Raw genomic sequence first — 72,089 nt, 5'->3', positions numbered from 1 at the left:
TTTTCATTATATGCTATTTTCAATACAGACAACATCAAACAAACAGCAACTAATAACAGTTGTATACAACACATAAAAAGAAAATAATCTCTGGGACCAATCCGTTATCAATTCTGGAGATTGGACATCTATTCACTTTGATGAAGATACTAGAATATCTCCATAATTTGCCTCCATGGATAGAGTTAAGGCCACATAATGCGGGAGATTTGTTCCTGTATTGGAGAGAAATATGAGAGAAATGGGTATTTTTCAACACCARTATCTTGATATTATGACAATATTGTCCCATATGGATCCTTAGATCCACATTAACATTCCAAAGAACAGTGTAACCATTGAAGCTCTTTCTGAATCTCCCCATCCCATTACCACTTGCTTAACCAAGACATTTCTGAAAACCCTCCTCCTTCATCTCGCTGGACTTTGTGTTCTCCTGAAGATCTCCAGGCTGGCTGAGCAAATGCACAAGGCCACTGGCCAAACTGGGTTCTGGAAAAGCTACAGCACTAGCAATTCTTCTAGTTATGCAAAAATACGTGGGATAGCTTCAATGGAGAAGAATATTTTCTTGTATTCAATATACAGATTCTAAATGCAGTTTGTATCTCAAAGTATTTCTATCCTTTTCTTTTTTAAGATGGATGGTGGCTGTTGTTAAGCTTAAGGAGAAACATATAACCAAAAAAAAAAAAAAAAAAAAAGATGAATTTATTTGGATATTTCTTTTGCAAACATTTCTAAAAATTCCTGTTAAAATTGTGTTGCTCTACAGAGAATTATTGTTCCATATTTAGAAAGTCAGCCTTTAAAACTATAAAAAAGGGATTTCTGCTTCAGAAGTAAATCTTAATGTTTTGTCTACAAAGCAATGCCTATGAATATCTCTGTAGCATAAGAGATGATGTTGTTAGAATGCTATTTATTCTCTTTGTATATGCCCTACCAAAATTCTGCTAAAAAAAGAGCATAATCATATAATAGGATGTATATATGTGTATATATACACATGCACACATAAAGCATGCATACATTATTTTACAAATTGCCTATTTTGTGATACTTCTTATGCCTATAGTAAACTTGCACTAAATGAAGTATTCTTCAATTTGCAATGACCATTTCTTTGGTGTGATTTCATTAAATGTTCCTACATAATTTAAATCATAAGCACCATTTTTCTAGCTGTTYACTGAGTAGTCTTATGAAGCATTGGATGCAGGTTGCACGCTTTGCAAAGCTCAGGTAAAAGATGTTGGCAGCATGATGTCAAGAATAAACTTTAAAAGGGCTCTCTAAAAGTAATGCTTGGAAGGTATTCATTTGACCTTCAGTGACAGAGCTTATGCCTTGCAAATTGATTAATATAGATACAATATCAAATCATTTTTCATACAATTTTTTAATGTTTGTTAAATGCTGGAGCAGTATGTAAACAGAGTATTTGGCATTTTTATTAGGCTGCGGAACTCAGTCATTTCCTTTGCAACAACATCTCATAAACTATTTTGACAGTCTAATAAACTATAAAAAGCTGTGGTAAAAACTGGCTCTGAATGTTATAACCGTACAAAATGGAAAGAGCAAGAGAAAACATCTATCACTGAGATTATTATCACTGTTACCATAGCAACCTGGTTGCAATGGCAATATCTCCATGGTTCTGCTGTTTGTTATCATCTTTCTTGATTTTACATCATTGAAATTGTAGTAATTACACTCTGCCTGATGAAAAATGCATGCTGTCATGGCAACTAAGTCAAATATTCTTAATCATTTCACCTCTTCAATCTAAAATGTAATTGTTTGTCAGTAAAATAGGTTATACAGAAGGCTTCTATGGACTTATGATTGCCTTAAGTGTTTTGCAAAAATTGTGCTTTTAGGCTCAAGACCCTAAGCTAAACTAATAGTCCACGATGGTAAACAATGACTCATTAGAGAAAGTAATCAGTTCTTATTAATTGCAGAGTAACTGTTCTAGTGTGATAGAATAATGAAATATAAAACATTACTTGAAATCAAATGTACCAGAGAACATTGACAATGTTGCTCGAGTCTTGAGGTAAATTGTAAGTGATTCAGATTCTGTATTCATTTCATTCTAGCCCATTTGCCACTTACATCTCAAGAGTATCCAACTAAAATTTAAAATACTTTTTTTGTTATGTTCGTTGACAGCTTGCTCACCTCGGCATAAACATTTTTTAAAATAAATCCAAGGCTGAAGATTTAAAACATTGAGGACAATCTAAGGAAAAATAATAAGAAACATATCACAGTTTTGAGTATTATATTTAAATTCAAATCTCCTGGTTTTTCCCCTCTGGTAATATTTTACAAATAATGTGCATCTCTAAAAATTGAACTATAAAACAAATTTTCAAAAGGGACTCAGTCCATCCTAATAGTCGGGACAGCAATATGGGTTCTGCAGTATGAGGGGAATGTACTCTTACAAGGTACGGATTGCAAGTACCAATGATTCAAATTCATATGTCTAGTTTTCCAGGTTATGAGTTTTGTCTCCCAAGAAGTCTTTTGCTTTTTGGAGTATCATTTAAGTTGYATAAATAAGCTATCATGATTAATTGCAGGGTCTGACTAGCTGAGGATTTTTTTATTTTATTTGATCTTGTATGTCTATTCTTGAGTATCTCTGATAAACTTTTTCTCTTCCTCTGGCAGTGAAATGAACTCTACTGATACTTAATTATATCACCTGCATTTGTGTAAGCATTCTGCCTTGTGTAAGTATTCTGCTTCGTGGTTTTTTTTCAACACGTTTTCTACTGTTCATGTAAAAGCAGATGGTTCTAGTTGAGGTACAATGTGAAAGTTTCTGCTTCAAGCACTATTGCTTGTCCTATTGATATCTGGTATACACTGAGRTTTTCTGCCACCTGGGGAGCAAGGAAGAACATTTCCTCAACACTGCGGTTCAACTAAGGATTTGGGTTTTTTGTTTTGCACTGGGAATAATAGTGTGCATCCGGATGTCCACCCCCAAATTGTTTCTACTTCAGTAAGTGGTACATTTAAATACTTCAAAAATATTAATACTTCACAATTAACTTCACAACACTTCCATGAGAGAAGAAAGTATTGCTGATTAAGCAACTGAGACCAAAGGAAACAAAAAGTCTTATTCACAGTCATGTTAGGGGTTTATGAGGTATCCTGGAAATAAACCCAGATTTTAGGCCAGGTTTCACCTATCAGATTACTAGAAGGCCAAACCATGAATTATTCACTCAAACAAAATTCGCACTGTAATCATTGTGACCTTCCCTCTTATGTGAATCTTCTTGCTATTCAATGGTGGAGAGTCACCTCCTATGCATGGAATTAAGGTTTGGGGAAACTATACTAAAATGACATGCCTACTGGGAATCTGCTGAACCACTGGCAATTATTGCCCAGTAGGGAGCTTGATTTCTCCCACAAAATTACTCAAGTTGAGCCATAACTCAAGCTGGGTACAGAATTTGTCCCTTTGTGAGAAACATCCTGCTACTTTTAATTTAGCTGCTCCTTTCTCTAGAAGAAATTAAAAGCTACATATGTCCAATTTCCCCGAAAGGGAATCATGCTGTCAAGCCTGATTACCTTAGGGAAGAGAAACCAAATAAAAAAACAATGGGTAGCTAACCACAAAACAAAAAAAAAAAAAAAAAGAAATTTATCCATTGTACAAATATCTGTAGCAACTTGAAATTGTCCACAAAACAAATATTGGGCTTTAAAAAACAAAATCACAGGCTACTCAGTCTGTGAAATCAGCAGTGTAAATGGGTCTTATCCTAAAGAGCCAAAATATGGCACAGTACTARATTTCTGTTCTTGCTCCTATTGAAAGCTTACTTTCTTATGAGTCACTGGGATGAAGTCAGAGAGGAAAATGCATAATGCCCTTTAAGTGAAATATCCTTTTTCTATTGACTTTCCTCAAATTGCTGTCCCAGACTTGGATAAGATTCTGTCACTTTTCCCATACTATTTTCTATATCAAATTTCTCAGTATTCTCATTCATGTTTATTGCTAAAACTAAGTTCCATTATGAATGTTGCTCTTGTATTTTCAGCAAGGCTAGAGCCTTCACATTTTACAATCTCATCTGTGATTTTCACGTGCTTCTGAACAACTTTCCATTGATTTTAATGGGCTTTGTGTCAGACCATAAAACTCTTCTGTTCTAAATTTTCTTTAACTAGACACAAGTTCAAAATGCTACTGTGTGCACCTTACACTTAACAATCCTGTCTTCTGTCCTTTGGTCCCTTCAGATTACTCATCCCTATTGCTGCACCTTCAGCTGAAGCCTCCGCTGAGATTGCCACTGCCTAAACTCTGCCACTTCTTCCATTACTGACATCCAGACTGTAACTGAGTTGTGCTGCATTTACCCGTTTGCATTTCAGCCTGAATGAGGTCTCGTGGAAACGAGTACCGGAAACAGCTCTTGATATAGCACAATTCCAGCGACTCCGATACCGCTCTGCCGCTTATTTGTTAGTGCACACCAGAAGACATGTTTTGGCCTTGCAGAAATGAAACCTTACCCTAGATATTACAAACCCTAAAGCTTCAATTTAAGAATTAGCAAGGGCCTGAGAACAAAATACRGAAGTAGGAGACATTTTTTAAACTTTTGCTCCTCTTTGTGCAAGTCTCCCTGATAGTGAGAAGTATAACTTCCACTACTGAAAAATATAACAAGGTCCAGGTAAGCAGGAAATCACTGCTAGCAGTAATATTGCCAAAGGRAATGAAATTAATTAATTGATTAATTAATGCTTCATATCTGCACTCTCTCCCCTCCTCTGTTATTATGTGTAATTTGCCCTAGCCAGTGTGTCCTGACTATTTATAAAAAGATGTGGTCTTCCCACAGAGGAACTTGCAGTAGCATTTCAAGCTTGACCTGTGTTGGGTGCAGGCACAACACAGAAGGGTTAAGGAGCAGTCATGACTCTGTGCCATAGACCCTATATTACTAACAGATAATGGATTTTTGTTAGCTGACAAGGGAGAGGCTTGTACAGTGGCAACAAAAAAAGGTCAAATTTTCCCGTCAAGTGCAGAAAAAGCAATAGCTATGAAATCCTGGTCGGTTAGGAATTTCAATATGATTTTTTGAGAAGGGAAAATGTCTGTGAAGTCTAATGTGCATAATGAAAACAAACAAAAAATAGTATAGACAAACTATACCATTACACATTAAGGTTTTCTCATAGGTAAGTTATCTGTTAGAATTATTACTGTAAGCACAAAGGCAGACTTCCTGTGCTCTAAATAACATCTTCAATGTAAAACTGCTAAATAATAAATGTCGTCACCTGCTTCCAAAAGACATGGGTTAAGTTTTTGTTTTACAATGAACATTACTGTTATGAAGCAGAAGCAACTTGGCTTCTCATTTTCTGTAATAYCTTAGAGTAGTACGGAAACATGTCATTTGAAAAGAATCTAACACCTGGCAGATACTTTCACAGAATGAAAAGGCTTTATCAGAATATGCTTTGTGATTTCTTGAGATATTTTTGATCAACAGAATAACGTAAGTGCTCAAGCTAAGATTAGTACATATCTGCTGAAGGAGGGCATATAGCATGAAACAAGAGGAGAAAAGAAGCCAAATATGGCTTGGAAATGTCTCTGTATTTCTAGTATTCATGGAATCAGACTCTGTAAGATAATCTTCTGCAATGTATTGATAGATGAATTTTTGCTCTTCTACTTTTTTCTAGCAATTTCAGTAAATATTATTTCTACTGCTACTTTCATTCTTACTGATTCTTTGCTCTTTTATTTTTATCTATACTCAAAAACTATAAAATATTGCAGAAGTAGTGAGATTCTTTGCCACAGAATTTCTTTGGAGTTACTAAGGAATAGCTCAGGCATCTGATAAGAACTGTCCTTTAAGAATAAATATTACTAAAAGATTCAGTCAGTTTAAGAAGAGCTCTCAAAAATCAGATAAAAGATATCTTCTTTGTGATTCTAAAGAGCAATACTAACTATTTCCCCAAATCCTTAAGGCAGAAATACTATTAATATGTAGAAGTATGAGAAAGACCTTACATGCCACCTTTGTCTTGATAGGTCTTTCATTTCATAATGAGACATGAGACGTGAATTTCTATTCTTTGTTTTAAAACTTTCCCATAGCAGCCTTAAGGCTGGGACTAATAATTCTTTTAATAAAGGCTCACGCTGTAGTATGGATCCAGAACATAAAGTTAGTGAAAGGTGCCTGGAGACATCCATCAACTCTTATTTCATTAGACAATATAATAAGATTCTCTTTTGAGAACCTCCAAACCAGCCCAGTGATCTGGGATCACAACTAAAGTTTCATTGAGGGGGTGAGGACAATTTGCTCTGGTGGGAGAAAAGAGGGTTCTGGCTGATGCTGTGCATTTTGCACTGCAATACCAGTGAATCAAGTCAGTAATACCTGCCTTCGCAGAGGCTACATTTGGTAACCAGCACTGTGATAAAAAACAACATATACATTCCAATTGCAGGCTAAAGTGCAGTTCACATTGGATAATAACAAGTCTGATCAAGTGAAGGGACTCTGGGGCAACTTACACTAGATCCACCTTATAACAGACAAGAAGACAGCAGAAAACCTCAGGCAGCAAGGCTGAAGCTACTGTGATTTTGTGTGTGTGTGAAAGGGAACCTTCCTTGAAAAACTGGAGGCCAAATATTCAGTTTATTCCAGCATTTGCCTCCTGAGTGCTTGAACCGATCACATGGRCTGCCTGTGGAGCCTTGCTCGCCTTTTAGAAAACAGCTGGAGCAACCTGCACAATTAAAAGTCACCGTGGCTCTTCAAGTATAGGAAAGATTAGGTAGGCACAGGCAGTGGCTTTTGCTTAGCATTATATGAACTTGTTCTTTGGTTCAAAGTTAAGTTCCAGTCTTATGTTTTTTATAGGACTGTTTTTCGTTAAAGAACATTTTAAGTAGGCTTCTAAGTCTGTCTTTTTGCATTGTTTCTCCTCTCATGTCCTCCCATTTCCAAAACGATGAACTTCAGAAAACTAGGCTGAAGTAACAGATATTAAAGAAAAAAGAAAGAATGAAATCCTCCAGTATTTGCAGTTTTATGTAAGTTGTTTGCATCCTCCTTTGGTTCTTCTGAGGTTTTGATTGTGCAAGGTACAATGGTCCACAGCTTCCTTTAATGAACTAGAATTTAGCAATGTATTTAGCGTACTAGCCTTGATATATGGAAAGGTAACATACTTTAGCACTCTCTTCAACATTTAGTCTTCTCAAAGGTAATAAGACGACCCTGACAGTGGGTAGTTTCAAATTACTTCTTCTTTCTAATTGGCAATTAGGTCTAATTAACTTTTAGTTAATATTCAATGATTTCCTTTAACAAATGGAACCCTGATGAGATCACATCTGTTAAGCCCACTCGGTTTGTGCCTCCATTTTCTGCATATTTCTATAGTTTATAATGATTTCAGCTTCAGATTAAAAGAYGATCATGTATCAACTGGAACGAAAGTATGCATTTATCTAAAGTTAACATAAGTCCAGACAACCGAAACAGTTCTTTGGAAAATCTCCAAGGTTCAGGACACAAAACTTGTAGGTATCAAGCTGGAAATTTCAGTACACAGGAGGTATCTTTGGTATCTTTCAAAGCTGGATTCTTACTTTGAAATAATTTATAATATTGCTCTGATTCTCCAGCCCAACTGATATAAAGGGTCGTATCTTCGAGTGCTAGGTGAACAAAATTGGGATATACGCTCGTTCCAGACAAGTTGAGATGCTGCCTCAATGTATGCACTGCAAATATACTTTGCTGATGGATCTTTGTAGTTAGTGCTAAAACTTTCTTCAGTCTCCCAGGATGAGGAAATGGTAGTAGCAGATTACATTGTAGCAATCAGACATGAGCAAGCATACAAGTATGCTTCAATCTTTTAAGAACTCAGCTGCAAAATTTTATCTTTATATGGACAGTCCAGCTAATAAAAATAGAACTGTTTGTAGGAGTGGAGAACACGTGTCTAAGCACAGGTTTGCAGGACAGTCATTAGGCACATTTTGTTCTTTTAGTTTTCCAGGCACTAATTCCATTGAATATTTTTTTTGTTGCTTTTTTTTTGCTTCTCATATTGTACTAATATGTGTTATGGATGGATTTTTTGCTACTCATCCTGTTTTTCTTCTATTCTTATCCCACTTTGAGTGTTTTTGTGCAATCTCTTAGTAAAATAATATACATGTAAATCTTCTGAGACTCTCTATTTTAATTCTACTGATTAGGAAAACTTCTCAAACTTGTTTTTCCAGCAGTTCATTATTTAATAAATATGCAGATATTGTTCATTTTATGTAGATTAAAGGATGTTCTTGCCAGCAGAGTAATTCCTCTCTGCTTGAAGAGAATTCTTAGAGTAGAAGCCACAAAATTTAATTTTGGTTTTGACTTTTTTTTTGTATTTGTGTATCAAGTTCTATTTACTTCACAGAAGAAAAAATTTTAAAACTCTGGTTGAAGAAAACAAATCAAAGCAAACAAAAAAAACCTCACAGTACAATATTTTTATTGGCAAATGTGGTATTGAAGTTCATGTAAAAAGCAATATTTGCAGTGGAACAAAAATACATAGAGTAGCTAGATGGAAACAGCAGAAGTCATTATTCTTTATTTTAAACACTGTATATCATAAAAGTTTCTTTTGGCTTAAAAAATAGAGCCTCTATGTRCCTTTACTACTTCATTTCTGCAAACTATTTTTTTTTTCCTGTCTTCTGGACTGATCTTTTAATCTTATAACGTTTAAATGAAAAAAAAAAACCCACACAAAAGAAAAGGCTTTTCTTAAAATTAGCAGAGATTGTTACTCTTTCCCCCGTATTTCACTCCCAAACCCAGATGTCAAACCAGATCCCGTTTTACTTGGACAGGATAGGCCTGGATCCAGTCTCAGGTGTAATGGTTGCTGCTGATGTGACCAGTGACATCGCAGACCTGCATCTATCTGCCACAGTGTGCAGGGAATGGGGGACACTCAGCCTACTGCCAAACTGCTCTGTAACATAATCTCATTAACTTCCAGGAGTCAAGGAAGACTTAGTTTGATGGAAACCTTCCAAAAAAAAAAAAAAAAAAGCCTACAAGTGCTAAGGAAAAGAGTAACTGTAAGAGGTGGGTTATATTTTCTTCAGAAAAATACTTGAATGCCTATTTTAATATTTAAGGACATTGTGTAGGTTCTGTATTTCATCCTTAAAAATGGCTGTATTTTAGGAAAATTTAGAGTAGTAGTACTCACGAAAGTAGGGTTGTTAATTAGCTCTAATGCTCTGCCTAGAATCAGCTTTTGTTAATTATATATGCCTAGGTTAAATATTAATGGTTAACATTTATAAAGAGCTTTGCATTTTTTTAAGTACTGAGCAAACATAAACTAATTATATGTCACAATATCCTGYCTAATTAGGTAACTGTAATTTCCCCACAAGATACATTATTTTTCACTTCCTGTCACTGAACTATTGTGCACTACTGCTTTACATTACTAAATGGTTTCTTTCCACTCCAGGAGTGATTGAAGTAGAGGGAAAAAATTACATGAAAGCTGCCTGGGAAATTTCATTTTCTCATTGGAAAGTTCTGACTTACTAAGCTTGCAATTGTTTGAAGGAAAGAGTCATTTTTGCTGAAGCTCCTGAATAGAGAACAAGAGAAAAAGAGCTTTCTTTATACAACACAGAAATGTTGCATGTGGTGCTTTCAATAAGAAAGACTTTGGAAAGACTTTTTGCTTCAAAATTTTAGTTGCTGTATACTAAATAAAAGAAAAACACCTTGTATGCCCTCTTTTGCAGGAGCCCTTTGAAACCTTTCATAGTCCTGGCTTGTGGTCTAATCTTAAAGATCTTCTCCAATGCTGGGATGCATTTGTAACTTGTGATACATGTGCTTTGCATATCCTCCTCAACTAAATATCTGTTGCCTGTGATCTTAATATTATCAAAACAGAATTTTCTCATATCTACTGATCTCTCTCTATTTTTTAGTATCAACCATTCTTAATATTTCTAAAGACATCAGTTTTAGGATTAATTTGGAACAGAAAAATTAAATCTGCACCTTGAAAATTCAGATGAAAGCATGAAATGGAGAATACCTTCAGAAGAGAATCCTTTAAACACTATCCATTCAGCTTAGCTTTATTGGGAATTATTCTTGATTTTTTTTCTTTTTTGTTACATTTGCTCTTTTCTCGCTTGTGTCACATGAATGCTAAGTCTGGAGGAAATCTGAAGTCAATGCAATTGCCAAATGGCAAATTACTGTAGAAACATGTTACACCAATGCACCAACAGTGTGTGGGCTTTTTGTGATTTAAACATGGATTTCAGTAAAAGCATTTCTAAGTTTTATGTAGGATGAGCCATAACTCTTAAGTGGTACCTGTGATGTATCTTGCCACTGACTGTGATGAGGSAGAATACTCAAACATTGCAAGCTCAGTAACTGCCACATAACCTCAAAGGAACTTTTCTACTTCTGTTTTCAAGGTTCTCACATCTGACAGATCCAGGATTTCCTAAGATATTGCTAATGCTACAAGATTTGCTATAACTGTTTGAACAGGAAACACCTTGAGTCAGGAACTTTCCTTTCACCACACAAGCAACATCCTGGATGTCAAGACATGGGAAGTCCTTTATCCAGCATCAACAGAATGGACAACCATTTGTATATATGTATGTATATATTATGTGTGTGTGTGTGTGTGTGTGTGTGTGTGTGTGTGTGTGTGTGTGTGTAAAACAGAGAATGAGTAATAGTTAAATAAGTCATCTGTGATTTTTAAACGTGCTGTTCAAATTAGAGACCATGTGAGTGTAAGCATTGCTGAAAATTAAGTCACTTATTTAGATACTTAAGATGGACTGAACTACAGTGGCAACTCTGGCCATAAATCACCTAGGCATTTTGACCATACTACCAAAGAGGCTCATTTTCTATTTCCATTTCTGGTAATTTTGGCAGTGCAGTTAAATTCTCTTTTCTACTCTTTCGGAAAAAGGACTATTTCTTTCTTTCCGCAGATTGGTGTGAAAMATCAGGTATGAGATAAAAAGTAAAAGGACAAGATCCATTTGCCAGTTCTGTGCTCTGCACAGGAACGGTGTCAGGAAATGCAGAAGCATGAACATCTGAAGGAATTTTAAGAGAAAAAATAAACAAAGTAAGAATATTCCAAACTCAATGTTTTAGAGAAGCTATCGGCGTAACTATGCTAATTTATCTGTTGTCTGTCTGTCTGTATCATTTAGGTATATCTTAGAGACATTAAGAATCCTGTATTTCTTTTCTAGGAACACTGCCTGGTGCAGTTTGATTGCCCAGTTCCCCATCCTTTCTCACTTAATCCCTGATTGGATCATCGACATGTTCACRACGCCTCTGTCTAATTCATGAGCAGATAGTTTCCCAAGGTTGTGGCCATACACAGCTGCAGTGTAAATATAGATATTAATGTTCCCACAACTTTAGAAATACAGTGTTGCAGKTCAGGAAATTTAACTGCTGTGTGTACAGTTCCTGTGTCACTGGTATTATTATATATATGTTGTAAATCCCACCTGAAAGGTACAGACTGCTTCAGTGCCTTTTGCTCCATGCTGACTCCTTGAAAGCCATGTAGAGTGGGCCTGACTGCTCAAATTCAAATCACAGAGAATTTTATCATTAATTTCAGTGGAACTTGAAGTAGGTCAGCACCAACTGCTGTAGAAGATCCAGTCCTTTATGCTTGTTAAAGGAATGATTACAAAGGGACTGATCCTAGATTCGAAGTAACAGAAGCTTTTGTTGTACAAGAAACTATTGAATGGCTATTGTGAAAGAAACAGTAACTTGGCAATAGACCTGCACAGGAGGACCTTGGCTGCAGCCAGACATCTGCAAATGCTGACATGGGTTCCTCAATTGACATGCAGCTTCCAGGAGTATACCTATATTAGTATTTTCACTACTCCATTGCAGGATCAAGATCTAACTTTGTAAGAATGAGCTTAGCCTCATTCTTTTCCTTTTTTGTCTTCCAGCTCCCATGTTTCCACTACACACTRTGTCAGTAGCAGAAGCAATCCAAAGTAAGGAAGAAAGCACTTTTAAATCTCCACTAAGTATGCAATATTTATAATAACATGAAACATCAGTGGGTTTTGTATCTTAGAAATGCCTTTGGGGGTGGTAGGCTTTTTGGAAGTAATTCAGAAACACATATAGGCATGATTCYACAGCACCTAGAGCATGCAGGGAGGGCAGAATAGACTTAAATCACTACTGCTGTCTTTGTTAGTTCTTCTAAAGTCCCTTTCCAAAGCAAGGTAATATAGAATTTCTTAAAACAGATTAAAGAGTTACTTCCCATGTCCAGTTGCCTGGAGAAGTATATAAAAATACTCTTAATATGGGTAAGAAACAGCATTTCACATCACATGTAGAGTTAAATGATTACACAAAGTCAAGGTCAACACTGAACTGATAAWCTTCAGGTGAAAATAAATGTGAAACAATTAGCTATATATAGATAGCGATATATAAGAAAAAAGAAAATTCTGACATAAAGATATGCCTACTCTACAGATCTTAAAACTAAGCCCATGGTATCCAAGTTATATAAAGTACATAAGTAATTTTGCCTGAGAATTCTTTATTATTTCAATTCTCTTTCCCAAGTTCTTGGGATACGTTTTTTATGGTATTTCTTTCTTATTCTAATACTGCAGTATGGTTTATTAGTTTCTCTCCTTTCTTCTCTCCTTTTGTGGGCTAGGTTTTTTGTGCTTTTTTAGCCTTYCCTGAGATAGTAAAGCAAGAAAGCCTGGAGAACATCCTCTGCAGTCTCTGCATGAAAACTGCAAGTCTCAAAACAGAGAAAATCCTCTAAAATTAAGCAGTATACCATCTCCTTTCCCCCCAATAACCATTTGCTACTCTAGACTTCAGGTTGCTTAAGGCTCCAATAGGCACGTTCTCCACTATAGGGTGTTTTGGGGCAAATCTTGTTTTAGTCTAGAGCCATAACCCAGCTCACAGAAATAAGAGGTTTGGTTAGTCTGTTCCAGAGCTGGAATCCTGGAATATTTCTTCTTAATAGAAATAACATGCACTTTGTGGGGTAATATGCTAGACTGTCTCATATGCTGGCTTTGGGGATGGGACAGGGAGGTGACCTAGMAGCCGTGCATTTAGCCCTGAGCTCAGCCTTGGGCAGTACCAACCTAAATGGACTAACACAGGAAAACCTGCACRTCATTAGAGCTCCACATCGCCTTTCCTTTCGGTGAAATAGATGGTGGTTGAAGGTTTGTATGTGACCCTAAAATATAAATCAATGTTATGCTCTTAGATTTACCTTGACAACAGAAAGCAAGCAGGCTATCATTATTACAGCACTGAATATTTTGATTTTCGTAAATTATAAATATTACTTTTTCCTCTCCACCTTCAGTCTTAAGAATGTGGTTTCACATTTCATTTAATGCTAAATGGTTCATTACATAGAGTAGCAACTTAGTTCTCTTATTATGGTGTTATCTTTCACTTTGTCAAAATATGTCTACTTGATAAGAAATCTGACAGAAGTTGCTTATGATGGGATCACTAACAGCCATCAGTTTCTCTCTAGCAAATGAAACTGTAACCATGGAAACGGCCTTTTTTTGCCAGAATGAAAATGAGACAGCACTCTGCTGCAGCCATTAGTAGAATACACAAATGTCCCTCAAGGCAAACATCTAAAGCAAATGGACTGCAAAGTAAGGAGCACTAATTTCTATTTATTTAGGATTTGTAAACCTAGCAGAGCAAGATATTAACAAAGGAACAAACAAAAGGAGGTTAAAAAAAGATGTTTGTATTTTTCTTTCCATTTGCAAAACTCCTTATTTTAAATAAAAATACGTATTCCGAACAATGCACTTAAATAATAGAATGGATTGATGGTGCCTGTCCTATACTGAAAAAAAAAAAAATTGAGCAGAAAGGATTTTTTAATTTCTGAAAACAGGCATTTTAATGCAAAGCTACTAAAAATACAGAATGTAAGATTTTTTATTTTCACACACTTTAATTTTCAAAAAGAGCTGTTCATTTTGATAACATACACCGGGGCGGATAATAAGTCTATTCTAACCACTATCAGCAATCGGCCACAGGCTGTCAAAGACCTTTCAAGTGTCAGACTCTTCTTACTGTCCCCTTTATTCACTCCTACATCCTTCTCGCCACAAACTACTTATTGAATGCATAGATTCCTTTGACAGACTTGGATTAGGTGAGAGGGTCTTAAACTGCCTGTGATGTAGATCAGTTAGATACATCTTAACTTCTTTGCCTTTCACTTCCAAATCAAAAACCTCAGTTACTTTGGGAGCAGCAGTCTAGCCTCCATTCTATTTCTAGCTCATTGAATAAGCTAGGAATACAATCTGCCACTGGGGTAATTAGTTTGTTAACCAAAACTGTTTAGATATTTAATTCATAGTGAGCAATGGATTGGAATCATAATGCCAATTACTTACGGATACCTTGGGGTGCTTCAAATACCTGTGTGCCTGTAAATATGACAAAGTGACATGCTGTGACAGCCACTTGCAGAAAGCTGTTTCCTATAGTGTGATTAGAAATACCCACCGTTATTCTGATATGCTTCACATAGGTCAGGGTTAAAACATACTTACAGAAGTTGACTATTGCCAGCTATTCACTGTATTCATAAAAAAAAAAAATAAAGAATGGATAATAATAAAGTAGAAATACTTGTTTGAGAAGGATCTAAAGGCGAAGTGTTTGAGCTTTTATAAATTTCTACTCCTTGACCTATTTGGCTGTTTAAGTGTTAACCATGTCACAGATGAACCATAAAAGAAGTGAGTAATTAAAATGGCATGACAAAGACCGCTGCCTGTCTGGAAAGTTACTTGGTTTTCCTTTCTGCAAAATGCCTCTAAAATATTCCCACTCAAATCAAAGTACATCTTAAAAGGAACTTTAAAAAGGGAGAGTTGACTTGAATTTGTTTTTCCTTGATATTGTCTTTTAATTGTCCTAAGCATATGTTCAGCCATATGTGTGTGTGTATATGTAAACTCATACACACACAAATGTAAAATAACAATTGTAGATTAACATTGCAGGTAAGATTGCAGAAAGCTTTTTCAGACTCAATTAGATACCTTCCTGAGTAGATGTATATTTTCAAAAAAACAAGCAAGTAAGTAAACAAACCTTGATGTACTAGAAAACTGTAAAGGGAAAAAAAGAAGGAAAAAAAAAAAGGTATTTTCTGCTTTCTGTTACTTCTTTCAACCTTTTAAGATAAAGAGCATACACCTGGACATATCACAATTTAAGTGCAGTGCTCACACATGCTGTTATACATACTATTTAATTAAAATTGGCAAATTTTCCAAGCAAACTGGTATGTTATCAGCTGCTGGAAGCTGACAGCTGGAGTTACAATTCTTTTTAGTCCAGACATCAAAAATGGCTTCAGCTGAATACATACTAATCTAGTCTAAAACTCCATCTCCAGAAGATCAAAAAAGGTCAGTTAGCTGTAGAAATATCTACTGCCAGAATATATTTGGTGTGAGAGGAGAAAAAATAGATGATATTTAATGGCCACATTATCACTATTGGCACTACATTTTAAATCTAGTCACCTTTACTATCACCTATAATCGTGTTTGTGTAGTTTTAGGGTACAGCTCTTTATAGGATTTGTTATTTTCACGCAACTCATGATTCATAATTTCCCTACAGGGGATAGTAAATGGTACCACTGATTATATCCAAAAGCCACAAATGTATGCAACTACTATTGCATTTAAAGTAAACATTTAAAAGACTAAATGCATTTCTGCAAATGCTTTTTTTTCCAGTGATCTTATGGGGTACTGACAGCCAGCTTCAAGTAGTGCCTAAAACCAGGCAGAGGCAGGCTAAGTCACCTCATATCCAAACAAGAACAGAKCAGACATTTGAATTCAATCTCAAAACGTACTTGCAGCTTATTTTGTCAATCAGCAGTATCACTATTGATATTGTTACTATGTTGCTCCATCAATACCAACAAAGGGGGAAAAAGAAAGAAGAAAATAAGATAAAATCTGATTAGCTAGCTGTGCTTGAGGTTTTATTTCACCTTCAAATTTAGCTCTAAGCRTACCTGTAGAGACTGCAGTTTTTTGGAAGGCTGGAGTTGGTGCATTCTCAATCCAGACCTGGCTCTGTGACACAGAGCTGCCGAGGGCACGGGCCATCCCTTCCTCCTATGGCCACCGCTCAGCATAGGGTAGGTCAAAACTGGAGTCGCTGCCACAGCAAATTCAGTTTTACCTGTCATCATTAATACACCAGTAGGTTCTGTTCTTCATAAAGTGAATGGTATGAGTTGAAATATAATTTAGGAAAGCTTCTGGTTTATTTTATTTTTTTTCAACTGCTTATTCTGCTCTTGATTTCATTGAGCAATTTTGCTTATATTAACACTGCTGAATATCATGATACAACTAAGGGCCATGGGTATACTGCACTGCTAGACACAGTTATATCGGAAAAAAAGAAAAAAAAAGCTTTATATGTATTCAGTGKCCTCTGGTAACTTCAGTGATTTCTATCCTGAAAAGCTTGGCATTTCTGTATGAGGAAACAGAAATGTGTTGTTACTGCTACAGAGACAAGTTAATTTAAAAAAAGGGAATCCTGTCTCACAGAGAAGTGATGAGAAGTTTTGGGTACTCTGTGCTCTTTTGTTTTCAGAAATGATTTCAGAAATCAATATGACTCTTTCCATGACTCCTGGTGATGATATCTGTTAATCTGTTAGAGATGTCTGTTAATATTTATTTATAATTTATGTATATACATATATAATATACATTATATATATTTAAATTGTATATATATATTGTGTGTGTGTGTATATATGTACACAATTACTTTTATATATATAATTTTGTCTTATGATTTATTAAGAAATAATCTTATTTCATAAGATACGAAAACTGTTTAAAATAAACGATTTGAATGTGTGTGTGTTTGAAAGTAGAGCTGAAATTAGAGTATCTGCTACTTGGTTTAAGAAAATATTATTTTAGAATTCTACTTGCAGTTCCTATCAGTGCAGTTCCCTGGAAGCATGTTCACACTGACTAACTTGACCTAACTTACGTCTCTTGAATTTCTTACATAACCTCATTGACAGCCTCCAACATTTGTCCCTTTAAGAGAACTCGCTTCAGCAGCAGAGGGGCAGATTCTCTCAATGTTCCTCCTTTGGATTCAAACTTGATTTCAACTTTTATATTTTCAGACCTGGCCTGGCTGACCACATGTGCAAATATCAGCTTCATTTGAACCATTAAGCTTTGGACTACCTATTGAAATTGCTCATGTTTATTCATTAGGATGGCAGAAGTACTTCATTGAATGTATGAGACATCCTGACTCATTTTGTGCTTTGCCATGTGCTCAGGCATCTGCTGGTGTTTTAGGAGTTCTGCTCTGTGTGGCAGCACTCACCTATCATCACCTGCATGTCCACAGCCTCTGAGTCTTGCAGAGCTCTCACAGTTTAGTATTGTTGCCCAAGGCAATGCTTTTCCTGAAACTGGCTTAGAGTACTGTGGGCATCATGAAAGTGATAAATGTCTTATATCTTTCCCTTAACAACTGCTAGCACCCCCAGTTATCAAATAAAGTATAATTCAAAAGCAAGAGGGATCTGTCTAAGGAACATGAAAGGCCAGATTGATCACTAAAATCTGGTAGCACCTAGCTAACTGCTTGAGCACACGCATTGCACCAGTATGCTTTCTGGCATAAAATGAATCCAGTTTCAAAACACCAGGATAATTACAGACAAACCTGATGCTACAATTGCTACAATGAATTAATCTCATGTCAATTTAAAACCTTTTACATAACAAATACATACACACAAAAAAAAGAGAATGTGAAGAACGTAATCACAGAGAAAATGGCATTCTGAAGATCTCCCAGTCCAAGAGATCTCAGTCTCTCCTAATTGATATGTAATACATTTTTTAGGCTCACAGTCAATACATCTGTGATCATGATAATCCTTGGTTTGTTTCAAATAAACCTCTGTTCTCCTGGGCAGAGCTTCCTAGGGCTGTGCAATAGCTTTTTCCTAGAAACCCTGTCAAGAAGGAGCACAGTAACAGGGGTCACCTCCAACCATGAACTTTATGAATTGTTTAGTGGCACATTAAAGGGCAGCATCAAGTTCACTTATAAGCTTTGAAATGATCTTATTTCAAGCCTGTGCAGCTGGATGATTCCCTGTGCATTTGATCCTCTTGGTGAAGATTTAACCCATTGTCTCTTGCTGCTCCTCACTCTGCAAGGGTTTCTGGACATAGTATTTTATACTTTCTAATAATTTCAAAAGTTCTACTGSAAAAGCAAGCTGGGAAATCTGGGAAATACTTAGGATGCAGTGATATTGCTAATTTGCAAGGCATGCAATCTCCATCACCAGACCCAAACGACCACTTCCCCTCAGAAGTAATTCAGAATGTAAAACCTGCCCATTCATTTGTTTTCAGTGAACACAGTGAAACATGTGGTGCTTCAGGCTGAACCGCAGCAATAGTAAGGTTGTTGGTTTCTCTTGTGCTCACATAAGTTGGACAATGACAAAAGATTTGCCTAGTGATTTCCGTGATTTGCAGATACAGCTGAATTTTGTGGGGTTTGTTGCTTTGCCGCTATCTTTCAGCCTGGAATCTAAAAAAGCAAGATCAAGAAATTAAATCTTGCTGTCCCAACATTCATACTTTCAATGCCACTACCTTGCCACCTAGCATATATTCGATGCACCCCTGAGCAAGCTCAAAATCCAAGCTCCAAAATCCATGGTCCATCTGATGAAGCCCCATGCAACGTCAGCCTGGTTGCTCACAGAGTAAAGTCAGCCCAGGTTCTATGTGAGTCCTAAAATACAAGACTAATCTATTTAGGAGGATGTGGAATAGGACAAAGAAAATGGAACAAAACTGCAGCCAGGATAAGCTTTGCTACCTGGAAATGGTTCAGGAAAGTCCTTTTTTTTTTTTTTTTTTTTTTTTTTTTTTTTTTTNAATTATATGCTCTGGTTGTTTCTTTATTTTCCCATTTTGGAAATTTCTAAAGGAAATTTGCATATTAGCAGGGAGAGAATGACCCATTGATTACAAACTTGAGTTGTGCTATTTGTGCTATCCTGAGCCCCTGAGTCAATGAATCATATTCAGAATGTCCACATAAAAATGCAAGTGCTTCTTTTCATTCCTGCTATGTGTCTAGATTTTTTTTTTTTTGCTCATTTGATTTTTGCCAACAGCAGGGGTGTTGAAAACATGAGTTCTATTTCTTCTATTTACTGCTATTTTTTAAAGCAATAACTAATGTACGAGTTCTCTTCAGAGAGAAGTTCTTTCTGTGGTCAAACAATATTAACAGAAGAGGAACACAGATGATGGAAGCTCGGATACTCAGATGCATTTAATGGGGCTGAAAAGGCTATTAAGCCTATTGTGGTGATCTTTTAACAATGCTACAGCAGAGTTACATGAAGAGTTACATCTGAGTTTTTGCATCAGAGGCCAAATGGAGAAAGAACAGTTCATTTGAAAAAATAATTCAAACATTTTTAATGTTCACAAAGTAATAATGTTCAGAAACAATTTCATTTCCGTTTGACCAAAATATTTAGTTTTCAGGGGATCATCCTTAAAAAATGGTAAATTTCTAAATGAAAACTTGTTTTGAAATAAAAAAAATCAAAACATTTCACTTTGAAAATGTCAGTGTGAAGTGTTTTGACTTTAAAAAATGTTTTTTACTGAAAAATGATAAATTATGCATGAATTTGTGAATTGTTTCATCATCTGAAATATGCGCTCTTATTTAAAAAAAAATAGTTACAGTTCTTCCATACTTTTTCTCAACTCATGTTTCAACTCAGTTTCTCAACTAAGAAAGCAAGTTTTTCTTCTCTAGTTTTTGTCTTTTAATTTGTTTGACATTTAACATATATAGCTACCATAAATCTTAGAGACTCAAACCATATGGTTGCATAAAGAGTAGATCTGGCTTCACTGGAAAGTATTACCTATGCTCATAGACCCTTAAACACATATAGGCACAAACACACCCAAAGAAAGAGACAATTTCTACTCTCAGTTATTACAGATTAGAGCTGAATAACAAGGCTAAATCCAGTTTAGTTACTTCAGAGTCAAAATGATAAAAGGCTTAGACTGCCCTGTTAATGGTTATTGAGAGAGTTGAGATAAATAATGTTGTGACCTGTTGGGTACTCAACAGCTACATGATTTTTGTAATGGTTATTGTGATATTTTTCATACTATTTTTTTGAAACAAAACTTCCAAGACAGAAATGCAATAGAGTCATAACATTATGGCTGATTTCAAACAGAGGTTTTGATAACCAAGAATACTCATAATGATTCAATTTTAGGTTTTAAGCTAAAATATTATTGAGATTGGTAAATAGAAAAAATATTATTAAACTTTAATCTGCTATTTCATCCATTTTTTCATAATATATCTGATTTATATTTAGGTAAGATCAAATTCTGGAAGAAATAATTTCTGATTAGATCATATCTGATATACAGTATCTGTTGGGGATTCAATGCAACTGCCGCTAATTCTTGAAATTTGGCCAAAAAGTAGTCATCATCCCACGGATGAGTGGTAACCTAATACTCTCCTTTGTGCCTGTACAAAATGTAAATATACAGAGTATAAAATGATCCTCTTTCAGTTATAAGAAACACCTATCTTTTCTTTTTAACCCTTTTCAGTCCTGCATATTTCCCATTCTTTCCTATCAATTCTATTTTCAAACTTACATTAGATTTACATCAAATATTGGAAGCAATTACCCTCTAAAGTGGTTCTGAATTACAGGGAAAACATTCTATCCTTTAAAATCATTAGAGAGAGGAAAACAGAACTAATCATACACTATTTATTTATATTCAAAGTGAATTACATCTCTACAGCTAATATTATGTCTCAGTGGGGCCTAGTGGAAAGATTTTATTTTATTTCAATCATTATTGCTAAGAAATAGCTACTAAATAGCAGAATATAAATATTTTATCTYATAAAGGCTTTGGGCCACAGTCTCTGCTACAGTACATGGCTATAAGTCAATGAGGTACATCAGTATTCTTTCAGTTGTTTACATGAACAGAAAATTTTGGTTTCATAAATACTTTTGCAGGATCCAGGGGATAGGGTCACATATGACACTGAAAAATCCAGTTTTACATGGAAGAATGCTTCTAGTGAAGCCGTTTTCCTGGCTATTTTAAATAACTCTGGAACAACCGCAAAGGGCCTTCTGGTAACTTGCTTTTATGAGCTCTGMCTCGAAGACAAAAAACTTCTGAGTATGTTCTGGACCATACCAAACCCCCAATATTTTTTCCTTCAGTATGAGCATTTTCTCCTGAATATGAGCACAGGGCTAACTGGTAACCTTCAGAGCAAGATTTCATTTGTCAGGAAATAGGGTGGAAGCAGTGTTCGGTTCAGCAACAGCCCGACTGGTTTTCTTTGTTTAAAGTCCTTACAGGAGCTGCAGATGGTCCAGATTTCTAGGCACTGACTTAGAAGGTCTGAAAGACATTGGTGGAGTCAGACATATGCCAACAGAGCTTATAAGAAAGGGGATATGAAAGGAGGCTTATAAGAGAGGGGATATGAACGGAGGTTTAATTTGGCTTCTTTTTGCCCTTCATCAGTATACAAGCCTGTTTCCGTATACAAATCTGTTTCAGACCTCAGCAGTACTTTCAGATCAGTCAAACTGTGAAGAACAGCTATGTTAGATAAAACTTAAGAAAATAAGGAGTGGTTTTTTATCAGATGCTGTTACCATTTAGGTAATCAAAAATGTGTAAGCTTGCTGCTCCTCAAGATAGCTCAATTTGCTTATGTACTGTATTGAAAGTATTTCTGTTTGCCTTGCTTACATTTTGATTTACCTTTCTCTCAGTATGTTTGGTTTTATTTTCCAGTAAATAWTTCACAAACATGAAGATATTTCTGACTTATTCCCTGTTTCTATCAACAGAAATGCTAAATATAGTCTGCAGTACTGGCTGCCTTCATTAATATGATTTCAAAACAGCAAACACGATGCTCAGTGCATACTTTATTTCTGTTAGAAGACATTACATTTCTAATTAAACTCAAATCATAGCTGAATGAAAATACATGGAATTCAGCATGATTATTTATATTGTATATTTAATTGTTATTACTTTTCTTTTACTAGGTAGAAGAAAAAATATTCATAGGGCAGAGCATGATATTTAGAAAAATGTGCTCTTTTATGAGATGGCTTTGTTGTCACAAGTACTGTACTGAGAAAAACATCTTTGGGAGAGCTCTGTTTGTATCACAACACGTAGTATTCCTCAGAGTTAGTAAATTCACCCAGGAAATAACCCAAAGAATTCTTTGCTGTCTGTCTTTGTAGTACCTCTCAAGAAAATTTCTGTTCTCTTCGTCTATGGAAAAACTTTGTACTTGATATAATGAAAGTAAAGAAAGAAAAAAAAAGAGAAAGAGAAGGTTTTTTTTTTTTTTTTTTTTTTGAAGAGTAGTAAGGAAGATGATGGATTAAAGCAGATGCAGACTGTTTGCAGTTATATAAGACTATTAGGGACCCTGCTTGTTCTGGCTTTTGTAATTTGTTCATGTCCTACTTTATATAACTCAATCCATTGTGAGCAAAAACATGAAATACCAGAGTAGTTCATATTTCATTTTGTCAGCAAATTAGGAAAAAAAAATAAAAACAAACACAATAGACATCATATTTGCTGAGTATGGAACCGAGTATTTTTTCGTATCAAAGGAGTCTGAAAAGAACAGAAGGTTAAGAAGTTTTTTTTTTTTTTTTTTTGTACAATGAGCAGATGTGCTTGTTACTGTTGATGGACAAGCTTATCCATTTACATCAATTAATATCAACAGCAAGCACATCAATATGGAAGCTTGTCCTGACGCCTTGATTTTTTCCCATCTGACAGGTAATAGTAGGGCTGGGAAAATGTCACAACAATTTAGTCATGCTCCACTGCCTTTAACTAGTTCAGTGACAATGGGAATGCATCATGCTAAGATTCCTTATGATTCATAATGGTGCTGCATTAGTCGCCTATTGCAGTGGATTTAAACTAGTCTTTGTCAATTAAGGGTTTAGGGTCTAATCCTCTTTATGGTTTTTTCATTCGTGCATCAAGTAAAAGCAAGTTAAAATATTTATGAATGGCACTAAAATGTAGAAACTTTCTTTAGGAACCTGTCTTTTCATATTGAGTCATAACTGAAAGCAACTCTGTTTGACAAAGAAAGGCTATTGCCTCACATGGGACAGCTTAGCCCTCCCTCCTCCAAAGGCCCCAGCTCCTCAGCTTTGGCAGGGAAACTTCTGTGGCTAGAAACCTACCTCCACAACCATTTTCCACTGTGAAGTGAAGTGTGGCCTCAAGCAGCATTGATAACAAATATCCCAATATGACCATAATATCTGTCAATTGCTGGAGCGCTCRGCGACCCCAGAAATGTTTAGAAAGTGGCAGGGAGCAATGTGCATGGGTCAGCGGAAGCGGCGCCAGCGCAGGCTGTCTGCGAGCACAGCAGGCGAAACAAAACCAAGCAAAACACGGCCCAGCGCAGGTCCATCCATCCGTGCAGGGGGTGGCCAGGCCCATCTTCATCCCCAGACATTTCGGCTCCGACTGAAGGAGCATGGGAGCAAGGAGACTTCGCCCCTGGAGCCTCCCCTGCTGGTGAGCCCATTCAGTACGGGAGACTTCTGCGTGGTTTTTGCTTGTTTTACAAGTTGGAAAACACTGAATTTCCATATGTATTCGCCTCTGCTAGAGTGAAGGGCAAGCAGCAGTGGGCTGTGCTTTGCTCATTTCTTTAGGTGCTGCCTTGCTGTTTTCCATGGGTTGCACCAGGCTATTTGAGAGCACATTATGTCCAATGTGAAGATATTTTATTCTTCTCTTATGTTTTATTGCTTTGGGCTAGAAATGCMATGGGGAATCCTTGTATGTAGGGACACACACATGCACATGCTCGCACACGTTCTTCATTCAAATATTTCGAATTGCAATTACCGGCAAAGGTCTCAGCTGAGTCCTTGTGAAGGAAACTCTACCCCAAGTGAGACAGGATTCAACAGTCAGSTTTAAGTCATTGATTTAACCTTTCAGTCATGAGAAGAGTAAAATCAACTTGCTTCCAATGCAGTTAAATGCTTAGTTACATATGCAACTAGATCTTTGGAAAGGATGGGAAATTACATTTTCTATAATCAATCAATCATCTGTGAAGAGAAGTTTATTTAAAATGACTCCTTTCTGATTACCTCTAGAAGAGATAAATAGAAAATTATTCATAAAGAATTCAATGTATTGATAATGTGACAGCCGAGAGGTTGTGCACTTCAATGTAGATCATTTTCCAATTTTATGAATGCCTGCAAAGCCAAGCTGTGCTGTTTAAATAAGCTTATACTAATGGCATACATATTTTGGATCAACAGCTTTGTTAGAAATTAAATAGCAATAATTAAAATTGTCTAGTCAATCTTTACCAGGCAGATGACTCTATGTAAAAACAGCAACATGAAAAATGTGTAATTGCAGAGGGCATTTTAACTAATTCAGAAAACCACACAAAATATTATAAAAACATAGAATAAAACTATATATCCTCATTAGTGTATTTTATAGGCTTATTGGATAGCATTCTGATGCCTCTTTCACAAACTTTGGCTTTGAGGAGTTGCATATGCACACAACATATTGAATATCTTGCCTGAACTTCATGGATCTCAGTCTCATCTCAAATATGGGTACAACTGTGAGGTTTCCACCATGGTTCCTCATCATGCTGCATCTTTGAACTCTGAAGCTTGGCTTTCTGCCCAAGTGATGGGCCAATAGCAGAATATTTGGTGCAAAGAAAATCAGAGGTGTTCGGTCACCAGAGCCTATAATTGTTTTTTTGAGATGCTACAGTGTCTTGGGGAAACCTGCAAGTGGGATGACACAGAAATTGTTCTCTAAAATTGTGAATATGTGGTGGCTTTTTTGTTGCTGTTGTTTTGTTTTTCCTGTCCAAATCCTGTGACATACCTAATTCTAAGTGGTATTAAGAAGGCTTTGAAATGCTTTAAAACATCAAGGTCAGAAGTTTCTCCTGTTTATTCCTCCTGTTGAGAAGCACCATTTTCTTTAACTCCATACTTCATGTGACAGGGTAACAACTGATATGTCATTTAAAATCTTAGACCTCAGTCTTTCAGCTATATTACTTGCTGCTTTTTAACCTCGTTAATACAGTTCTCCAGGTTCTCCAGATAAGTTTACTGGTACTTGAAAAAGCTTTTTTGTTTGTTTGTTTGTTTTTTAATATTTGTAGAAGTGAAAGTGCTAATTTTCAGAGATATTAATAATTCTTGCTTAGATTTATTAAATTTCAGGTTTGCTGAAAGTGCACTTTTCACTAAAAAAAAAAGCAGAACAACAAAAAAGCACAAAAAGCTATTATGGAGAACTCCCCAAATATATTAAACTCAGTGAAAATATTTTACCAAAATTAGGATTGATTCTTATAACATTAGCAGAAGTGTCTCTTAAATTTGAAAATGAAGATATGTATTTCAATGAATGACTGTTTAAATACTTAAATCTTTGCACTTCTGTTACAACATAATGCTGCGTGTTACATGTATTTATACTGTATGTATTATATGTAMATATATATACTATATATTCTTATATTTATGTTGTAACATATATATATGTCTACGTTGCAATATAAAACCGTATAATAATAAATAAATAATAAAGGAAAAAGCAAGAATAGATGTATTATAAGAAAGAGATGAGAGTTTTTGAAGTGGTTTAAAAGTGGTTTTAAAGTATTTTTATGAAATTTTGTTCAATATTTTTGAGAACTAGACAGGAACACAATACCTAGGATGAGCAAAAGGATGATAAGTACAGCTCTTTTACAAGTCCCAGACTTATGAGGTGATCACTCCCCAGGAACTTCTTTAAGCATGTTTTTTGGCACAAGCTGAAGGAGAGATCTGATTGAGAGATGTTGGGTCTCTGAAGAAAGAAAAGGCTTGACAAACTGAAAAAAAAAAAAAAAGGAGTCTCAGAGGGAGAGTACTGAAGCTGAAAGACTCTGGATAAACATTGTCTGAGAAGCCACTAAAAGCAAGACATCCTAAAAGGCGCTCCACAAAGAATGAAAGAACCATTTTTGTGTATTTGATCCATTGTAAAAATGTATTCCTAAGCAAAATTTCCATTGTGATACTCACTGATGTCCTACTTTTCTTTACTCTTTGGTATATTGAAGACATGTCAAAGCATACTCATCTAGGCAAGAAAGTGCAGAGAGAGAATTTGGAGCCAGCAGATGTATCCTTACAGGAACAGGGCCCTATTTTCCCCTCATATGTAGTGATCTCACCAAAATCATCTGCAAATTATCAGCACAACCCCAGATTACACATAGTTATTGTTAGGCAGCATTCGCATTTGTTGGCACAGGTCTTTGCTTCAGTGAAATAGAATTCCAAGAAGCAACTTACTTCAATTTTACTAAAAAGAAATTCAAGGGTTTTGCTATTCTGGAGATGCTGTAGAAACATCTTGAAATGCTCATGTGCTCTGTTCTTCTATGAGCCAAAAGAGGTGTTTCTTCAAGGCCTTTTTTTAATTGTGATGTGTTTCTGCTTGCTCAAACCCTCCCACGTACAAATGAGGACATAATATAGGGCTATGTCTCATTATGCAACCTACCTCCCACATGCACAGTCTAAAAGAAAGCACTGAACAGCTGCATAACACTYTTGTAGGGCATAAATACCTTCTTTAATACCTCTACTGAAATGGAATTGATTAGTACCCTTGCTGGTACCCACAGCATCTGAGCATTCATAGTGACACAGCTCACACAATGAATGGAACACCATGATCTTTTGCAGGAAAAAAAGATGCCAGATTTCACAAGGTTACAGCTCATGTGACATTCCCTAGTGACTTATGGCCTGGGTACTACTAAACCTTAACCATTTTTCCCCTCTATATTTTCCTTTTTTTTTAAAAAAAAAAGGTAGCACTTATATCCCAGATATATGCTGTGCCATCCTTGTTRGTTTCCAGAGTTTCCTGATCCTCTCAGAGATAAGGACAGAGAACCAGGAGCAGGCTCTGCAGAGAAGAGACAGCCCCTTGCTGTGCTGTGGGTCAGCGTGGRATGCAAAGGGATGCTCCACAATTTATTGAGCTAGGAGCACTTCAGCCAGTGCCCTGGCAGTTTGTATTTTTAATATTTTTAATGCAAAATAGCAGAGGGGGTGCTACAAGGAAGCTTCACTAGGATGGTCCTGAGGTGCTTCTGCCAAAGCCAGTTTCAGGGAGAATGGGGAAAGCAGAGCCTGACCTGCTCAACAGGTACCATGCAAATAGCAGTGCTGAGACGTCTGCAGCACATGCTCTTTCTCCAAGATGGATATACTATTTGACAGCAGAGAAACAAAACAAAACAAAAAAAAAAGAAAAAAAAAAGAAAAAAAAAAGAAAATGAGAAAAGAGATTAGTTGTAAGCAAAGGTAGTATACTAGTAAATTAATCCTATTTATATTTCCCGACAAACAGAGCATTTTACCTGACAGAATCCCAGAAATCTCAACTGTAAGAGGGAGCATTGTAGAGGCTAGTAACAAGAAATGTAGAAAACAAAAACAAAAGCAAAATAAAAAAAAAAACACTGTGTAGCTCATGCAACAGGGTTATTTATTTATTTAGGTTTTCACAGATGTGAAAAAGCAACTTCTCCATATGGTCTAAATGCCATTGATGTAATCTGAAAATACCTCTTGAGTACAGCAATTTGAGAAGCATCTCTTCACACACTGATCCTCCTCCCTGCTCTATCAATGCCCTGTTTTTACAATAGCTATTGTATACCTCCATTTTCAAATAGAGTGAAAAAAGATGAGCTTTGCAATATGCCCTGCAGGTCAAACTCAGGTTATATTAAGTCAGAGAAGGGGAGGAATTCATTTTAATGTTAGTGAGGAGAGGTCTTTTTAAACCTTTGCTTCATTTCACAGCATATATGACAGCTGATTTTCTCCAGCCCATATGACTATGGGCTGGAGAAACTAGTCAGTCAGTTTCTAGTTCTGAAAAACAAAATTAAAAAAAAACAATGAAAGAACAAGTTATTGAACAAGGTAAAGAAGTAAACATCAGGATAAACCTTTTCTTGCAATCAGTACAAGCTATTCAGATATCTTATGTTGCTATTAAAAAAATTATGGTATCTTCCAAGTTGTCCTGTTTGGCATTTAGTCCTGAGACTTTGTTCAATATTCTAGCAACATTTGGAAAGATATATCACCTCAATGATTTGCACTAGAAGTCAAATTTTTTTGTAACTGGACTATGGATTTCAAAAAAGTCACGTAAGTGTGAATTCCCACATTCACTAAGTACTGGAAATACACTTTTGGATATCTGAAGATCTAACTTTGGCAAATAAGACTTCAGCACATGGCAAATATGAATTACATAAAAAAAATCACGCTGTGTTTAAGTGCTTTGTAGGATTAGATTCTTTGCAGATCTACTCTTTTTAGCTAATAATATTCTATGCTTTTTCTGAGATATACAGAACAACAATTTACTCTGGTAAACTAGAAGATGGCACATAGATCATTCCCCACTTTTCATATTGCACAGAAAAAAATATATCCATTTAACAATGCCTGAACACAGAAACTGTTTCTAATATGGACTGCAAAGCATCCATACTTTGTGTATTAACAAAAGACTGATTTTTTGGTGCTGTGAAAGAAGTAAACTATTGTGATCTGCATATAATAAAATGCTATGTGGTTAAAGTCATTAAAGCAATTAGCTTCCAGAGAAGATGATATGATGTGAATCTTTCAAATCATCCTTACTCATCAGATTACAGTACATGAGCTCTGACCAGTAAACAGGCAGGTATTCTTGCATTTGAGAACATTAAAATAATGAAGGTAATTTCTAACCAGAGAGGAGAAGAAATGTGTTTTACAGTGATTTTTCCCCCAAATTACAAATATTCTAGATGTTTATCTAAATTATGCAGTCTGAGTAGGCACGTGCCTGTGAAAAGAATAGAGAAGATATCTTTGCAAATCCTAATGCCTAACCCACAGCAGATGACATTTACTGATGCACTCTGGAATATTTAAAATTAAGAGAATGGTGATCTAATATACAGATCTTATGGCTACATGCTATTCAATACAGGGGCAACCGTGAGTCAGGGTTGCATAGGCTATCACAGAGAAGTGCCAGTAATCCCTGTATCTCCTCATGCTACYACAAATACAGCACTTTCTAATGAGAAAGTTAAGTCAGAAATTCCTCTGTAACTGATTGTATCCGATAGTTTTTGATGTGTTTGAATGCCTCATTTTCTGACTGTGAGTCAATCAAACCTGTTTCTCCCTCTTTTATGAGTTGTCAGGAGCCCTGAAAAAGAGCKAGATGGTCACTAACAAGAGGTTTCTCTTAATTGCAGTAGTCTATAGAGTATGCTGTGCTATAAAACACCTTTTTAGATTCTTTCTGGCAACAAAGAAAAAGAAATATCTCCTAAAGAATTTTTTTTCGGATAGCTTATGATAGAATGAAGCAACCTCTGGAAATGCTTATGCATCTCCACTGGCTGTGGTCTATCTATGATTTTTAATATTGACAAATAGGACAATCATCAGAACAATTTAAAATATTTTTTAAAAGACCAAAARTATTTTCATATTTGATAGCTACTACATACCCAGCAATTACAGCCCAGTATCTCATAAGTTACTGGAAGCAATTATAAATTGGTAAAAAGGAAGCAGAAGTCCTTTCTTTCCAAAGGTGACTGATTCTAATAAAATAAGAGGTAGTTAAAATACAAAAAAATATATATATATACTACTTACTCATATGACAGATCTTAATCTAATTATATTTTGTGAAGGAAAGTAGAGCAAGAATAAGATACTTCTTTGGTGAAAGCAAATAGTTATGACAGAGAATGTTTGAAAGATGCTCTGTAGTTTGGGCAATATTGAAAAATAAAATTATTATTTCTTGGAAAGATACATCACTGTGCATAGTACAGAAGTGAGGAGATGCCAGGATAGTATTACTGGATATTTTTGTTGCTATAAAAGCAGCTGGACACTTTTAACTAGTCATGTGGTTATGAAGAGCACATTTATCTGATACTGATAGAAATGGAGGTGATGAACGACAACATCAAAGTACAGTGCTCTGCAGATTTGAAGGACTAAATGAGCTGGGTCTGTTTAGCCTGGAGAAGATTAAGAGGGGATCTCATCAACACGTACAAATACCTGAGGGAGAATGTTAAGAGGATGAGGTCAAGCCCCTCTTGGTGGCACTGACAGGACAAGGAGTAATGGGTATAAATTAAAACACAGAAAGTTACATCTCCACATGAGGAAGAAMTTCTTTCCTGTGGGGATGACAGAGTCTCACAGAAACAGGCTGCTCAGAGAGGTTGTGGAGGCTCCTTCACTGGAGATCTTCAAAAYCTGCCTGAATGTGACCCTGMGCCAGGTGCTCTGGGTGTCCCTGCTGGAGCAGGGGAGTTGGACTCGATGATCCCTAGAGATCCCATCCAACTTCAGCCATTCTGTAATTACCTATTAGTTTTAAGATACTACAAAAATAGAAAAGTAGAGTGCAGATCATAAATGACTGGGATGTTCTCACTGCAGTGCTGCATTCTGTTAAAAGCATAGAAGGATCATAATGCACGGATACATAAGATTGACATTATCCCTGCATTGATAATAGGTTCAGTTACTTATTTCAGAATAGGAGAAAGCATTGTCACAGGTATCTTTACTCAGAAATGTGTTTATGTAGAATCTCTCAACACTGTTTTAATCAATATTTGAAGGTTAAGGGGCAACTTTTTCAATATTGAGTTAGTATTTATATTAACTAGTTTCAAWGTTGAGTTGCTGGCTAGCACCCTTTTCTCAGTCTTTAGGAACACATAGTCAGAATAGCTAGCAACAATCCATGAGGGATCCAAATCAGGTCATTTTCCCAGATGGACAATGAAATATTAGTAGCAGATTTTTATCCTTCGTCATGCTTCAGGGAACAATAAGTGCACAAGCGTGATTATCGGTAACTAATAATAAATCTATTTTTCCTTGATTGATGTATCTTATATCTTGCATTGTGTTAAATCTAATGTGTATCACCAAACATGCTCTTAAAGCTGAAGCATAGTCTCTGACTGACAGAGTGTATAAAAGGCAAACACAATGCCTCTTCTTGGTTTGTAGCTACAAAGAAATATGAAAATACATATAAGCAAGCAAAACTTTAAGGGTTAAAAAATAGGCATTATTATATGAAAATTGTGAGATTTTTTCCTATTCATTTGACAAATAGCTGAAAGTCTTCATGACTGCAGAGTTTGCTTTTAGTTCTGAAGAAGTATTCTTGAACTATTTTAGCAGTTACAAGAAGCTACTTATCTCTGTACTGGAGACAAATTGAGAGGCTGGTCTGTACTTAGACCTATTTGTTAAGGACTTACTAATACTTAACTTGGCTAATCCCTGATGTTGTCACTGAAAATATTTGCTGAATAACTTGTACAAGTCACTTCACATCCTCTTGTTCCATAGAATCATAGAATTATTATGTTTGGAAAAGAGCTTCAAGATTGAGTCCAACCATAAGYTCCTCAATACCATACCTGCTAAACCATGCCCCTAAGTGCATCTACACTTTTCTTAAACACTGCCAGGGATGGTGACTTCACCGGTTCTTTGGGCAGCCTCTTTCGATGCTTGACTACTCTTCCCATGTAGAGATTTTTCATAATATCTAACCCAAACCTTCCCTGGTGCAACTTGAGGCCATTTCACCAATGTCCATGCCTTAAGCACAGCAGCCATTACCTTTTATCTTTTATCTTACTCTATATGACTGAAAAGTAGCATATAATGAACAAACTGTATGTAGGATGTTACAGCAGCAGAGTCATCAGGATCATTGTAATTATTTGTAGCACTGGGCTCCTAAATTACTGTGCTGACATCACATAAGCATGACAGGTATGGTGAGTCCATTCTAAGAATAACTTTAAGTAGAATAAATAACATCTCTTTTTTCATATTTCCATTTGCTGCTCAGGGTAAGTAAATTTTTGAAGCTGGGGGAGTTTCTGTGCTTGTTGGACTCAGTTGAGTTGAAATTACAATCTCACAGCCTCACTTTCTCTTCTCACACACAGATACATGTGTGTCTAGGCGCAGATATTACTGAATTACTGAAAGGTCATTTGGTAGATGTTTACAAGAGATCCGATTTTTATGGCAGTGGCAAGAAGTGAAGGGAACACTGTTGCACTATTTATGCTGGTATCAGGTTTCACTGACTGCCTTGTATTGTACTRCAGGTACAGTAGTTTTCACTTCCAGAAACTGGGAATAATTCCAGAGGAATGCATCTGGATAACATTTGCCCATTACCCTCCCCAGAAAAGAATTAGTCACCAAGGGCCCTATTCATAAAAACTAATTCAGGCCGTTTCCACATGAATATCACGTCTTTATGTGGAAAAAGTGTGGAGTATGCCTTTTTTTTTTTCCTTCTACATAAAGAATCCTTTCCATGATTAATGGAGTTGTTTCCCCCTGTCTGTAAGTGGACACCTCCCTGTTTTGTTGAAAAGAAGGAGGCTGAAGTCCAAAACAGAAGAAGTGGAAATAGACTGAATGAGAAACTCCTATCCTTGAGTGGTAAATATGAATGGTGTTTGAAAATGGTTAGGGTGTAAATTATTTGAGTGCTTGAGTAGATGAATGTTTAAGAATGTAGAGGAAAAAAAGCATTAGTCTTTAGTGAACACAGATTTTTATGGTTGGGCCTGATGTTTTCCTTAAAGTTTATAGTTACCTATTCAMTTTTCAGTGTTTAGCAAGCCAAAGCTTCCACTTTGTTTTGCACTTTGCAAAATCCTACTTCCAGCAGCAATGAGTTAATCATAATGGTGTGATAGTTTTAATCAGACAGCAAGGCTGATAAATTGGATTGATTGGAATCACATCGTTAGCATGTGAATTTTGGTGGAATTTTAATAGCCACTGCGAGTGTACAAGATTTATGATAGAATCAGCTTATGATTTTCCTTTGGTTGAATGCTCATTTTAATGTCCTGTAACATACACTAGACCTTACCTACTGTTCAATTTGTGCTGTGACAAAGAATTTTAACATACTTAAGTTCAGATCATTACATTTCATGTGAGATACAGTATATAACTAAAATATTATGTTTTACTTCAATCACTCAAGGGAAAAGTAGAGTTTTATTGAAGACATTTAAGGTAGTTACAAGTACAGCTGCAGAACACTACTTGAATAAGGCTCACATGGCAGTGAATATTGCTGTTTTTTAATGGGTACAGTCCCAGTCTTGGTTTTACCAAGAAAATATTTAGACAAACTTGCACAGGAGTCTTCTGGATGTTTATGTCATCCCCCAGTGACAGTGAAATGCAATGTATTACATGCATTAACTTAAGAGAAATATGAAGGGGAAAAGAAGAACCCAATAGCTTAATGGTTCATACCATGAGTATATTGATTGAATGCTTATAGTAAAGATGACAAGGAAGAAAAACAGACTATTAAGGCTAACTTGATCCATATGACAAAAATTGATGCAACTAGATAGAAATAATGAGATAATGTAACCCATATGAAATATGAAGGAAAAAACATTCTTGTGAAAAGGCCCAAGCTTTCAAATTATGTATGGTCTCTACTCCTACCTATGAAGATGTACTGTGAGTATTGTCCAGATTTTTCATAAAATATAACAAAATTTTCRTCTATAAAACAGTCATATATTTAAGGACAGTATAATTAAATGTCACCAGTGTCTCCTCTATTGCCAATTTCACTGTGGAATTTACCCTTATTGTAATAAAATAAGCAAAAGCAACAAATATTACTGCAGAGTTTTCTTCATGCCCTACTGCTTTCCTGTTTTTCTTTTTCTCTCAAAGCTTTACAATACTATAGCTTCAGATTTTTCTGCATACTTTGAATGCATAACAAATAAATCAGAGCTAAAAGATCACATAGGTTACCATCACATTCCTGAGTCATCCAATCCAATCTATCTTGCACTTCAGTGAAGGAGATTAGCACACTGTGGCAGGTCAAAAGGCACAGAACTAAGAAAATCAAGGCTCTTCTGTTCCCCCTCACTCTGATAAACAGTAAATAGTTGACTTTTTACTTGCAATTGAATGTTAATGGTAAACTTTGCAGCTGTAGAGTAATATTTCCTATTTTGCACTAGATGTCTACCATTAAGCAAAGTGATTTAGAAGTACAGTCAGTTATCACTGTTTTACAAGAAGGATGGTTCTATGAACTTGTATCACTGAGTGCACAGAGGCTCCACACTGGAGGGCATGTTTAGTGATCATTTTCTAATGGCATAAAAACATCAGAAACCTAGAAATAAATGGAGCATTCTTGGACAAATTAGATTAGCTTGAGCTCTTTCCACATGTGATTGGAGATGATCTAATTGGCCTGTGGCACTAAGTAAGTTATACTGAGTGTTTGAATATAATGCATGTATGTTTACAATAATAAATGCATTAGAAGCATTTTTATTGTTCATCTTTCTCTTAACATACTTCCTGTTAGCATGAAGTGCACGGTACTTGCTGTGGCAAAACAGAATACTGTTTCATGCCACTGTAAATGACTTTCCTCTGCCTGTAATTTCACCTCTTCTTGAGATATGTCCTCATTCAAAGGCCAGAGCCTTCAGAGCAAAGCACATGACAGTGTAGTAGCAGCCATGAATCACTGCATTACTATAGGCATTCTGTGGTATGCCTATACATATAGAGGCATACTATAGAGGCACTATAGAGGCATACTGCTGCTTTGCACACTTCAAAAAAATATAAGCATAAAATATTTGCTTTCACTCTGACAATAGATATAGTTTCTTTCCATGCTGGCTGACTTTGTTCACTCATGCTTTCATTCCAGGCCCTGTCCATGCCTTAGTGATAAGATCTGCTGGTTCACCTGGCTGCAGGTTGACTATTTAAAAAGAATAAGCAAAGTACTTTTATTATAGCAAGTACACAAGACACTATCATCTTTACCATAACATCATTAACATGAAACCCTTGACCCAACATATTCAATGGATGTTTCCACAAAAGATATATGGAGTGATGGATGACAAAAAAGAAGGCTAGGTACAGCATCGTAAACACAGAATATCARTCTGCTTTGCAGTACTTTCACTGATTAAATTTAATTTTGGGGAGTAAAACTAGTAAAATATTAGATACTATTAAGTTTGGTATATAGGACAATAATAACATTTTTCTTTTTTTTTTCCTGAGAAGAAGTTATCATCCAGAAACAAGTGCTTCTCATATCCAATTTATCCAACCATTCTCCACGCCCTTAGATTCATTTAGTGACACTATCTGCTTTATATAAACAATCAGCTGTGACTGAGTGACTCTAGCCAAGTTAGAACAGCGATACATTTGGCTCTCAGCTACAGAGAGCTTTCTCTGATGGTGATTTCAATCCTCAGTCAGAATAGTCGTCTGAATGTTTGGGAGGTCTTAAATTCATGACTGTAATTTAGTCTGCAATAAAAAAGGAGCAAAATCACAAAGCCCAGACTTTGCAGAGCTATCCCATCATAGAAGTGACAAAACAGTTTTAACCTGATCCCTAAATGAAGCTTTCTATAAAAGGCTCAGTTCTTAAACTGTGTCTTCATTGAATGTCACGTATAGGCATAGGAAGCAAAAAATACACTTAACAAAAAGGCTGTTTTTCCCTAACAAATAGTAACATAGAATGCATTTTCTTTTCTCTGCATTATCTAATTCCGTTTAGTCTTCTAGTGCTAGTGGTATTATTGTTTCAGGTAAAAGAAAYCTCTCCTCACACTAGTAATAAAGATCATTGCATTTACCTTCACAGATATAAGGAGTTCTGTGCATGTCTGACCTGAAAGAAATTGCTTGCTCATTGTAAATAGTTATATACACAGTACAGCTACCAGAGACAGTATTCTTTTGCATTCCCCCACTGCTATACTTTGTGCTTTTGTGAGACATTATTTCAGTGGGAGATTAAAGTTCCACTGAAATACTATCTAACTGCCAAAAGTGATRGAGGAAATTCCGAAAAGGGATCAGTGTCACCAAAAACAATCAGTATTTGCACCAGCAGAGCAGGAATTTCTAGCACAGAAAGATTTCTTTTTCCCTGTTGTGATCGTTATCTGCACTGTCTTTTCTTTAGCATCCCTTTTTGACCTGAGGACAGCTACTGGGGCTGCAGAGCTTTACAGTTTATTTCCACTTCAGATTAGGACAAGGGATGGTGCCACCTCTTTATTTAGGAAACTCAATTCTCTACACATAGAAGGAGAGAAACAACAGGAGCGGATTCATTTATGTGCATTTCCAAGCATCTCAGACTAGTCTCTGCCCAAAGGGTCTTTCACTGTTATCTGTTCCTTGGGTCTCTGAGGCTTGCAGTTGGTTTCTCCGCCCCCTTCTGTGGGGTTTCTGCTCTTCCCTTTTAAGCTTCACCCCTTCCCTTTTCATACCAAAAAGCAGAAATCCTTCCAAGGGAGCCCAATCCTTTAGGCAGTGTGCACATGGCCTCTTCAGGGTGGTGATTCCTGCTGTTTAAATGTCTCTCTCAGAAACTTCATTGCCTGTTAGTTATATTTATCTCAGAGAATGTATAATACTGTGATTGCTAGATTTAGGAGGGTTTTCCAAACCCAGTTGCCATTATATAGTGCAAAATCACAGCTGTCCATGTCTTTTTCACTGAAATCAAAAGACTACTGATTTTCTTTTYCTGTACAGCTCCCAACTAAGCTGATAGCCATAGATCTTATGGGAATATGATGTCCCTGATGGTTGCTATTGGAGACTTCACTCATTTGAGAGGAGTTTTCATAAGAAGAAGTGTGAGACATGTGGAAGCATGATTATACCTAGGACTGGTTTCTAGCACAGCTGAGATAACCACCTAAATCTATCTGTCAGCTCAGTTTGTTTAATTTCCATAGTATATATCTGTGTCTCTGCTGCTCAAGGTTTCAGGTGATTCTCATCTCTATGAACTCCAGYTCAGATTACTCTAGAACAGTAAAAAAAGAAGAAAAAGGTATCCCAAACCTTAGTGTTATCACAGAGAGAGCTTATTCCTTGCTGTTGTACATTCTYATTTATATTCTCATACAAATGAACATCAGGTCCTAATTTACTAATAAGATTTGACAGGGAAAGAACACTTCAAATCAAAGATCTAAATTGACTGCTTTTGAATTCAGTTCCAAATTGAATAGTAAAGGCCTTTACTTCTCAGTAAAATTCTCTAATGGTATCTGGCCTTGCTGACATTTACAGGACTATTGCTCTGTATTTTCACTATGATATGAACACTCTCTCTGGGGAAAACACCATCAAACTCTAGCTTTTCTGGCATCTTTCTACAGTCAAATTTCTTTGCATCCACTCCTTTTCTCATTATTTTGAAGTGGAAATCCCAATCCCACCCTATATCAACTCAAATAATGACTACAGTTACTGAATTTCTTCTACCTCTGATGTCTCTATATCTAATTTCAACTTCATGTCTCACTTTCAGCTTGATCCAAAATTTTTTCACCAGAGAGCATGTCGGGGAAAGCATTCAGCTTTGCCTTCTTTCTCTCTTTACTTTTAATTCAGAAATGAAATGCTTCAGAAAATAAAATAAAATAAAATAAAATAAAATAAAATAAAATAAAATAAAATAAAATAAAATAAAATAAAATAAAATAAATAAAATAAAATAAAATAAAATAAAATAAAATAAAATAAAATAAAATAAAATAAAATAAAATGTGTGCACATTTCCTGTTTTGCAATATGAAATAGAGAAGGAATTAACATGAGTGTTTAATACAATGCCCCTAGATATCTGATTTGAGTCAACAGATTGTTCAGGTGGTCATTTAAAACACCTAAGTGAAGAGCCCCTATTGATTGCAGTGTAGATGCTGCTTAAATATGAAACAATAATCCTGGGACTGCCACACAGAATATAGCACTATCCACCTATCTAGTATCCTATTTCCAGCACTATCTGTATCAAATGCCTTAGCTGATTCAAAGATAAATACAAGCAATTTGGAAGTCACAGAATCACAGAATGTTTAAGGTTGGAAGGGACCTYTAGAGATCATCTAGTCCAACCTTCCAGCTCCAGCAGGGACACCTAGAGTACATGGCACAGGTTCACATCCAGGGGGCTTTGGAAGACCTTCAGAGAAGGAGACTCCACCACCTCCCTGGGCAGCCTGTTTCACTGCTCTGTCACCCTCACAGTAAAGAAGTCCCTCCTCACATGGAGATGGAACTTCTTGAGATCCATTCCCTCGTGTCCTATCACTGGCCACTACTGAGAAGAGTTTGGCCCCTACCTCCCTTCAGGTATTACATATTGATCATATTCCCTGTCAACCTCCTCCTCTCCACCCTAAACAAGCTCAGTTCACTTAATCTTTCCTCATATGAGAGATGCTCCAGTCCCTTAATCATCTTTTTTACCCTCTGCTGGACCCACTCTAGAAGCTCCACATCCTTCTTACACTGGGGAGCCCAGAACTGYMCMCAGTACTCCAGGTGWGGCCTCACCAGAGCTGAGGAGAGGGGCAGRATCCCCTCCCTTGACCTGCTGGCAACACTCCTCCTGATGCAGGCCAGGATCCCATTGGCCTTCTTGGCCACGAGGACACACTGCTGCCTCATGGTTAACTTSGTGTCAACCAGGAATCCCAGGTCCCCCTCCATGGAGCTGCTTTCCAGCAGGTCGACCCCTAATCTGTACTGATGCCTGGGGCTATTCCTCCCAAGGTRCAGGACCCTGCACTTGTCCTTCCTCTCTGAGGGAGGTTCCTCTCTGTCCAACTCTCCAGCCTGTCCAGGTCCCTCTGAGGGCTCTGAACAGCYCTCCAAAGTATTGCCCACTCCACCCAGTTTGGTATTGTCTGCAAACTTGCTCAGGGTGCCCTCAGTGCCCTTGTCCAAGCCACTGATCAACAGGCTGAACAGCACCAGGCCCAGTACTGACCCCCGGAGAACAGCACTGGCCACAGGCCTCCAATTGGACTCAGCCCCGTTTATCACCACCCTCTGAGCTCCGCCATCCAACCAGTTCTCAATCCACTTCAATGTCCACTCATCCAGTCCACACTTCTGGAGCTTTCCTATGAGGATATTATGGGAGACGGTGTCAAAAGCCTTGCTGAAGTCAAGGTAGACAACATCCACAGCTCTCCCCTCACCCAACTGGCCAGTCATCCCATTGCAGAAGGCTATCAGGTTTGTCAAACATGACTTCCCCTTGGTGAACCCACCTCACTGTCCACCTGTCCAGTCCACACTTCTGGAACTATCTTATGAGGATAATGGGAGACAATGTCAAAAGCCTTATTGAAGACAAGGAAATACTCAAGAAAATGTTGGGAAATGGGGAAAAATTCTTAATTAACCCTCAATGAATGATGGAGGCTTTCAAATTTATTTTTTTTCCAAATCCTGGCTGCAGTAGCTGAGTATTCCTATAAGGTAGTTATGTGTCCAGTCTTATGTTGATGTTTTTAAGCCTTAGTTAAAAAAAGAAAACAGCTAATAGCTTCAAAGACCCTATTGTACACTCTCTGAAAAGGATTTTATTTTATTAATATTAAACTTGCTGCATTCCAAATGCTGTGTACAACTTGTTCAAATTCCTTCCTGGACTATCAAGTTCTGTCAGTCCATGAAGGTTGAAACTCTTATCTCTGTGAAAGCTGGAGTGCAGGTAAGTACAGGGCTGTTTCATAATCAGGTCACAAAGTACTTGTGCCTTATTTCTGGGTTTGTTTTTATTATTTCTGAAAGGTTTTGCTCTTTTCAAAAGAAATTATTTTAGTGCTGTCAAGGCAGAACCATTTTTTCATATTTTCCCCTCTTCAACTACTAGAGAAAGTGAAGATTCAGCAATATTTTTTTTTCTTCCAGCTTTTATAGTTGCTCAATCTGTGGCTGTTGTTTATGAATGAAGAACTGTTATAAAATGAAGCTGAGAAAGCCTCATCTAAAATCATTATCAGCAACTATTTCCTGGGTTTGGGTGTACAATAGATGAATAGATTCTCTTCTTGAATGCTGACAAATAAGCTTTCACCAAAGCACCAAAACCTCTCCCTAGCATATTAGTCAGTCTTAAGATGTACCAAAATTTAAAATAGCTTATTCAAGAGAATGATTTCTTTACAGCAAGTTTTTTTTTATGAAATGCAAAATGTAGCTTCTGTTAAGCTATATTTATCCTCCTCTTCATGGGATTTTTAAAGGTTGATTCAGGATTAAAAATTGATTTGAGGTTGCTAGGGTAAATTCTGATCTTGCATTTCACCATTTCATGTATTACCTGGCAGAGAATGGAGTGTCTCTGGGTTATATCAGTATAAGTAGGTCTGCAAATTTTGGGCCCAAGTAACTATGACAATAACTTCCTTTTACTCTGCAAATATTTATATACAATTTCTAATGTTTTTAGTGTATATTTTCTAGGTTTGTTCCAAGGTAATAATTTCTCTGAGAAAACACAGATTTTAAAGCAAGTTAACTTCTTTACTCAAAGATTTACATTCAGAAGCATCATCATTTTAACAGTGGAACAAGTTTCTATCAGCAAAAAACAAAATATTTTGTCAATGGAAAACTGAGTGACTTTAGTGGACAGCTTCCACTGAAATACAACAGCAAGTAGCTGCACAGGCCAAAGTCTATTAGACTTCTCTGAAACCTCTGGGCTTAAAGTTTCTAGTCTTTATTGACGGTTCCACTTAGATCACTTTTGCTAGGAGTGAATTGAAAATATTTTCCCAAACTCTCAGTAATAGTGCTCCTTTTATCATCAGATTTACCACATAAGTAGAGCRCAGGAACAGCAAAGATTAAAACAAAATGTTTTTTCCTAGCATAATAGAATTTTGTAATAAAGTTAAGTGTTTATGATTAGACAATTTGCATAACTTCATATTCATTTTTGATGTGTGTTCATTAGTAAGAAACAATGAATGAATTTATTTAGAATTTTGTTCATTTTACTACAATGTTTGCATTCTGTTAATGGCAAAATCAGATAGTTTTGTTTTCCTTTTCATGGACTGGATATATTTTCACTCACAGCAACCACTATTTCAAAAAATTTAGTATCTCTCCAGTATTTACTCAGATCAGTAAATTTTCATTTATATAGCATACATCATCAATCAATAAAGTTTGTAGCACACTTTTGAGACTGYATTGATAAAACATACTCCATAAATATCAAGTGTTACTTCAACAAGCATTTAATTATATTATTTTTCAATGTGCAAATATAAATTAGAATGAGACTGTAGCCCGAAACAAGAAAAACAGAAAGTGGATGAAGTGATTCAGAATAAAAACTCTGGATCCAGATATCTCTGTTTTGGAATACAAAACATATATATTTTTAACTGATGTCTTTTTAATCTTTGAACAAAGAACTGGAGTGGAATTTTGACTCCCTGTTCTTTTGCTTATTATTTAATTTATACTATTGACAAAAGTTGGTCATATAATAGAAAATAAAACATCTTTGCTGTTATGAATTTGTAATCATATATAGGGAAAATAGACAGCTATATGACAGCTATATGATAGCTACTTCTGTAGGGTAATACACAGGCTAATGACTTCTAGATAATCTTATTGCTGTATTTTTAATGGATCCTTATGACAAATCTGGAGTTGCAGGTCATAATATAAAACCTGAGTCTTAAAGAAAAACCGAAAYTGGCAACTGCAGTTCTGAGTCCTCTATCACAGATCAGCTCTGGATAAATTCAACAGTATTTCTACCAACAGTTAGCAGGATTAAACATGAGGGCCTGGATGGGTCTTTGGCTCAAGAAGACCATAAACTTTACAAGCCACAAGGTGGAATGATCYCTCTTGACACACTCTGGTTTTCACAGGCATTTTGTAGTATTTGATCCTCTACTAGAGAGAAAATGCTAGGCTCGGTATACTTTTCATTTTATGCTCTGTGAGTTCATATAGTCTTTGATTACCATATAGTGAATATTTAGCTTTAAATGTATCCTGTTCTAGCTACATGCCCCATCAAACTGTCTTGATTCTTTGTCTACCATTATCACTTTTCCTTACATTCCTGCATGTATAGCAAGTATTGGCAAAGAATATCACTTCAYGTGGATTTTATCTAATGCTGTTTCCTATGAGGCTTGGATTTGAATGGGGAATGACGTTTGATAATCTCTGACTCCAGTGTAAATTAAATTTAAATTAAATGCAGCTGTTTCTTTTAAAGTGAAAGACACATCTGCATTAAATATAATACAACTTCATCTAGCATGGGCTGTCAACACTTCAGAAAGTGTCAGACAGAAGATTCATATGGTTTTGTTCTTGTCGCTAACTGTTATCCATTTCCTAAAGCCTTTGAAGTCTTTTCAGAAAGGTGGACAGGAATTGATTTAAGCCATTTTTAAATAGTTAAATAATGAATTTTYTGACTCTCCTTTATGAAGTATGCAGGTTGATGAATTTGGATAGTCGAGCATGGAGATTATCAATATGCGAGTAGCATTTGCCTTTGATACTAGTGTCTTGTGAGCACTGGATTAACCAACAGTGGAGGCAGTTGGGAAGAAGTCAGCCACAAATTCATAGCCACTCCTGGGAAAGTCCTTTCCTGGAGGTTGGCACATGGATGTTGCAGCTGTGAAAGCTCAGCATATGAGTGGCTACAGGTGCTGGCTTTGTTTCTTCACATATATTTGTAGGRAAAGGGGGTACCACTGCCAGGGACAAAGAAAGGTTGTGCCAGGTTGTTATAGAAAAAGAGAATTGCTTGTGACATAATACAATCTGTATTGCTTGTATGACAGTTATATGGTGTTCTGGAGAATTGTCTTTATGAATAATAATGGGGATTCTGGCAATGTTGGTGCTAACACTTGATGGAGAATCAAACAAAGGACATTTTGTTTTGGGTTCATATCTTTGGTAGTCAGGCATTTTGGAATCCCATAATTATAGCGATTTTTAATTTCAACAAGATCCTTCATTCTGTTCTGCAGGTTTGTTTCTTGTAGTCTAAGCAAGGTTATCTACCAGAGTTTTAAATTAAATGTCTTTAAAATTATTCATTCTAGAGTGGTTGATTAGAGGGAAGAAAAATGACTCCATCTCCTGAGGAAAAGGAGAGAAAAAAGAAAAGGAGAGAAAGAAAGAAAAAAGGAAAGATAAGCTTTGAGAGGGAAGATGCCTAGAAGGAATTTTTCTACAAAGGCTTTATCTGAGGTAGAGACTAGGATTGCTTTCTGTCTTCACACTGTACTGATGAAGTGGTGCAATCACAAATCTGGTAGATAAAAAATGAGGTCTGTCAGAAAAAGAAAACAATATTTCAACTAACCTTTTGGCTCAGTCCAATAGCTCTTCCACTGGAGAATGACTGGAATCTTGAAACAGCCTTGACCTTCTGTAATTCCTCAGCAGATTTGCTATAACATAGAAGGCCTTCTCTTTGAAAGCCCTTTCCTTACCAGKTCTTCCCTACTTGCAGGTGTCCTGGCAGAAAGAGATGCAGGGTGCACATATCAGAGTGGATATGATGCTCTGGAGAATTGACTGTTTCTCCCTAGCTAGCCAGACAATCCTCCAATTCCTTGGGTATGGAAATCCAAATAGAAGTGCCACTTTCGCACATTTTCCTATTTGTTTGCTTGGTGTTATAAAACAAGAGAACTCAGAAAAATCCCAAGAATAGCTTATAACATGTTACAAGTTCATAGACTTATAAGAACCTCATTGGTTACAAATTTAGAGATTTGGTGAATCCTTGTAGAATCTCTTCTCCTCTGCTCTCCTCTCCTCTCTTCTCCACTCCTCTCCTCTTCTCTTTTTTTCTTAGGAAATAGTTAATACAAACTCTAGAAAGTGGAGCAACTTTGCAATGCCACCTTCCATGGAGGAACAGAAATCTTTTTTTAAAAAAGAATAAATAAGAGCCTTAGACCACAAAGAGGATAATTCACACAAATTAGCCCTCATCTACATACAGAGTATGTCAAATTTGTTATTACTTCTCAAGAGTATATTTTACTCACATGCTTAAGAGGTATGTTTAAATAATGCTGAACAGAATAATTAAACCTCACAWGATATTTTCTGCTCTAAATTAGAGTCCATGGGAGGAAATATGACATGAGCATTTAATCTCATCTATATTTCTAACAATAATTAATAAAACTTTAATAAAAGATTTATAATAATATTGATAAAATATTAATAACAGGAAGAATAAATAAAGTGACTTAAACCTCTAGCTCACTTTTGAAGAGCTGTTACTCTTTCTATTTCAGCTTGTATCTACAGAACTTTTTACTATTTGTAAAATGTCAGCTTAACTTTCAAGATTTTTCATTATAGTCCCACATTTCTTGACCTCTAAGATATACTTTTCTTTGCCTCGGGCCTTTTTTACTTCTTGCATAATTTCTACTTATTACTAATAACCTTCCTAGGAAATCATATACAAAATTACCTCTATAATCCTCCCTACATTTTTTTTCTCCCATTGCTGGGGTACAAATGCACATAAACTAGCATTCCATTAAAAAAAAATTGATGCTCTCTCCCTGAAAATTCCTTTAACCCTCAATCAAAAAGACTTTGTGAACTAAAAAAAAAAAAAACCCTACTGAAACCCTAGAACCTTATTTTTAGGTSTGCCTCTTTTTTTTTTATTTTTTAATCTTTCTTTTTAATATGAACTGGATCAATTTATGGTCCGCACTTGCAAGTTATAGAACCAGCTGTTACAATGTACCTTCACTACAATGACAAACTGGTACTAAAATRGACTTGCCACTTCTAAGCTCAGTGCCAATCTGATAAAGGAAACAGAATTATCACAGCCGTACCTATCTTTAAAATGTCTTTATTTTTTTTCCCATAATTTCACACTTGCCAGTAATAGCTTTTTTTCTGATCAACATTAGATAACCTGCCTACAACCTAATCTGGTTATATATTTTATTTATATATACTTATATATAAAATTTATATATACTTATATGTAAAATATATATATATATATTTATATATATATATAATATATATATATTTATATATACTTATATATATACACTTATATATATACACTTATATATACAATATATATATATACAATACATATATATATACAAATACCTGGCAGGGTAAGGAGCACATTCCTTGAGGATTTAGCTGCTGGGGCTCAAGGGGTTGAGTTTGGCTAACTGCATTTGAAGCCATCTTCTGTGAAGAAGGCCAGAAGAAACCTCAGCAGGGGAGTCCCTTTCTTTGGGAGTAACTTTTATGCTGAGCCCTCAGTCCCTTACCTGAACTATGCTGCAGTAGCATCACAGCCACCTCTGTGTCTATCCATGCATCCCATTGATCCAGATTCAGGCTCCTCTAGCCTTGCTACCATACTTAGCTCCTGGCCTGCCCTTACAGAAAGCTGACAATGTAATTACTTGATTTGCTTCTAATGATTTTCTCCAAACAATTGGGACTCAACCAGAATTTGATTCCATCCCCTTTTACTCCTTTAGAATGTTGTCTTACTATAAATCTTAAGACTGTGTTTTAGTTCTAGTGTTTTGGATACTAGTACATCAGAACTCAGAGTTTAGTTGATATGGAAGAAGAAATTACTGAGGAAACAAAGACAGTTTCTTATGTGTCCTTCTTATTTTACATTGGCCAAGTCATTTTTGTCAATTGCTCTGTTCTTTAAAAAAACATCCTTTTGTAAAGCCAAATGCTCTTGACTGTCAGCTATCATGGGTTCCAAAAGAAGTAGACCACAAGCCAGAGCAGCTGCTGTCATGGAGCTCTCTCAGAAATGGTAATGAAGCTAGGTAAGTGTTCTGGATGCAGAGAGGAGCAGAACTGATGCCCAGACCATCAGTACTGTACTTGTGCACAGAAACTGTGTGCACAAGCTTCTCAGGGAGGCTGGAGCCCCAGCTTCCTCTGTGCAAAACAGCTGAATTACCCAGGAGTCATGAACAGGATTCCCAGAAATAAATTTCATTTCTAACATAATGGGGACACAGACAGTGGACAGGTTTTCTGTTTTGAACAATACCAGAGCTGTTTAACATTGTACAGATGYTTTCTGAGATATTTCCTTAGGTGTCATCCTATCAGAAGACAGGATATACATGCCATTTTTAGATTATATGCCTAAAGCATAACAAGCATGTTAGCTAATAAATGACAGACAAAATTAAATGTAAAAAACTGTGAAAATTTGGAATAAACTTGCATATGCATAGCCATTAGAATATGGAAATGAGGAGAATATGGAAATGTGAGATTAATAGAAACCTTTATTTTACCTTTTTAAAGGATATAAGAAAGTAAGTGGAAAAGACACTGAAATGGATTGTGTCATTAGTCTCTTGGGCAGAAAGCCACCAAAAGCTTTTGTAATAGTTGTTAGGCAGATTATTCCCAGAGCTCTTTAAGACTTAGCCACACATCAAACAAACATTTGTTTCACAGCATTAAATCCTGTGGAGTTCTGTGATAGCTGCTTCTGAGAAATCACATGATGAACTAAGCCTGGGGCTCATATGATGGTCTAATAGGGCAGCTGTCCAGTTCATATCTCTGCATATCTTGGCTTGGCAAAGTCTTTAGTTTTGTAGGTTAAAAATGCTCTTATTCTGTTCATTTTGTCTCCCAACAAGCCTCCCCTACTCATTTGGATTGCTAGGAATACTAGGAATGTCTAGAGAATTCAAGCTACTGTAATTATTTAGACCTTCTTTTGGATTCTGAAATATAGCAAGTTGTAGCAASTATTTTTTATTGGATTATCTATGAAAATGAATATCTCTTTATGTCCCTCTTGCTTCCCTTTGACCTTTATCTCTCAAAATACTGAACCAAAATACAGTCAAACCTTGCATTTGAGAGCCAAGACATATACAGGTTTTCAGAAAGAAGACTTAGAAGAAATATATTATTTTGAAGCTGAAGTAGGAGTTCCGGTCCAGAAGAGAAATATGCTCTGGAGTACAGTGGTCCACTGCACTCTTCACATACATATCCTAGAGAAACCAATGATACAGTGATATGGCCAGCCATAAATTGCAAAAGGATCTGTAATATAGATATATATTACTTATAATAGAGATGGAATGCAGAATGACCATTGGCACTGGAGAATAACATTGCTATGCAGAGCTTTACTACAAAGGTAAAATACRATTTTGATACTGATTCCTTATTCCTGGGTGTATTGACTGTATTTATTTCAAGGAAGAGATTAATGAAATGTTTAAAGAGAGATTTTGCTACCTTTATCCTTGTGGGTAGATGCTTTTGTCTTTCTGTCTTAGCTTGAAACATCATGTGTCTTTCAGTGAAGCTACTTGACAGTTGACATTTTCTGCTTTTACTTCTACTCCAGCTGCTAATTGCATATTTACAATCCTTCAATCAAGAGGAAAAGAGAAACAGATTAAAAAAAAAATCAGTCTGCCAAGCAAACCATATGTATAACGAAACATCCACTCATTAAATATAGAGAACTTTTATAGCTTTAATAATAAGTGTTATAAAGGACACAAAGGTATTATTAATTCTGAAGGAATGCAGGACTGGAAAAACAATAAGTCATTTTGACAGTTGCTATGAAGACTATTACCTATTGTTATGTTTACTTGACTAGGTTCAATTTATAAAACAAGACTCATAAAAAATCTACAGCCTAATCAATTGAGATGCCCTGTAACAAACAATAGGTAATGAAGTGAGATTCTGATATATTGATTAATGATTAAATTAAGATGAGGATTTTACAAAATTAAAATAATTAGTAACGTGGGCTGATCCTGGATATTAAAATAAACACAATAAAGTATAATAATAAAATGAAGATTTAACACTGTAAATGTTTTTATTTAAGGAAATGAATGTATCTGAACACAAAATTATCTTTCTAAAGGGATTCACAAAGATATATTTACTATGCAAATAAAAGACAAAAACAGCTTTTGTTCCCTTGSTGGAATCACCAATTAAATTCCTCCATGCAACTCACATGAAAATTGAATCTGGGGGACAGAAGAAATTCTGTTCTGTTTTTGAGCGAGCTAGTTGCAACACTGAACATAATCAAGCAAGCTGACAGTATGTATGATTATATATGATATCACTCTGCAGGAGACGGTTCCAATATTGTATTTGCACCCCTCCATTCATTATTGGCAAACATGTGCCTGGAACTCATTGCAATGTTACAATTGGCATTTTGAAATACTGTGATTTCTTTTTCTCAGAGTCAGAACTTGGATTCCCCATAGGATTTATGCACACTGCATTATATTATTCAGTACATGTTCATGACTTCCACTAGTATTAGGAAAAGCTATGTGTATACATTCAGGGTAGAATATATCCCATGGCGGATTTCTGAAAATATAATAAAAAGTTACTTTAAAACATGAGGTTAACAAAATAGGAACTGAAAGACAAGGAAGTGAAAACATGCAATTTAAGAACCATTTACCCAGTAGGTTTGATCCTATTCCCATTCACTCCAGAGGAAATAATGAGTAACTTTACAGAAATCAATGCATGTTGGCATAAAGCTAGTATGAAATCAAACTTGAACTCATCCTGCTCAAAAAAATGAGCACTTTGGAGCAGTCATTGCTACGATACCTGAAAACTGATGCCTTCAAAAGCTTAATTGTAGTTTTATAACATCATGACCAAGTGTGGCAATGACAAAATTTCCATAGTCTGCCTTGACGCTATAAGTGCTAACTGTGGCTTAGGGCATGATGATGGGATTCACATGTTCAGTTCACATTTCAATGTAACAAATACTGGCAGTTTACATATGCTTAAAATGGGGATACTGTTACTGTTAACAGCTTTGGTATCTACTGACAGAGAAAATTAACAGAAGTATATCAATATTATATCAATATTATAGTATGCTATAGTACACTATGGAATATAGCAGTGTTATATGCTCAGTTGGATCAGTTGGACAGGGACAGAAATGGAAGGACAGAGCCAGCTCCCAGAGAAGCACAAGCTCCTAGGAAGGCATAATACCCTAACCCCTCACACACCACCACATCTAGTACTTAGGCCCCTTAGTGGGATATTTTCCTATATCAAGTGGAACAAAATCTAGCTTACTCATGCTACCTACTCCCTAAACTAGGGAGGAAGGATTGAGAAGACGTGGGAGAACCCCTGCAGCAAAGAGTGCAGGGATCAAGTCCAACTGTTGTGCCCAGCCTAAGTGGGATGGTAAGGGAAAAAGTATCAGCCTTTAAGAGACCTGTTGAACCAAAAGGTCAGCCCTGCGAAGCTCTGGGGCTTCCGGATGCTTCCAGGACATTGATGAATAAAGAGAATGAAAAATGCAAGAATATAAAAGAATATAAAGTGAAACCTAATGGAAATCCTTGACTTGGTATGCGGAAAAGGTCGTCCACTTTACAAGTAAGGAAATGCAAGAAGACACTGTCTGTAACTATTTGTAAATAGTGTCTAATTCATAGAGCTGATTCAACATGAGGAAAAAATAACCCTGGAAAGGACTTGCAAAATGCTCTAAATGGCTTATTTTGACATTTTAAAAACTTTTGGAAATGTCATTCCATTTAAAACTTACTCTAAATTTACACTAGAAATATTGTGCAAGTAAAGAAAGGACATCAAAGTGAAACAAAGCATTTCATTTAGGTTTAAATAACTCATATTTGCATCCAAAATACTGCCTTCCTTTCAGCCTGAGAACCAGGAGCTTAGCTTTCATTTAACAGCAGTTTTGCAGCTCTTTTCTGCTCCGTCTTTCAAACTCTCTTTACAAAACCCTGCTTTATGTTTCCCTTTTGTGAACTCTAAGCCTTTAATTTTTCCCTAGCTACCATCTTCTTTTAAAATATTATTTCAGTGATTGTTTATCATTATTATTGCAATTATTATTACTTGGGGGTTTTCCATTGTAACAACATACATGTACTTGATACTGTCAACAGCTATGATATCTACTGACAATTAACAGTATTTGCTTTTCAGCTTYTTTTTCCTATTTTCGAAAACTTGATACTTATTTAAACCACACTTACTTCCCTTAAGTTACCTTTTCATTTTTATACTTACGGTATATATGATCAAAAGCAAGAAACATCAACAAAATTTTCCAATAGCTCAGTTTGGGGAATTTTTTTCAAATTGTTCCTTGAATCACAGTGAAATTCAGATAACTACTGAAAGATGTGATTAATAACTGAAATGAAGAAGCCTAAAACTCAGGAAAATTTTCCAACTACTTCAATTTTTTTCTCCTTATTTTAGCCCGAGTTATCTAGTTCTCTTGCTTCCTTTTTTCTACATCTTTTTTTTTCCTTCTCTTTCTATGTAAGCTTGAATCAGAAAGATTTATCTGCAATTTAGATTTACTAGAACAGAGGGAAAAAAGAATAAGAGTAACTTTTCACTGTCAGATGATTTGTACAAAAGAGTGGGAGCAAGTGAAAGCCAAGCTCCTTAGCAGCTATGTCTTATCTTCTTTTCTAAMTCTATTCACTTTCTTTCTTTGTTTTCTATACCTATTCCTTGCCTTCTTTCATAGTTTTTTTTCCCCTCTATTCCTACTTTTAGTTTTCTTAACCATCCCTCTTGTATCCCTACAAGGTCCCTAACCTTCAGCCACAGAAGTCTTGCGTGTTAACTGTGAGAAAGTGAAAAAGAGAGAAAAAGAGAGAGACTTTTGCAACAAGCATGATGATAAATGATTTTCAGGGATTCTTTCCTTGAAATGTTTTAATATTTTCAGCCAAATATGTTCCTATCCATTCAATAGGTTAAAAAATAACCTGTGAAGTGTTGGTATTGGTAGTATATATTACTATTGTTACAGAAACCAGCCAGAGGGAGGAAATGACCTTTAAAATGAGAAGAAAATTCTCATTCATTTCTGACTCTTCCTACTTTCCATTTGCTCTGTGTTTTCTCATTTTCTTTACTAATACATCTTTCTCATCTCTTATGCCAACTCCTCCACACTCTTCATTTTATTGTTTTGGTGGTTAACGAATTTTAAGCTTATAAGGCACTGGAAAGCTACTTTACCTAATTCAAATGCAAAATATGAGGATAAATGTGAAATGCTGGGTTACCTAGTTCAGTTCCACAAAACCAAAGGAGAAATTTAACCAAGAGAAACAGAGTGAGAAATATCTCAATACAGTTGCACCTTAGGCTGCAGTTCTGCATGAGTGTTATTTCCCAGGCATATTCAGAAATGCATCCATAAACCAATCTCCCAGTGTATTGGGTACTACTGTACAAAGTAGTTTTGTCAGCTGGGTCATGTRAAAGGACTGTGTTGCCATCAGAATGGCTCACATGAAGGAAAAGCTATTTTGCCCCTTTGCTGGAAACACCATCATTGCCACCACATCCCACTCTCTGTGGGTCACAGCCTGCTGTAGACATGGCTGGGGTGGAGTGGAGCTTTGTTCCAGTGCTGCCCTGTCCCAGTGAGAGATGGGAAGAACTGTCACACAAAAAATCCCAAAGGAACCTCACTCCAACCAGATCTACTCGCAGATCCACGTCATTTCAAATCCCATCTTTAACTTTGGGAAGAAGCATAAAAACATCTAAACAGCCTTCAGTGCCAGCCTCTTCACTGCATCCCCAGAAAATGTAGGCAGGACTTATAGAATAATAGTATATATATTGCAATGCAAGTGAAAAACTACTAGAGTACTTTTATATAAATCTATTTTTTTGGTACAGTATCTGCAGAATGGATCCCTTAAAAAAAAAAAAAAAAAAAATCAGACATATGCTCCCTCCTCTGCTAACTGCCCTGAGAAACAAAGCTTCAAATGTCAGCAGGAAGGTAATATATAGAGTTGGGAAACTTTAGAGGAAGATTGTAGAACAAATTCCTTAAGGATTTTGACCTTATATGAGCTTGTATAATGTTGCAGGAGGAAAATGAAAAAAAAAAATCAAGGGAGAAAACTCAGTGAGACAAATAATATCTGTTCAAAAGGAAAGAGAAAAATCAATATTCTAGATTTTTCTTTTTTTGCTTGAAATAGATTTCAAGAAAGGGAAGCTTCACATTATCTTTAGGTCTCCTTGTATGAGCACACAATAAAAAGAAAGAGAATATTTGCCTAGTAACCCTTCTTTTAGGCTTTACTTTTCAAACACGTTTGAAGTGCTTGATGGTCTTTGTCCTTTCCAGTTTCTAGTCCAAAACTATTTTACTGGTTGCACAAAGACAAATAGTATTCGGCTCTGTTGCAGTGGCCATAACCAACAAATTAGGAACACATTGTACACCATTTGAAATCTCTGCTTTCTGTTTTTCTTCATTAAGGCTTAAAAGTTGATCTTTCTCAGTACATATGAACTTGGGAAGTCTCTATTCTATAGCAGTTGCACAAAATGGTCAAACTGATTCACAGAAAATCATCATCACAGCCCTATTTTAAAATCCTCTTTTGAAAACTGAGGTCTAGATTCTTCAGATTTGAATCTATCATGGGTCCAGTTTTGTGTATTAGACAGGGTGCAACTGCCACAGAGATGGACTCAGACCCAATTTAGCTGGGAATGGCTACAGAAGTCTGATCAACATGTTCTTTCTTGCAGCTTTAAACAGAGAGTTAGATGCAGATATGTGTATTCCCTGAACTCTTTGCAGTCAGATGAGAGTTGAGTTTGGATTTTGTTTGTTTGTTTTCAAAAACTTACCAAGTCAGACTGTTCTTTTCCTTGAAAAGTATGTGTCCTGTACATGAAAGAAACTGGGGAGAGAAGAAGCTGGCTGGCATATTCTGAACTACTATATATTGCAGAACAGGCTTCCAGTTGTCAGCGTCTGCACCCTGTAGAAGTATGGTTTCAATTTTACTTTTGAAATCTGAGTCGAGCAATGTTGCCAACACATATTTTTCCCTGTCAAAACATTTCACTTATTCCTGAGTCTGTAGACAGCTTTTAGGTTACATCTTTTCCCCAATCTTATTGAAACRGGATCTTCATTTCTTTTGAAATCATTTTTCATTAGTGTGGGAGCAAAAAGTAGATACTAGAGCTGATAAGTGGCAGCACCTGGCTTAAAGATGTTCCATCAACTCTTATTTTCTGTGTGATCACTTCTGATAATTGGAGGATGAAAACCAAAGCAACAGTCACATTCAAATCAGGATGGGTGAAGACATTATCTTCTTTTCTCCTCTGCATCTTTAAAGCTGCCTGTGCTCCCTTGTGTTCCACTGAGCTGATAGAATATGCAAAAAGCACACTTAAGGGTTCACATGTTGCCTCAGCAAAGATTTTTTGAGTAATTTGATAATGATTAGGACTGGCTCACTGATTAATGAGCCATAAATTAACTTAAAAGGCATATAGTTTTTGTGTTTGTGATTGAATTGTAAACTTATTCCCATGTTTATAGCTGCATTAATTATTTTCAAATACACATACCCATTTCTATCTAAAAATTCCTTGTAAATGTTTGCTTCAGATTTTTACTGTTCACTGGCTATTATTCATGCCACATGGCAAGTCCAATGAAATACATTATATGATTCTTGTTTCTGAACTGGATGCCAACAAACAATGCAAATTCTTGAAAAAAAAAAAAAACAGATTAAAAACTGTATATTTTAAGCTTGCATATGTATCTGAGAATAGCATGATTGAGAGTTTTAACCTTTTTCCTTCCAAACTAGACTTTAGGAAATATTTCTTAGGAAAAAGTAATTTTGTTAGTGATAAAGAAGGAAGATTTACCATACTGAATGAGAAAAATATTCAGACATATTGTTCATATTGTTTACCATCCATATTTATTGTTTCACTCCTGGTTTTGAATAACAGCCATCCAGAGTTCAAATACCAGGCTGTTCCTAATCTTTTTTTTTAACTATTTGTCTACTGACTGTAAAGGAGGAACAGATCTGAGCAGCACACAGGGAAGATGACACACACCTCCAATTTCTTGGGTTYGTTTCCATCACACTTTCTCCTAATAAGATGAATCTCAAACAGATATACTTCTTGCAAGCCTGTACATCATGACAGATTAATGAGCCTATAGGGAATATGGGTGGTAAGAGAGCTTGAGAGCTCATGTAGTCCATTCACCTTCTCCAAGACATGATTAGCTCTACCTAAAGCATTTCTTACTCATGCGAGTTCTAGCTCTGTCACCTTAGTAAGAGTAATTTTTCCAAGGAAATTATTGAAGTGCTCCATTTTCCTTATCATTAGAAAGCTTTCCTACTACCTAATCGGAACCCTCCTCACTGCAGTTTCAATTCCTGCCCAGGATTATACTGTTTAGACAACAKATATTCATCCTTCAGCTGCCTTCTTTCTTCCATTCTGTCTTTCTTTAGAGATAGACCCTGATCATTCTCTTTGCTTATTTCTGGATTTTCTGAAGTTCTCCCATGTTTACATTGAAGAGGAGAAAGTACTTGAACCTTCTTACAACAGAATCAATAGAATCGCAGAATACTCCCATTTATTTATTGTGTTATTTGTCTTTCTTAAAGTTATAAGACATTGTATATAACTTGTGATCAAATTTATGTCTTATTTTGCTGCTTAGTTAGCTGTTTATTGGCCTGTCTTTGGACAGATGATTTTTCTGTCTTAAATTGAGTGCTTTGTACCCATTGCCATTGAAATTTTATGTGAGCTCATCCTCACATAAACCTGTTTGCAAGCATTTTCAACCTGTTAGACAATTTCAGCAGGACATATTTCAACCAAGAGAGCTCAGCCAACATAGAGTAAAAAATTTCCTCTAAGAATGGTGAAAGTCATTAGCTGCCATGAAGATAACATCCCCATGGAGGGAAAGGCTGTGGGGTGAACCTGGTTATTCTTAGATATTAGACAATCCAGTACAACATGATTGCAAAGGAAAAAGCCTCACAATTTCCAAATCTTATGAAAGCATTAGTTTTAAAATCATGGATCTATAAAATTACTTTGTCCTCATGTCATTATGTCAGATAACTGCTTTAGGGAGTTTTAACATTGAACACTGATCAGCCACTGGAGAAATTCAGGACTTTGTGATCCCAGGGTTACATTAGTTTAGTGCTGGGTCTTACTTTGCGTGACAAAGGCTCCTGGAGTTAAATCCAAAGGTCTCACATTCAGCAGCTACTGGTAATGATTCAGTCAGAGGTCATGGGCTGCAAAATAATGACCAGTTCAGGAGATATCTGGTTAGAAAAAAATATTTCTGAAGYAGCTAATATTTTTGAAGAGGTTTGTGAGCCCCTGATGATTCAAGGCTCGTTTCAGTCCATGTTACTAACAAACTTTTCATGGCATTGTAGCTCAGAAGCTCATAGAGTACAGAACTTCTGTACAAATGCTTGCATATTACTGAATGACTCTGTACTGAAACTACAATGTAGACAATAATTTGTGGTCCAGGCTATTTGGTCTGTAAGAGAAAAAAATAGAAGTACATACAGTCAAGAGAAAAGAAATATGCCATTTGTTTAAGCATGAACAGTGTTAGAAAGTTGACTATGAAATTAAACACATTAAAAGCAGAATAAAGACAAGATCAGGCAAAATGTAAAGTGAAATGGAAACAGGAAAAAACATTTCTGTTTGTAACCATTATTTGCATCAGTTGTTAAACCACAGCAGAAAAATATACAAAAGCACAGACAGTAATTAGAAAGCTGTAGTCAAATAACATCATGTTCTATGATGACAATTGTCTGAAGAAAATATAATCAATATATWTTTTTTTCATTATAGGATTTATTTAAGAGGAAGCTATATAAAAGATCATCACTGGCAGAAATAATTAGGAAAAATTTTTTCTTACTCCTGGAAAAATTTTGATGAAAAAGAAAAAAAAAAGTCTGTTTTCAGGGTATACGGGGCTTTCACCAAAAAACTAAACACTGAATATAGAATGTTTCATATTTGTGAGGTTTGTTTTTAGGTATAACCAGAAGCAATKATAAAAAGAGATGTCTGTAAAGAATCATAGAACACGCAACATCATTTTTGCACACTAGAATAAAGTCTGATGATAAATTTCTGGCTWTTTTTTGTTCTTCTTTGATTCTCTAAGCAGAAACATACAAGCCAACTGCAATAAAAGAAAACTGAAAAAAAATGACTGACATATGATAGGAAGCTCAAATGTATGATTTGGGGATTTTAGCTTGCTTTCTTCCATTTGGAATAAAAAGTTTAATCCCATGAGAATGTACAGGAAACAGAAGTGAGCTGGCTGAAAAATTTCTACTCCACATTTTCTTTGACAGAAAGTTACATTCTTGATTAAATAGATTTGTATTTTCTTGGAAAGTGTTTGCTTTCATTTAAAATGTAGCTTCTTTTTGTCTGGAAATATAAATGCATAAATCTCCTATTTCATAGCATAAAAAATAAAGCAATGTATTTCCTTCTGAATTTGGTTTTTTTTTTTTTTCTTTTTTTGGTAGAATGTCAGAATACCAGGCCAAAGGGTGCTGATAAATGGGGTCGAGTCCAGTTGGAGGCCTGTGCCCAGTGGTGTCCTCCAAGGGTCAGTACTAGTTCTGATGCTGTTCAACTTGTTCATCCATGACCTGGATGAGGGCACTGAGGGCACCCTGAGCAAGTTTGCGGACAATACCAGGCTGGGTGGAGTGGGCAATACTTCGGAGGGCTGTTCAGAGCCCTCAGAGGGACCTGGACAGGCTGGARAGTTGGRCAGAGAGGAACCTCTCTCAGAGAGGAAGGACAAGTGCAGGGTCCTGCACCTTGGAGGAATAGCCCCAGGCATCAGTACAGATTAGGGGTCGACCTGCTGGAAAGCAGCTCCATGGAGGGGGACCTGGGATTCCTGGTTGACACCAAGTTAACCATGAGGCAGCAGTGTGTCCTCGTGGCCAAGAAGGCCAATGGGATCCTGGCCTGCATCAGGAGGAGTGTTGCCAGCAGRTCAAGGGAGGGGATCCTGCCCCTCTCCTCAGCTCTGGTGAGGCCACACCTGGAATGTTGGGGACAGTTCTGGGCTCCCCAGTGTAAGAGAGATGTGGAGCTTCTAGAGAGAGTCCAGCAGAGGGCAACAAAGATGATTAAGGGACTGGAACATAAATTGTATGAGGAGAGACTAAGCGATCTAGGCCTATTTAGCCTGGAGAAGAGAGGACAGAGAGGGAATCTTATCAATATGTATCAATTCTCCAGAGGAGAGATTGTAGGGAGGAAGGGGCCAAACTCTTCTCAGTGATTACCAGTGACAGGACAAGGGGTAATGAGTAYAAGTTGAAACACAGGAAGTTCCATCTCCATGTGAGGAAGAGCTTCTTTGCTCTGAGGGTGACAGAGTCCTGGAAGAGGTTGCCCAGAGAGGCTGYGGAGTCTCCTTCTCTGGAGGTCTTCAAAACCTGCCTGGATGTGAACCTATGCTCTGTGCTCYGGGTGTCCCTATTTGAGCAGGGAGGTTGGCCTAGATGATCTCTAGAGGTCCCTTTCAACCTCAACCAATCTGTGATTCAGACTTCTACTGATAGTGTCCTACATTTTTCTGTGGTTGTCATTTGAACATTTCTCACATAGTTAAACTTTAGGACTGTGTTCCATTTGATCCGATTCATACAGGTCATAATAAGATAATCAGAAGACAAAGGGAAAATGTTGCAAGAAGAAACAACTTAAAGATAAATATTCAGAGAGTGGAACTGAAAATAATTAACGTTCTGTCTTAAGTGATGTAAATATGAATGAAAAGTTTGAAACAATGGCTAAATATAAATAACAAAATATTGCCGCATTGTTTAGTCCCGGTCGTGTCAAAATGCACTTTTTGAAGTCATTTTAAAACTTTCCTYAGTGCTCATATCTAATGTGCACACAAAAGTCCAGCTACAGACTTTATTGTGTGTTTGACCATCTGACTATCATGAATGTATGACAATTCTAGGATTCAAAAAGCCCTTAGAAGAATGGGGTTTTTTTACCTCTATATCTAGCAATGCTCAGCCACCCAGGGATATGTTCCTTTCTATCATATGCCTTTCTACTCATGTCATCCCACATTTTTTAACTCTCTTAATGTGGTATGAGTGAATGAATGAGAGAGCCACTGTGGATAATAAGATATAGCATGCATTGTACGTATATAGTGAGTGCACAATATGCTTGGAAAGCTTCATGTAATGGCCTAGGGCTGTGAAGTGCTGCTCTGTTACCTTTTCCTTGCAAGAAGGGTCCTGATTTGGGTCTACTAGAGGAGGTTGACTCCCCCAATCACCACCACTAAGTCCTGAAGACATTTCAAAATGTATCAAGATACAGGTTCACCTGAGCATCTACCCTGCTGCTGTTTCTGGAATAGCTACCTCACCCTCACAGATCCCTAAAGCTCCATATCAGGCCAAATTCCTCACTGTAAAACTGAATAACTGTTACTTAGATAATCCAAAATGTATATCAGTCACCAAAGTTAGTTGTTGACCTTTACTACAAAATCCTTGCCTTGATTGTTGCCTCTTCCATTGCTTATGTTTCTTGGTTGCACGTTCATCCTAATTACATCCTTCTCCCTTCTACATTTTAGTGAGGAATGGTCATCTTTCAAAACAAGAATATTCCAGGGATGTCTATCTCCTTCTACTGTCTCATTTTCTGAGAAAGAAATACATTGCAAAGTTGAGTGGCTTTTCTCTTTGAAATGGCATTTCTGCACATTTGAGAAGTATTTCTGAGCATTATCTTTCTTCACCTTACACATCATAAAAATATAAGTGGATAATAATATGTTCAGTTTCTATAGCGACCAAAGATGGTACATTAAGGGATGTTTATACCAAATGACCTCTCTGCTTCCCCACACTTTCTGTCTCTTGTAGGGGTGCTTTGTGAAATAGGCTTCTCTCTATGCGTTGAGACAACATCCAGAGGGTAAATCTTTTTTTTTCTCTCTGTCATCTATGACAAAACAGAACTTGTGACTTTACCTAACTCATCCTCTTTTTCCAAAGCATCATCAGCTCTATGTCACCTGTATTTCTTTACCTTTTCCATAAAATCTCCAGTGACTGAGGCTCACRAGCTGCAAGTACTTCCAATGCACTAGTACCTTTGCCAGTATCTAGTCTGAGTCTATCTTGAAGCAATATCCTCCTTACCATGGATCAAGAAAACATATTCTCCCCTTTCTGTATATACATGAAGATTTTTGTCTTGCCCATCATTTTTGTGTATTTAGAGCATTCACTAAGGATCATGCTGTGACTAACCTTGATTTTAGCATGTCTATAAAGCTCATTGGTATGTTGTAGATTTAAGAAGAAGAGCTGAACAAATCCCGACATAGTCAGAACACTTTCTCTTGCCCTTGGGCTGGAGATATGCCAGGACAATGCCTTTTATTGAAGAACAGTAATATAAAATATATCAGGTCTTTTGAACTGACTGACATGTAGAATTTACCAAAATGGAAACCATATGTTTTTAAAAATTTAAAACACAGAGATGGCTGCACTAGCATTATACTCACATCTGGAAGCATCCATCTCTCACAGAGCAGCTCTGTAAATCTTTTGTGGGGGCAGCATCCTAAAATTTGTTTTGCCTGGGCTACAATACAATAAGACATACTGAAAAGCATATGACTAATGTAGGAATCTAACATGAAGAATAGAGAGGGATAAGAACAAAAGGACAGCCATAAAATAGGAGGAAAGAGAAAGCAAATTGCATCGCTGCAAAAAGAATCTGCTTTTTTTTTCTCCTCTCTCATGAACTCATTACCAGAACAGTATAATTGTCACCGAGCTTGTCTTTGTCTAGAATGCAAGCACGTGGTGAGAGTGGCCAGATGAAATTGTACCTCCTTTGCTGAAAAAAAATAATATTTCCTTTGTGTACTTGAAACCACATCTTCTTTACTGACTGTAATAGGCTTTTACTACTTTTCCCACCTAGCAGCCTTTCAGGAACTCAAGAGCCACGGGACCATGCTCAGGTCTCTGCTCTTCCTCATGCAACGTTTGCACCATTGTCACTGTGAAAGGGCTGCCCCAGCTTTACTGCTTGTGGCACAGAGGGCACAASTGCTGTGGTTTGTCAGGGCATATGGGCAAATTCAGGGAGCAGTGTTGGGCTTGTCACATGGAGTAGGGATTAATTTCTGTGGTAGCTAGAACAGGAAATTCTCCAACATCCAAAGTAAACTGGAATTAGTATTTCCCAGTCTTCACTAGTGTATTTTCTGAGCTTGTCATTTAGAGAACAGGGGGTTGCATGTGAGCAAAGAACATGCTACATATTTCTCTTTGGATCCTGGTCACTTTTCTGGAGACATTCCTGAGGTGGAGGTACCAGCAGGAAGCAAATGCCAGATGAGTTTGAGCTCTGCAAAAGAAAAATGGCTGTATCAAATTCTGCAATATGGAATAAATCCCCTATTTTTAACAAAGAGTGCTGACAAAGTTGAAGAACTAAGCAGCAGGTCAGGAAGAGGTTATCCCTGCCCTTGATGGAGCGTCCCACAGAAATGCGTTGCTCTCCATGTGCAAGTGGGAAGCTTCACTAGCCCGGAAACTTCAGCCTCAGAGCTGAGTGTCGGGGAAGCAAGTGCTAGTAACGTCACGGGGCTCTTCACCAACTCAGAGGTAGCTCCCTAAGAAGCAAAAGGGCTTTAGTTTTTCTGCTTTCTCAGCTGTTGAAGACAGACTCTTGCCAACAGGGTTAGCAGTTGGGAAATCGTAAAAAATATATATATATATAATGTGCTCCTTTCAAACAGGTGCACTATGCCCGCAGCAAAGAGAGAGACACATGAGAAGAAGCATTTGCACAGGGAGGCATTAGATTAAAAAAGGCTTGAGCTGCAGAGACAGAAATATCTTTACAAAATGGCAGGCAGCCAGAAAGCTAGAGGGTGGGGGGAGGAACTGCTTTTTCTTATTTTTAACATTTTCGATTGAAGACACTTGATTCTGATTTCAGCTACACGGTTACATGTTGATGCTTAAAATGTGAAATCAGCTGTTATTCTGAAGTTGATTTAACAAGCTAGGCAGGAGTATCTGCCAGCATAGCTAAGATCAGAAATCAGGCACAGGTTTTCTGCCAGAAGAATTGGGAAACGAGAAACCATAACAAAACACATTCACACCAGCCAGTGTTGCTGCAGAGCAGACACCTATTGAAAAGATTTTCTCAAAATATAACGAGAATATTTCTGAATCTTTTAAAACTTCATGTTCAGCTTGAGAGAACACAGCTTTTATTTTATTATTCGGCACTATGATACCTTTAGTGGATGCCCTTGTCCTTGTGCTTGTGTGAGGCTGCAGTTAATTACACATGGAAAATTCTAAACCAAAATAAAGATAGATGTATACAGAAGGGAGCAAACAGATACTTTCATCAAAGGATTTGGCCTTTTCTATAACATCCACAGGTTTTCAGGATGTACATGTAGCCATCTGTACCTTTCTTCAAAGTGCTTATTTGTGTGATCTTTCAAAAAATTAAGCCTATTCTTTGAGTTACCCAGCACATATTTTTCACTCATACATAAATTGGTGTTTAGAAAATAAAAGCTGTTATTCTCAGTTCCCATCTCTCAAACAATTTAACATTTTCAAAGAAAATACATACTTTATAAGTGAATCCAAGATCCCTCTAACTAAATATGTTCCATTTTTCTCACATCTTGAGAATTKTATTCTGCTTCTTCATTGACAAACATAATGGAAAAAGTGGCTCAGCAAGAGCTTTGCTTATTATTTGCTTTGATAGACATTACTGGAAGGAGATGTTCCCAGCTCCARGCATTCGAGGTAGCCATTTTACAAGGCAATATTTACAGAGGCTCTGTGAGGTAGATAAAAGACATGCAGTATAAAATTCCTAACAATTAATGTGCTCACTCACTTCAGATTATTTTGCTAAGATGTTTTAAGGTGATATAAAATAARTAAATAATGTCTCCCAGTTGTAAATTTTATGTTAGAAATTTTATGTCTGTTGTCATTGCCTAGAGATTCAAATTCATCAAATTTTCTGACAATATATGTGAAGGTTTCTAGCACAGAATCAAATCTTTTTTGTCATAATCTCATTGCCATAATATCATCACCTTTGGCAATCATGTCTGACAGTTCATGAAAATGTAGATTGCCTTCAAAATCTACAACCAAGAAGCACTCAGATGTCATTGTATCCTTAGGGGAAGAAGTCAAACTGAAAAGTTTATTGTTCTTCAAGTGGTCATATCCCTTTGGCAATTTTTCCCAATATTTTTCTTCCTCCAACTTTTACGTACATTCAAGAAAAGAAAGATGACACATAGCTAAATTATCATTAGCATGCAGATATTTTGTTAAGAGCCTCACTTCTGGATTCATATGATTTTCTGATTAGGTTTAACTAACAATTTCTACACCTTATCTGACTCTCAAAATATTTTCTTGAGATTAGAAAGCATTGTGTTTTTTTCTTTAGTTAGGGTTTTTTTGTCTCTTTCATATTCTGACAGTGATCTTTTGAGGAATAGTTTCAGATGGATGACTAAAACCAAAATAAAATCAAAATGGGGAGTCTTAAGTATAAAAGAGATCAGACTTATTAAATGAAATTACAGGTTATAGCCATTCTCTTAGTATATTGTTATGCAGTTATTATGTACTGTATTGTTATGCCACATATGGGCACAGTGTGATCCATGGAGTCAGCTGAATACTAAGAAAAATAATCACCTAAGATGGTCTGCCCTGACCGGAGAAGGCAAAAATATGAAAGCTGGGATGTATAGAGGAAACTGCAGTCTAAAAGCACCTCTCTAACCACATGGATTTCCTTGTCTTTTGCTGAAATATATCTGCTGGAGTAAGCAAAGATTGACTCCTACTGGTGTACTTACACTTACACAAGGGAAATATTTTATACTCCTCCCAAAAAAAAGTCTTAAAGATGGAAGAAATAATAATACTTGATCTTTGGTTGTTGAATATAGGTAAAAGTGACTGATAGTCATGTGTCCAGCCAATTGCCAACAATGTGAAAACACCAATACATAAGCAGAAGATATATTACCATAATTAAGAAATATTTCTGTGATGGAACATATAAATCAGAAAGTCACTAAGGATCAGAACTAGTAGTTGCTAGCAGATAAGAAACTGAATAATCATCTCATCTGTCATCTAATTCACTACATCCTTGTGTATTAATTAAGTCTTCGTGAGTATGGGGTACTATGTGTTTAGAGCAGCTGTCGTGATCACTGGTAAACATGATACTGGCCCTATGACTGACTCAAGATTGTTTTTCAGTGGCCTTTCTGATTTTTCTAGTGTTGATGTTAAAAAGGTTTAAGATGGGAGACTGAAAATTGAAGAAAAGAAAAATTAAGATTAGACGAAAGTTGAAAGCACCACTGGGGAAGGATGACAAATTACAATTATTTTAGAGATTAGTTCATTATTAAAAGTAGATAAGTTGCTTACAAAATAAATCAGGCTTTCTATTCACATGTCACTTTTTTTTTACATCTTTACAATTAAGATAATTAAAGGATTTCAGAAAAAAATACAAGCAAATAATATAAAGTTGAGGTTACTGAGTTGACCAATTATTGTTAACCATTATATCATTGGGTATAATGACTTTTTTATGTGATTACCGGAAAATATAGTCTCCAGGTTCATTAACAAATATGTAGTAATGAGCTGAATTCCAATTCAGCTTACGTACTTACATAAATCATCTGTAACTCCTCCTGAGTGAGTTACACAGACTATCCCTTGAAAAGTAAACGTAATCTTATAAAATATATTTTTCTGTATTGGAAGGAGGTATAAATAGAGYACATAGAGAAGTCTATGCATATATTTTTACAGAATCAGGACCAAGATCCTACAGCCACCCAACAGGAAGATCAGAGCTGACCCAGGCTGCTTCACCATTCATTAAATTCTTCATCCCTTATCATAATGCAAGCAGTAAGCTTTGCCATTCCTCTTCCCTAAGGAATTTCCCTAATTCTTTTATTCTTGAGAACTTCCTTCTAGTAGTGAATATTTGTTGTTGCATCCATAGTTATAACAGATAATTACTGGAGACACAAATATTTTCAACCAGCCTTTTWAAAATTCCACTCAATTAGGGACTTTCTGTATATAATGTTGCAATGAAGATAAGATAAAATGTTGAAATAATTCTTGCATGAGCTGTCAGAAGGGAGATTAAGAAATGCTCAGTTTTAGACTGCTCCACTAGATATGAAGACAGATCATCCTTTTGTCTCAAAGATTTTCCTGAGAAAATACAGTCTCTCCATATTTGCTTGAGAATAATATTTCTGTTTAAGAAATCTCTTCTGGGAAGAGTTTTCCAGTACCTGACACATTTTGAGAGTAGTAGAAACTACCAGTATTGTGTTATGCGTGAATAAACTAAATTAAGGACTGTTCTTGAGAACACATTGATATACTCATAAAGGAGAATTATTTTCAGAAAAAAAAAAATCTTAGCTAATGTTTAGAAAAGTGGGGAAAGTAAATGAAGTGAGTGGTAAAAGAAATGAGGAGAGGGAGAAGGATGAAGGGATGAATGATTTCTGTAATACAGTGAAAATTGGGTAGGTCAGACTTTTCTGGAGAAGATAGGTTTTTGRACAAGTTATGGAATGTAGTAATTTTAAAGGACATATTTGTTTATAATTTTAAATATTATACTGTCCTGTACATTACTGACTGTATGTATATGTGGATATATCTATGCTAGATATGTCTCAAAAGGCATTAAAAGAAGAATGTCTCTACTGATAAAGTGGACCTCATCCAGAAAACAGCWTCACTAGTTTTGAAGCAGACAATTTGTATATGCCAAGGAATAAAGTAGAGTTGCAAGTAGACTAAATAATGGAGAACATATCCCTCTTAACTTGTGGATAAATTCATCAAATAATTTATCCAAGGAGTTATAGCAAAGTGGGGATTTAACATGAAAAGATGAGATAGAAACAATCAGCAAAGAAGATATCAAAAGTCTTATTGAAAGGAATAAAAGGATTAGTAGTCCTTTAATTAGGCCTATGGTAAGAAATCAGATTCAAGAGTTTTGTTTTGTTTGGATGTGTGAGGTAGAAACATTTTGGAACTGGAAACAAATGGAGCATTAAAGCTGTTGGGTTTTGTTAGGGATAGTAAGSTTAAAATGTCTACCCAGAGCTTTTAGCAAAGATGGATAAAGGCTGGAATTGACTTGCCTGTTCTCATTCTTCAGCACTTTAAGCACTAGAGATTCTTCACAACTCACTTCACCATGTGAGCTTCTGGTCTGCCTCCTTGTATATGAATTTGACTGCTTTAATTTACTTGAGTGAATAAAATTTAAATCAGAAAATAGACCAAGTAAAAAGTGTCACACTAGAATATATTTACTCTGCTATGAGTATTTGAAAATACAGAAGCCACAGGAATGAAATCCACAAAAACACAGTATAAAAAACCTTAAGGAGGAGCAGCAACTCAGCAGTATTAGACATATCGCCCTCTCCAGATTTCCCATGGCAATTGAAATGAATAGGGATTGTTTAAAAGTAGAGGAAATTGGTACTGCGGAGTATAAAGAAGAAAATTAACCTGTCGGACGGATCTTAGTCTAGGGATTTGATGCAGCAGTTTTTGAGGGGGAAATGTGTAAAACAGATATCATRTTAAATAATAACCCTTCAGCTTCCCCAACACCCAGAACTCGGTAAATTCATTTTGTTGTAAAGATAGAAAAATAGTGTTTTCACTAAAACTCCATTTYGTTTTAGTGAAATGATATTCTTTATTATTTTTGTTTCAAAAAATATACATTATTATGGTAGGGAGAACATTTCCCTTTGAGGTCTCTGTCTTGATTGTGGAACAAAATGGCAACAATAAAAAATTGTCATCTGTTTTATAACCTCTACAAAAGGCAGTAGGTGGTCCTGGTTCATGTTTTTCTGGCCACATCACAAAAGCAGCTGCCCTAAGCAATATTCTCAAGGGCAAGAATGGAGTACTGACCACATTGCTTCCCACTCCCTAGAGAAAATGTATGTAAGGAGATCCCATGGAAGTCAGTGGGTTAATGAAATCTTCTCCAAGGCATCTTTCTTCATGAGCCAGTGCCAAAAAGGTCAAGTCCTGACCAACTCTCAGATTTTCACTGAATTGTTCTTCAGTCATTTAGTTGATGACTTTTTAAGAGGAGTTAAATCAAACTCTTGGTGCAACCACAGAAGAGAATTACTCAGTCTTATGTTGCTAATGAATAGTTTGATGGTAAGTTATATGTCTCAGTTTGACTACCAGAATTTTAACTCCCTGGTATTTCTGAAATCTCGTTTCTGTCTCTTGACATGCTCCCTGGAATGTAAAGTTGCAACATTTCTCTTKCATAAAATAAATCTTTTTTTTCAGTTGGGCATGTGTTTTTTTCAGATTTGCCAAATGTATCAGCTACTTCCATAATTTCCGTGCCAAGGCTGCTCAGAAACGGTTGTCAAGATATAAGTAGAGCTTAACAGGTCCTAAGGGGTTAAACTTGCTATTCTGAGCTGAGCCAATTTCACTTTGTATGTTCTACAGTGCAGTGAAAGTTAATTCATTCTAAAGCACAGAGCTTTCCAGCAACATTGTTAATATTATAATGTTCCTTTGCTGTACTGTCCTAGCTAGTTTATTAGATGAGAGAAAAATATAGATGTGCTGACAAGCAGAGTTATACCTACCCACACTGGCAAAATATTTATTAAAATTACGTTAAAGCATTTTTTATGCTGAATTATAAGCTTCTTTAAAAATTCAAAWATAGTTATGTTGATTTTTAGTGGTATAGCTGATTACATTTGATACAGGCCAGTTGTTTKTTTGTTTTYTTTTAATAAAAAGGCATGCTTTTCTGACTGTGTGATGATAATTTTTCTCTTGTCTGAGCTGCAGTAGAATTTCCTGAATTAAAAGGTAATTGAGTTAGATGGGTAGTACATTTAAAAATACACAAAAATGAATAGACTAAAATAGGAGCACAAAGGCAGACATTATGGCTGCTGTTTCTAACAACAGCAAAATGAAACAAACCAATAGTCCTAGAGTGATTTCTGAGGAAAATACAAAAGCTGGTTGACCCCACACGCAACAGTACAATGAAACAACAGCAACAACAAAGAGAAAAATCATGAGATGCTTCTGCAGAATGAAGCAAAGGTTGACAGTGCATTTGGAGCCTAATGCATTTATTGCGCAGTTGCATTCCTATCTGAGCTTCGACAGTCAGATAAATGCAGAAACTCTTTATTACAATATAGAGAGGGCTCTAAGTCRTCTTACTGGGTAAACTTTACCAGAAAGCAAGATGGGAACAAAGGTACCAAGACAAGATTTAACAGCCTTTCTTCCACTTTTAGGCAACACTGAATTATAGTGGCTTTTTCATTATTTACTGCTCACTTCGTGCCTGTATCATGTGTGTCTAGGTCCCCGTAATGCATGTATGAGACAACTGATGCCACTTGCATTTCAAGGCATTATCCCAGACTCTAAATAATTGCAGAACAATATTATTACAATACCAACACATTTGCTAACTCATGCAATCTACTAACATCTTGCACACAACATGCTTCTCCCTAGAACAGTGAACATTATGACCTCCTGGGCTCAGTTCATAGCAAAGTACACCACTAAGTCGAGCCTGACACGAGGACTGCACTTTCCAGATGCCAGGACAAAGCAAGAGCATGGTGAGCCAAAGCCACAGGTTAGCAGATGGCCACCACTTAGCCCTCACTGCAGAGGAGTTCAGTGTCCAAACTGTTTTAACTTCAATAGCTGTGCCAGCAAGGGAAGGAAAGGAAGACAATCTGGACAGTATGCATTCTTTTTACCGCTCATATGATAAAAAGAGTGGATGCTGTAGCCACTCAGTTCACTTTTTACAGTCTTTCTCTTTGACATCAGTTTTACAAACTGCCTTTGGAAGCATACTTATTTTTATCACCCATAAATGTACTGAGGTCCTATACTTCCAAGCRTATTTATTAAAAGACAATGTTCATATCTTCTTGTCTTTCAAATTTTCAGAGTTCAAGCTGTGGTGATTTAATAGTTCAGAGCACAAAGAAACACTGGGTAATCACTGTAAGAGAAGGGTCAGTGGACATTTTAAAAGCTTCTCAGCTCTATAAAACATTCAATTTTCTCACTTTCTGAACTGATAGAAATAAGGAAAGAAATAATATTAAAAACTAATATTAAAATATTTAAAATAGTGATTTTTAAAAAAAATTAAGTTGGTAAAAATCACATGTTGTAGAATTTGCTTACAGTCTTTCAAGAATTATCATTTTTCTTCAATGGATATAGGAAAACACTCTTTATCCTTTGGAATTTACAAATTAAATATGGTTATAAGAAAAAAAAAGGCAGTATTTCAGGAGTAGGAGAGTAGGTTGGTTAATCGTCAGATAAAAAAAAAAAAAAGGAAAGACTGAGTGAAAGGGAATGCTTTAGATTAAAAAAAAAAAAAAAACAGAGCAGATGACAACAGAGCCTTGCATGGGGAAGAAAGCATGAGATAAATCGTATTGCCAAGAGATAAATGAAAAAATAAGAAAGGTTCAAAAAGAGAAACCTTAGTGATGTGACAAGTAGAAGACAGAGAATGTGTCCCTCATGTGGGACATCTCAATAGCAGCTTTCAAATACACCATTTGAAAATGCACAAAATAGAAGAGCTGTTCATTCTGTTCACAAAATTCTCTCTTTTAGATAGTTTGATGGGAAAGTGGCTGTTGTGGTATCATGACTGAGGAATGACTAATTTTTCTATCTTCTAATGTTTCTTACCATCATCAAAGTAAAGAACAATAATCCTAAAGCTACTCAATGTGTAAAATTACCTGCTTCATATGTATGCTAGTGATAGTTGGCTTGCTTGTGATGGTAAGTTGATTCAAAGACGATATAAATATGATCTGATCTGGATACTTCTCAAACCAGCAAGCATAGCTAGACACAGGCTTGCGTCAAAAACTGGTCTGTCCATACCATATATCTTTAAAACAGCACATCTTCCTGTGAAAAACATGTTAAAGGAGTACTTGGAGAAGGAGCAATAATAGAAAGCCATGTGCAGCTAGCACGTTCTGGGTCTTCGGGTAACATTACTAATGTCTAAAATTGAGGATCTGGGAGTGTTTTATAGCTCCTGGGCCCTGTGTGCTTCCCAGGCACATCCCAGCTGTTCAGAACAGTAAAACATACACTTGTTTCCTTTTGAGGTTTGAGCTTTTTCAAGAAGGAAACCTTACTGCATGAACAGGGAAAGCTCTAACCAAGGCCTCAGCCATCCTTATGTCTCTGCAAGTTCATTTGGATTCTGCTTTTCTATTTGTTCTGATTGGGTGTTGTGTATTTTTCTGTACAATTTACGAATTCTTTAATGTGTTCTTCTGTTTTGTCACCATGCTAATAATGTTTATTGTATGCAGAAGCTAATGTATTATCTTCTGTAGCTTTATTTATAACTACCATCATTTTGCTCTTGCTCTTAGAACCTGTTGCGTAGGTGGAAGCTTGAGCACACACACATATTGAGTGAAGGGCATCTTTTCAAACAAAATATGTTTTTAATATAGTTAAGTGTAGTGTCATACATCCAGAGACAAGGATGAGTGTATGTTAATATGAAGGTTGGAGAGAGAACCAGAGATCAAATGTATACTGTAAAGCTGTGAAAATGTAATGCACATGCACTTGAGTATGAGCTTGTAGGTGCTMTACTGCTTATGATTCTTGGATAAATAGTGGTAGAAGTAATTAGAAGTAATCACATCAGAGCCTGTTAAACAGCTCTGATGAGAATAATAGGAAACTGATCCTGAGTTCCACACTTCAAAAAATGTCAGGAGTCAGAAAAGGAAAATTGGAATACATGAATATTCTAGGTCCCAAGGGGGAAAAAAAAAAAAAAAAAAAAAAAAAAAAGCTCAGAATGAGACATTTAAAGAGTCCTATTTACTCAGTTTATCAGAGAGATTTCAAAGAACTTGATTACAGCCTCTACGTACTGGGGATAAAACAATAAGTACTAACACATTATTTAATTTAATAGGGAAAGACATAGCAGGAACAAAATAGCTGAAAGCATAAATCAAAATTCCCATTAGAAATTAGACACAAATGGTTCTTAAAGAACATCACACCCATTAGAATAAAACACTAAGAGGTACACAGTAGCTTCTATGTCTCTGCATGTCTTCTAATAAACACCTCATACTTGAGAAGATGATAATTTTAGGAAAATAAACAGCTGTTGAACTTGATACAAAGAAACCTGAATGAGATTTAATGACCTGTGATTTACAAAAGGTCAGACTAAACTATTTATTAGTCCCTTCTGGCCTCATATGCTATGAATAAATCTGTGAAAATGTTGGGATTTTCTTTCATCCATTTCCTTGTAGAAAACCCATCTCCTTATTTCTGCAAAATAAGCAGGTCCTCCAGTGCTTGAGGGTAAGTTTTTACAATGGTCAAAGTGGAAAGCTGTGAATGTGCTGATACGCASTATGGGTTATCTTCCACTGATGTTTCACTGACCAACTATGTTTAGTATTTATTCTCATGCCTGAGCACTAATTAAGGTTTTCTCTTCTTCCACTTCGGTAGAGACTGCATATCTTTTGCCATGTTTCTGTAGACTACTTTTTGGTCTCTATTTTTTCTTTCTTTCTTTCTTTGAGAGGAACAGACATGTAGAAACTGTCTAATTCTGATTTTATCTGAAAGAACTGTGCTGATTGTAATGACCGAAGAGAAACTCAAATGATAGTCAGATGGATGAAATCCACGTAAACACGTAAGCCAAATCCTTAAAGTCTCTGAGGATTCTGAGATAGGAAATATATCAAACCTTTAAAGTATAAAAATGGGCAAGATAAAAAAAAAAAAAAAAAAANAAAAAAAAAAAAAAAAAAAAAAAAAAGTCTAACAATGCCAGACTCGTGACATCTTAGATAGGTGTATTTAGCAGAAAAAAATAGAATCTCCTGAAAATTTCTAGGGAATATGATTACAGAGATAATTTTTAAACAGAGAGATCCATGTAGTATAAATGTGAATGAAGATGGATGAAAAAGCAGCACTACTGGAATAAATAGATCATTCTATACCAGAAGAGCATCTTTCAGTTTCAGCAGGAGTTTAATTGCTGGCGTCTATGTAAATCCTGAAWGATAGGGGCACCTAAAACTTGTAATTTTCTCTGAGGTTGAATCCTTTTCTGGGACATTATGGGTAGGCAGATTATTTGAGCAACTATCATTCATATATTTATGAGCTGGCTTTTGTGTATCAGACATATGTTTCTGTTTAAATTTTATAGCAATGTATTGCATTTCTTATCAAAGAAGTAATAATGTAGAAACTATTTCACTTCTTTATACCACAGATATGAATTTGTATGTAAGTATTTAACATCTCCATATATCTTGCCATAATATAGGATACATGTAATGCTGTCTCTTATGAGCACTTGCAGTCCCCCAGAGTGTTTTTCATACCCCAAAACCTCTTCTTTTSCTATTAGAGCAAATTAGTTAGGAAAAGAAAGCGATATTAATTCAGTAA

This window comes from Nothoprocta perdicaria, unplaced genomic scaffold (genome assembly GCF_003342845.1).
Source record: "Nothoprocta perdicaria isolate Ctin4 unplaced genomic scaffold, notPer1 scaffold_65, whole genome shotgun sequence".
NCBI lineage: Eukaryota > Metazoa > Chordata > Aves > Tinamiformes > Tinamidae > Nothoprocta > Nothoprocta perdicaria.
This window is presented reverse-complemented; position numbering follows the sequence as displayed.